At 38.3% G+C, this 61,114-nt stretch overlaps 1 protein-coding gene across 1 annotated transcript; it reads right to left on the reverse strand.

Annotated features, from left to right (window-relative positions):
* Positions 1 to 21,827: 21,827 nt before the first annotated feature.
* Positions 21,828 to 60,710, reverse strand: ALX1 (ALX homeobox 1). The gene is made up of 4 exons (XM_077471830.1): positions 60,397 to 60,710; positions 56,146 to 56,450; positions 33,951 to 34,079; positions 21,828 to 22,310 (listed from the first exon to the last, which is right to left on the reverse strand). The coding sequence occupies exons 1-4, from the start codon at positions 60,629 to 60,631 to the stop codon at positions 21,990 to 21,992; spliced, it is 990 nt and encodes a 329-aa protein (XP_077327956.1). The 5' UTR covers positions 60,632 to 60,710; the 3' UTR covers positions 21,828 to 21,989.
* Between the last annotated feature and the right edge of the window lie 404 nt (positions 60,711 to 61,114).

Below are 61,114 nucleotides of genomic sequence, written 5' to 3' on the forward strand. Positions count from 1 at the left end.
AGGAAATCAGCCAAAAACGATTGGTGTGTACTGTGTTGAAGGTACACAGAACACCCACTGCTTCAGATGCTAAGTAACACACTACACGAGGCCGCCTCAAAGGCGGCCTTATATAGTGTGGGGCGTGCACTACACAGCCTGAGCTATGATTGGCCACAGGCAGGATGCCTGTGGCCAATCATGGCTCTCCTCGCTGCCGGCGCTGCGATTGGCCAAGCATGCGGGGTCACAGTGCATGCTTGGCCAATCATCGGGCAGCAATGCACTGCGCCAACGCAGTGCATTATGGTCCACGCGCGCGTCACTCGAATTTTGACGCGAACGGCCAAAACGTTCGGAATTCGCCGAACGCACGAACAGCCAATGTTCGAGTCGAACATACGTTCGACTCGAACACGAAGCTCATCCCTATCACACAATAACTGCCAAAAGATTTTCAAGCAAGTGCAATTCTCATATATGTTTATAATGTCATCAAGGCCTGTTTGTATTGCATTTTTTACTAATGCATGCAATATTCTGGATTTTGTATAATATTCACTGTAATGCCATGCCTAATTTCCCTTGTTGGTTGTATGTGCATTAATTAAAACCATTTGAAAAGAAATGGCAGATCAAAGTGAAAAGAAGGAAATAACAAAGTGGCTCCAGAATGATCCAGGTCAAACGAAGATGATGACGCCCACTATGGTGGGGGTAGGTAAGTCACTAGGTTAAATGCTGCAACTGCTAAAAGAGTGATTACAGATACTAAAATTAAAGTGGATGTAAACCCGATTCATGAAATTTAAGCTGGTGTCACGATCAGGAGTGAGGCCGAAATGCTGAGAGGGCTCCCCTTGCGGCCGAGCGCAGCACAACCCTGAAGTTGACACAGGGATGCAGTGCCCACAGTAGCACAGGTTGCCAGGTAGCAGCAGCAGAGGCCAAGTACGGAGTAAGCAGGCCTAGATGGGCAACTGTGCTAGGAAGTCCGAGAGTAGGCAGCGGAAGTCCAGAGAATAGTCAAACAGGCCGGGATCAGGTGCAGGAAGCGGATCAGGAACGTCGGGTACAAGCCAGGAGTCAGAGCCAGGAGAACAACAGGAGCAGGTCAAGCAAGCCGGGTCGGTACACTGGAGATCGGAAAACAGGAAACACGGGTACAGGTTCACAGGAGAGCTGACGATAATCCAGCAATGCGGGAATGTCAGGCGATCGTTTAAATGGACGAGATGACCGGGTCACGTCGTGAGCGCGTTGGAGCGATCGTACGTCTACGTCGAGTACGTTGTGTATTCGTGGCATCACCGCGTATGCCCGCCCGGTTAGACATAGCGTCGGTCGTTCGTCTAGAAACTACCTTGCGCTTACGTAGGCGCCGACGCGCGTTAACACGAACGTACCTCGTGATATTGCGGCTATTTCCCTGACAGTTGGGCACAAATATATGTAGTGTTTTCTTATCTCTCGTCAAAGCCCTGTGTCCTGTAGCTGTCTCCTGCTATGTTCTTCTGTTATCAGCTTAATAACTTCTGACAAGTTCTCCATCAACTGAGATAAAAGCAGCCAGAGTTTTGTGTTGGGGAGGATGCTATAAATAGATTAGCAGCATGCTGAACTATTCAACGAACAGTTCTAAAAGTCTCTATCTATAAGCAGAGGGGGTGTGTGCCTTTCCTCCAATCAGCTGTCTTAGCTGGATGTCCAGGCTTCACTGCGGTGCTGAAAAGGAAGAGAAACTCTCCTAACAGAATCTGAATTTTCTAAAGAATATATAAAGCTGAAAACAGCAGATATGTATGTAAAACCTATGTAGGGAGATTTGTTTCATCTTTGTGTATCATCTGAGGCTGTTCACTTCACTGGGTATTAGGGATGAGCCGAACACCCCCCCCGGTTCGGTTTGCACCAGAACATCTGAACAGACAAATAATGTGTGTAAACATGCGAACATGTTCGTCTATGGGACACGAACGTGAAAAAACCAAAGTGTTAATTTTAAAGGCTTATATGCAAGTTATTGCCATAAAAAAGTGTCTGGGGACCTGGGTACTGCCCTAGGGGACATGTATTAATGCATTTTTTTTTTACACCTGTTTTTTCAGGAGCAGCGATTTTAAGAATGCTTAAAGTGAAACAGTAAAAAGGAAATATTCCTTTAAATATCATGCCTGGGGGTCCCCTTAGTCTGTCTGTAAATTAGCTAATTTTCTCCATGTTTATACAGTACCACAGCAAAATGACATTTCTAAAGGAAAATATGTCATTTAAAATTGCTCAGGGCTGTAATGTATTGCTGATTCATGCAATATACATAAAAAAGAATTGAAAAAAAACGACAAAGGGTTCCCCCCAGTCCATTATCAGGCCCTTCGGGTCTGGTATGGATATTAAGGGAAACACGCCCATTTTTTTTTTTTAAATGGCGTGGGGGCCCCCCAAAATCCATACTAGACCTTATCTGAGCATGCAAACTGGTACGCCACAGGAAAAGGGTGGACGAGAGAGCATGCCCCCCTCCCTCCCCCCACATGCCGGGGTTACCGGTGATGTAAACGGGTGACCCCACACCCTCCGACATCACATGATGTTAAAGGGGGATTCCATATTCCGATAAGCCCCCCGCCCGCAGCCCACCACAACCACCGGGCAAGGGTTCTGGGGATGACAGCCTCCCCATGTTGAGGGCACGTGGCCAGGTACAGTTCAGAAGGGGGCCAGCACCCCCCTTTTTTCTACAGCTTGCCAGGTTGCATGTTCAGATAAGGGTCTGGTATGGATTTTGGGGGGAACCACACGCCTTTTTTTTTATTTGGTGTGGGGTTCTCCTTAAAATTCATGCCAGACCTGAAGGGCCTGGTATGGATTTTGGGGGGGCCCCCGTGCCATATTTTTTTGAAATTTTGGGGCAGGATTCCACTTAACCACTTCAATACACTGTGTTATATAAACTACACTGCCTGCCATTGACTGAATATAGAGTATACAATGAAAATATAGTCTACGCTAAATGCAGAGTACATATATATATATACATATATATATATATATATATATATATATATATATATATATATATATATATATATATATATATATATTGAATATTTATTGAATATAGTGTATATATATATATATATATATATATATATATATATATATACTATATTCAATATATATATCAAATGCACTGCCTGCACTGACTGAATATAGAGAATCTACACTGAATAGCTAGTCTACACTAAATGCAGAGTATATACAGTATATATAACTCTGATGTTTTGTGAAACTTTCTTTTAAATTAAAGTGGGAAAGACAGCCATAAAATGAAGAATTAGCAAATGGCAGAGTCCTTGGAAGCTCTACTTTGAGATAGTCTTCCTACAATCCTACAATATAGATACATTATATATAATATGACACTTAAATCAAAATTAAACTACAATTTTTTTCATAACATTATGCAGAATCGTTAATATATTTTTGTTATTCTCTGTGTACTTTTGCATTAGGAAATCCTTTTTCAAGAAGCCTGTTTTCCCACTCATCCGAAGCAGCTTGGAATGTGACAGGCGAAAGGGGAGGAAAAGTAAATCAAAGCGTGGAGCAATTCTCCAGATGCAGCATATTTTTCCCTTCTTTTTTTCCATAAAGTTTCTTCATACATTTTTGACATTTTAATCCCTTCTGTGGAGACTTTTATGGAATTATAGTACAGAATTTGCAGCCAGTTTCTTACTGTGAAAATATATGGTTATGCTTCCATTTTTAGGAAATATCTTTCCTTCATTAGATAAATAAGTCTATAAAAGTGTTCAGAATGATGACTTAAATGATGTTATGTTATATTTGAAGTGTTTCTTAGATATACATATGAAGAAGATCAATTAGTAATTATATATATGCACAGGGACAGCACATTTAATCTTCCTGTTTTACTGTTGAAAGTAGGGGGAACACAATAGTGCCCCCTACTTATGGGAATGAGGAAAAAATCAAATGGGCAGTTTAAAGATATAATTATTTTAATTGGTTACTTACCTGTTAGCTGATATTTTAAATTCTTGAAGATTCTACAGTTTTGGCAGGTGACTCAACGAACCTATAGAAAGAAAGAAGAGGTTATAAAAGACATCAGACCAACAGTTATACATCAGAACAATGGCTGCAGCAGAAGAAAAGGCATCATTAGTGTTGTTCTCCCTCTCACTATGCATTCTTTACTGCGGCAGTTGATGGAGAGGGCCTCTGCTCCTGATGGTGATGCTTGGATGAGATTCTGCCTGACATCCTCTCCTTCCATGGCTTCTCCGCCGCCTCTTCCTCCTCCATTGTCGGCTTGTGTTCCTGGCTTGTCCCCTCTGGTGTGTTCTGCGCCTCTTGTCACCACCGCTGCTTCTTCCTCTCCCCATATATGCTTTCCAGTTCCAGCAGTATCTACTTCCCCTGCATTTTCTCCAAATTCATCTCCTCCTCTGGTGCAACTCCTTACTGTGTCGCCAGCTCCTTCAATGAGTGTCCGATCCTCCGTCCCACCTCTGATTCATGATGCTTCCCCTCCTCTGCGCAGTTCAGATGTCGTATACGATGCAGGTGCATGCGCAGTACCCGCATGTGATTCCTTGCCTGCTCTCAAACTCTACTTTATCTGAAGACAATATGGCTGTTGAAACTGTTGATGCATTCTTCCCCAATGCCTCACCTTATGTTTTCCCTATATCTACCTGTCTGCTTACTTTAATGTTACCAGCTCCTTCATTGAATAGGGATAGTTCTCTTGTTAACTCCTTCAATTCCTCAGGTGGAAGATCTTCTAATGTTACTTGTTCAGCTGAGTCTTGTCAATCTGCATCATTGTGGTTTGACAACCATATGCCCGCAGTTTCTTTACCTCTTGTTAATTTACCAGATGCTGTCACATTCATCGCAATCAGCAGACGTTTTACACAAGTCCACTGAACAGACTGCAATCTTGATTCCTATATCGCAGATTGATAATAATGGTGAGTCTGAACAATTATGTTCATTATTTCTTTAGTTTAATTCTTTTACTGATTATTTTAAAAGATGTCTTGGCAGCTTGCCTTCTTGGACCAACAATTCTTTATTGCAGGCATGGAAATATATGGATGTATCAGCTTCTCCGGTAATGCGTTGAATATTTTACCACTTGTGCCTTCATTGCCTGTGCTTAAACGGGTTTCTGTTACTTCGGTTCCAGAAAGCTGTTTTAAAGAGGCAATTATTTGTGAAGTTTTGCCTCTCGGGTTTCATTTATTTGCATCAAGTAAAGATAAGATTTGGATGCCGATTATATTGATCTCCTTTCTCTCCTTCCTGAAATTTAAAGATAATTGTTTGGATAAAAAAGATCCTGGTAAGTCTGATGATGATAGACGCAAGTCAGCACCTAGCTCTTTTAATAATTGGCTACAAGCCTTTTGCATTCATGCTAGCATCATGGGCAAAAAACTTCCAGATTTGTGTTGCGGGATTGTTTCAACACATTGAAATTATCCTTGAAGCATTCGAGAATTTTTAGGTTTAGCATGGTTCTATTACGATGAATCATTTTGACAGAAATTGGCAGTTCACAAAACCTTGAAATGGAGATCTAAAGATGTGGGTTTGTGGCTGAACCTCTTGATCCCTAGGAAACAAATATCGGCACCTCAGTCTTTTAAGCCCACCTCTTTTAAAAAAGGTTTATGCTTCGGGTTCAATGAAAGGCAATGTAAATGGCCCAATTCATGTCGGTACAAACATGAATGTGCTACTTGTTCTGGAGCTCATCCTGATCTTCGCTGCTTCAAAAAATTATCTTCTGCTTCTACGTCTCATTCTAGAGATAATTTTCGTTCTGACAATAACGCCTGTGAAATTAACCCCCATGTTACCATTTCTTCAAATTTGGCCAGACCGCCTGATGGCAGATCTAATAATTAATGGCTTTTCTATTGGTTTTCAATTGCCAGAATCTTACTGGCTGTGTTTGTTACGATAACCTCACTTCAGTTCGTTGCTTCCCCAGCATAGTTTCTAAAAAAAATTTGAAAGAAGTTACGGAAGGTAGAGTTGATGGCCCCTTTCAGTCGCCACCGTTTGAGAATTTTTGAATGTTGTCTCTTGGCTTGATACCTAAGAAAGAAAAGCACAGTTTTCGTTTGATACATCATCTGTCGTATCCTTCTGGTTCATCTCTTAATGATGCTATTGATCCTGTTGCGAGTTCTGTTTCTTATGCATTGTTTGATGACACAGTGGTTAAAATCCATATGCTTGGAAGGTCTGCTTTGCTTGTAAAAGCAGATATTAAAGCGGAGGTCCACCCTAAAGTGGACCTTCCGCTCATCGGAACCCTCCCCCCCTCCGGCGCCACAATTGGCACCTTTCAGGGGGGAGGGGGGTGCAGATACCTGTACAGTACAGGTATCTGCACCCACTTCCGGGATAGCTCTCTGCGGAAAGGGGCGTAGATTACGCCCCTTTCCGCAAGTGCCCACCCCTTTCCGCAAGTGCCCCGCTGCCTGCTGGGAAACACACAGATCCCAGAGGCAGCGGGGACCGTCCTTATTGCGCAACGCGACTCGCGCATGCGCAGTAGGGAACCGGGAAATGAAGCCGAAAGGCTCCATTTCCTGATTCCCATACCCAAGATGGCGGCGGCAGCACCCGAGAGACGATCTAGAGATCGGCTTCGGGTGCCGACATCGCGGGCGCGCTGGACAGGTAAGTGTCACTATTTTAAAAGTCAGAAGCTGCAGTATTTGTAGCTGCTGGCTTTTAAAAAAAAAATGCGGAGTCCCGGCGGACTCCCGCTTTAAGTCAGCTTTCTGCTTGATACCAATCCATCCTTCTGCTTTTAATTCTCTCTCTATTATTATGATAAATGCTTGCCTATGGGCTGCTCCTTATCTTGCAAATATTTTGAAGCTTTTGCTTCCTTTACTGAAAGGACGGTGTCATTTCAAGCGGATTCTACCAACATAATACACTATTTCAATTATTTCCTATTTAGCATTGTCTATATTTATTTAGTAAATTTAGAGTCATTTATAGGGTATTCCCCTAGCTGAGGACAAATCAGTTTGGTCTACTACTTGCCTCAAATTTTTGGCCATTACCATTGATATGGCTGTGATGGAGTGTCGACTCCTTCATGTTAAAATATGCCATTTGCATGATTTAGTCTCTCTTATTCTTTATAAACCTAAAGTGAAGGTTCGATCCTAATTAGGTTTGCTTGCATTTGTGACTCGGATCGTTTCTATTGGTCAAGTTTTTTCTAAACGGTTATATAAAGCTATAGCGGGTTTTAAATCCCCTTGTCAGGGAAGACGTCCGCATTCTACAGTTGCCACCCCCAGGCGCATACCTCTGCGCAGGCAACCACCAAGAATGCCCAGAGTGAAGGCGCATGTGCGTGCGCGATCACGGCCGCGACCGCACATCGGTGCATGCGCACCTGTCATTAAAACTGGTGCCAGTTAGGCTATTTAAACTGAGCTTCTAGAAGTGACAGGTTGCTGCTTGGTCTACAGTGTTACCTGAACCCTGATTCCTGTGTGTGACTTCTGAATACCGAACCGGCTTGCTCCTGACTACCTCTGCCTGCCTCCTGCCCTGATCTCTGCCTTCCCACGGACTGATCCCTGTCTCCTGTTACCTACTCCCGTTGCCGAAACTTGCTTGGGACCCGATTACGCCTCTGCCCGCTGGTTATGCCCGGTCTACCCGTCTGCTGCCGAAGCCTGCCTGTGATTGACTACGCTCCTGTCTGCTGTCTCTGCCTGACCTGCCTGTCTGTTGTCGACCTGGCCTGTCTGACCCTGCTTCCTGCCGCCAGCCTGCTTCCAGCTCCGGTTCCCGGTGGTGTATCTCGGCTTGTCCTCTGCCAGTCTGCCAGCCATCTGCCAACTCTTCACCCTGCTACCTGCTGTGTTCCAGCTTCCTGTTCCTGAGATTCTGGCCTCTACTGGTACAGACTTCTGGACTACCAAGGCACCCTTACCCCACCATGCTCTTGAGCCTGCTGTCTCACCATCAGCGGTCCTCGAACTGGAGTTGTACGAGAGCCTTCCTCCACACGTCAGGCTCACCCACCAGGTACGTGACATCCCTTATCATTTTGTACATATCACGTCTGAACTGGTTTCAGATCTTTTAGTTTGGGATGAATTTTTGGCATCTTACAATGTTTGCTCTTTCTGGCAAACCCCCTTATGTGATGCCTCTGCGATTTCGCTGTTCACTGATGCAGCAGGATCTATTGGTTATGGTGCGTTTTGGCATGGTAATTTGATTTTTGGCCTACTGCTTGGATAGAGAAGGGATTGACTAAAAATATTCTGTTACTTGAGATATTTCCTATTTTGGTAGCTCTGGAGCTTTGGGATGATCAACTGTGTGATTCTCGTATTTTATTTCATTCCGATAGCAAAGGTGTTCCTTTTGCAATCAATTGTATGTCATCTAAATCTTTACTTTTTGTAGCCGTATTTAGTCATTTCGTTTTCAGATGTTGCCTTTAATTTATGGATTAAAGTGAAATATATTCCTGGTCATGTTAACATTGTTGCTGATTCTTTGTCCCCATTTCAGTTGGATCGATTCCTGAAGTTTGGTGCCAGATGCAGATCTACTTGGTTCTCCATGCCCGATGCAGTTATGGTCAGTGGTTTGTCCTCGGTGACGGCAGATGTTACGAATTCTTTAGCCACTTCCACATGGGTGCAGTACAATGATACATGGTCTCTGTGGTGCTCTTTTTTTAAACTCTGTCCATTTGCCTATTCATTCCTTCTCCGAACTATTGGTTTTATCCTTTCTGGATTCTTTAATGAGTATATCCTATTCTTATTCTCATCTAGTAAAAGTGTTGGCAGGTATTTCCTTTTTTAATAAAATGAAAGGTTTTCCTCCTTGCTCAAATTTATTTTCTGTTACACAAGCCCCTACAGGGTATCGTAAACAAAAATTCCAAGTTGATGACAGGGTGCTGATTACATCTGCTATTTTACATCGCCTTTTTCAACTATTTGTTTTTCAGATAACGAAGCTCTTCTTTTTCATGTTTCTTTTGGCATCAGTTTTTTTTGGAGCGTTTCGTATTTCCGAATTATTGCCAAAATTTTCTTTGCCTTCTGAGGGCCTTTTATTCTGTCCTTATGAATGTTGATTGTGTTTGGTTCTAGTTACGTTTTAGCAAAACAGATCAATTAGGGAAAAGACATTGGATTGTCATTCATCATTTTTTTTCTTTATTATCCAGATACATACCTTTATGCCTAATATCATCTGATCTTCATTTGGTCCATAGCTCAGGTCTCCTTCTTACTCAATACCCAATTCAAGATGGTTTTAAAGAAATGCCTTTGCCAAATTGGCTTGGGTCACTTACATATAACTTTGCATTCTTTTCAAATTGTCGCTGCAACGAAAGGCCGCTAGGTTGGGTTTGTCATCATCTTCCATCAAAGGTCTTATTATACTTGGCTTATAGGACATTATTTTGTATATTGGGTGAACATACAAGCTTCCTTGAGATGTTATGGACTTAACTTGTGTCTCAACAGTGCAACTTTTGAAATATTTTGATACGGCTGTAGAGGCATGTCCTGGTTCGATCTTCACCCTTCTTTGACTACTTTGTTTTCCCTTTGGCTGCCTCCTACGGTTATTATTTTACATTTATCTGGCAATGATTTAGGCACTTATAAGACGTTATATTTAATTGCTCAAATTAAGGTTGATCTTTTGCATCTTTATGTGGTTCTGCCATCCACAATTTTGTTCTTCTCTGAGATTGTTCCAAGGATCAAATGTTTACTTGATATGGAACTTATCTGGAGAAGATCCGGAAGTGGGTTAACAGAACTATAGTGAAGTTTATGCCTTTGATTGATGGGCTATGCTTCCGTCATGTTGATCTGGAAGGTGGTTTACCTGGGTTTTATCGTTTTGACCAGGTCCATCTTTCTGACATAGGTTGTGATATTCTAAACCTTGATTTTCAATCTTGTGTAGAGTTGGCTGTGGCCCGGGTGGGGTGCCAGGTTTGTTTAAGTTAAAGAACCTGGCATGTGGGATAGTGGTTTTATTGTTATAACACGGTTGGTTCAAGCTTTTATAGCTGAATCATAGATATGATATTTTATGTAAGGTTATTAAAAATGTTTTATCATTACAATAAATTGGTTATTATTGGTAATATATCGTCATGCCAATAATACAGGGCCACGGCCATTTATACCACATTTTAAGGCTAATAGTTTTTCATTATATTCAATAGTATTTATAGATTTAAAAATAACATTTGAGTTTGGTCTCCAGTTCCATGAAAGTGAATAAAAAATAATTGATTTCTGCAACAGTGATTTGTACCCAAAGACCATGTGATCTCACCTGGCTAAGGTAGATTTGGGAATTTTTTATTCATGGCAAGTAAAAACATGTTTTTACTTAAATTATAATGTGTGTTGGTGATAGTGATGACCCCTATGGGTTAATGTGAACTGTGAAATTTAACGATAGGTGACTTTAAAGTACTGGTAAATGAATTAAGGACGAGTAGTAATACAAGTAATTTATATAGAAAGCCTCATATTAACTTTGGCAAATTTATAACTTGAAAAAACCCAGGCAGAAATTAATACATTTCACATCACATGTAGCTTGTTTAAAGCTGTCTTTTTATCTTGATTGGCAGCTATGCATGGCTTTTACAAAATGTCATGTAGGGACTCTGACCTAAGGTGGAATGTCCCTTGCTTAAAGAGGAACTTCAGTTCTCTGTTCATTTGCTCTACCTTCCCCCCTGGTGCCTACGTAGATGTGCCGAAGGGCTCTGCCTGGCTGTTGGGTCCTGGCAGAGCCCTTCAGCACCTTTTCGCACATGCAGGGTAATTCCCATGGAAAGGGAAGTTTTGTGACACATATGCACAGATGTAAAGGGAACCTGCGCATACACCAGTGGCATGTCTGTGCAGAATCCGGGAGAGGGGTCTCAGATGTCTTTCTCACCTATACAAGGAATGAGGAAGTGCTGTTTGGCAGCACAATAGATGTTTTATAATAAATAAATAAACAAATATTCAATGCAAAGAGATGGAGGGGAGAGGAGGCAGGACACGAGGACAGTAGGTTTAGGGTGAAGGTCCACTTTTGCAGGTAGGCTGTAGTCAGCCTGACCTCTGAATTGTTATAGCTTTGCTTTTGCAGAATTTTCCCTAAGCTCAAGTATAGGGATATATAGAATATAGCTGTGTTTATTTCTAGGTGGGTTCAGCAGACGTTACTGAATTCAGGTGCTGAATCTATTCCCGAATATAGTGAATGGGAGCGAATGTTAAAAAAAAAACAGCAATGACCATTTTCTAGCCTGATAGTTTAGGGACTGTCAAACAAATGAAATGTGGGGCTGGGCATTGCCCTGGGAAAAATGCACCAAATCAGAAATCATTTAAAAAAATAATAATAATTTGACAGGGAGCAGCACATGCATAGCTATCGATTGACTTTTGTAAAACCACCCTGTCATGTTTTTTCAAACGATCAGTGTCACTAGCTATAGCTGGCAATAACTGATCATTGTGTTCTAATGGCAAGGATGTCAGTATTTCCCCCATCCATCTCTAATCTGTGAAATGTATAGCCTGCCTTAGACTCTCACTTTTGCTTATGGCACAGAAATTAGAGTATATTGTATGTGTGTGTGTGTGTGTGTGTGTGTACAAGGACTGTTGAATATGTGTGTCATGTATATTTGTTTAATTTAACCATAGCCTTGTAAGACCTTGTAACACATTTCCGTAAGACCTTTAGTGCAAATTGGCCACAGGTGCTGCTTTACTACTTTGCACCAGAGCATGGGGGAGGGGGTGTTGGTAAGTACCCACATGGTAAGTACCCACATTTAAATATACAGAAAACAATAAAGTATATCTAAAGTGAAAACCTATTTCATTTTGGGTACAGTAGGGAATAGTTTCCCATCTGTGTGCCAATCAAGAGGTTTCACTTAACTTTCTGTTCTGTAGACCAGTGATGGGTGGTGGTCAACTTAGAAAAATATAGGAGGCGTTAAATGCAGCCTTGTACATGTCCAGATGACCACGCGATAGTATTATGCCCTGTATTCACGGCTGGACTTTACAACGGAAAATGTGCGATTGGATGGTGTTGTCGGAAAATCCGGTCATGTGTGGGCTCCATCTGACTTTTTCCATCGGAAATTCCGACACAAAGTTTGAGAGCAGGATCTAAAATTTTACAACAACAAAACCCTATTGTTCAAATTCCAATTGTGTGTGGAGAGTTCCAATGGACAAAGTGCCACACATGCTCAGAATAAATTACGAGATGAAAGCTATTGGCTACTGGCCTCTTTATAGTCCCGTTGTACGTTTTGTACGTCACCTCGTTCTGAACGATCGGACAACTTTGTGCAACTGTGTGTGTGCAAGACAAGTTTGGGCCAAAATCCATTGGAAAAAATCTGACAGATTTTGTCGTCGGAATGTCCAACCGTGTGTACAGGGCAAGAATTGTGTTGCACTAACATGCAATAAGGCTCATGTTTTACCATACATTACCATAATGCATAGTATCAAGTGCAATGTTGTGCATGTATTGCGATATATCATATATATATATACCGTAATAATAATTCTGAATGGCACCTCAAGACACTGTTACATTACTGGACAATACACTGACACTGCAGCACATCACGACATATATACAATGCTTTGTAATATGTTGTGTCTCTCCTCCAGGAGACACATGAAACCCCACTGTGGGTACGTTACCACTATTTGCAATTGCGACATTGGATCTCGACTCTTCATCATACTTCCACATACCCATATCTCAATACTTCCTTTGAGCACATTTTCCAGCACTTACCAGGGTCTCCTGGCCTCAATTCAACATGCTATGCCTCTCTTGACAGTAGGACATCCTTAACATGCCTTTCCTATGTGACCCAGTGGGAGCGAGACCTTGGTTCCTCCATTGAGGGGCAGGACTGGAGTAAGGCCTGGAAAATGGTGGCAAAATGTTTTTTTAATACCACAACTCATGAAGCTGCCTATAAAGTTCTTCTGCAGTGGCACTGAGTTCCGGCTCAGATTGCTCATGCCTACTCTGGCAGTAGCGATAGATGCTTTAAGAATTGTGGTCGGCATGGGGACGTTCTGCATATCTGGTGGTCGTTCCCACGTCTGGTTTTTGGTCAAGGATTTTTGGCCTGCTGCAGACATTGTTTCATGTGACAGTTCGTAAGGATATTACAGTAGGTTGGCTCTCCTACATTGTCCTATACTGGGCCTTTTCGCACCTCAGCAGAAATTAGCTTCCTACCTTTTTATCCTTGCCAAACTTACCATAGCTCAGGCCTGGAAGATGCCTATGGTTCCCTTCCAGGATGTGAAATCCGGTTGACCACTATGATGGTCAATGAACAGATGTACACTATTCTTAAGAATTCACACCAAAAGTTTCCTAAAGCCTGGAAACCCTGGATAAGCTACCGCTTCCCATCCTTACCTCTGACCAGTTATGGTCATTTATAGGTGTTATCCGTGCCGATCCAGAGTCTATGATACCTTTTTCTCCTCTCTCCTTTCTTGCTTTCCTCTCTCTTCCTTTCTTACTCTTTGTTCTTCCATTCTTTAGCAATATGAGACTTGTCATTGGGGATTGTTACCCCTTAGATGACAGCTTGGCAAAAATAGCAAAGTTTGCTCTGACTTACTGGCCCCCCTTTGGTTTTGGCTAGTTCTTTGCTGATTTAATATTAAACATTGCCTATTTGTACTTGTTCTTCAATGTGACTGTTTAGCTCCGCCCCTGTGTGGGCAAATTGTGCGCTTGTCATGTTTATCCTGACAATTCAATAAATTGTCAGGAAGGGCTAGCCATTATCCAAGATGGCGGCCAAAGAATACGGACACCTCCGTGCATCTGCGTGCACCTGTGCGCGCACCTATGCACACACGCGCATAAGCCCGCACACGTGCACATGAGAAGCCAAGACCTGTCAGATTGCCGCCCATGCGCATGCGTGCATCTTTGCATGCATCAGCTCTCACGTGTGCGCATGCGTGTGCGCTCGCGCACCCGGTAACACCCGGTAACAGCTTTGGAGCCCAGCCTATTTAAACACTGCCAGTGCACAGATTTGGTGCTGTCTGCTCTACAGCGTTCCCGCTACCTGCTGCCTGCATCTTGTTATCTGTTCCTGTTACCCAACCCTGCTATCCGCCTGCACCTGACCCGGCTTGTCTGACCACTGCTCCTTCTGCTACCTCGCTGCCAGCCAGTTGCCGACCTGGCCTGCATCCTGACTATTCTTCTGCCTCCGCATCTGTTCGTGACGTGTCCGCCAGTGTATGACCCGGCCTGCCTGTACCATCCCTCTCTTCTGCCTGGAGAATCCTGCTGAGCTACCGCTCCTCCTACAGCTGTTTCGGATTCCACAGTCTGCAAACAATCAGGCACTCGTGCGACTCTGCACTCCCTGTCTGCTCGACGGCCTCGAATCAGAGGTGTAAGAGAGGCCATCCACTGCATATCAGGCTCTACCGTCAGGTACGTGACATAAATATATTGGAACAGAATTTTTTTTTAAAAAAAAGTGTGATTTTTAAGTGTATTATGGTGTGCTGCCAATCCATTAAAAATGGATTGGCTGCCTTAATACAATGCACAGTAACACACATCAACATGCATGCCATGCATGCAGTAACATACTGGGGTGGATTTTCTAAAGGCATATAAACTGTGCACTCTACAAGTGTAGTTGCTCCAGACCTTAGTAAATGAGGTAAAGCTTCACTTTGCAAAGAATACCTAATCACATGCAAGGAAAGTATAAAAAAAACAGCATATTCGCTTACATGTGATTTGATGATGCTTCTTCTCATTTACTAAGCTCTGGAGTAACTTCCCTTGCAATGTGCAACTGCACTTTGCAAAGTGCACATTCTATGTGCCTTTAGTAAATCAACCCCACTGTATCACAAAGATGTGAAGGACCCTTACACACAAAGCAGTTTTGCATTTATATGCATTAATTGAAATTACATCATTTGTAAATGTGATACAATTTTATTTTAACTTTAAAGTTCTTCAGCACTTTATTTCCAGAAGGGCACCCACAGGACTGACAGACCCCGCAGGGCCCTACCTCCTGACAATCTGTGTTTTCATCCTCCACAGCTGGGAACTCAGATATTGAAATAGTAGCCTTTGATGCTTTTTAATTTGACCCCACCACTGGTATGTAGCTGACACATCAGGAACCAGTGTGTAGGTACAGATCAGCCACATCCCAGAGGCACCACAGGTAAAATGTCAACAATGGCTGTAGTGAGTAGGCTGCTGATTGGGATTCATTGCAGATGTGTTTACCCGGTGCCCAACACCCAATGGGATGCACACATTGGCTAATGGGCCACATGCAACCCTGTGTTGATCACATGGGCTGTAGACACAAAAGAACATAGGAGCAAAACTCTCCAAAGTGAGGAAAATCTCCTTTTAGACAGTTGTCATCTGAACATGTTTCCCTATTGGAAGATTCCCTTGCAATTCATGTTCTTGAGACAGCTCAAAAGTTTACATTTACAGTTGCGCCGACTTTGGAGTGCAACTTTGATGCAACTTTGACACAACTTTGGATGGGTGCAACTTGGGTACGACTTTGGCTTTGGCCAGTGATCATGGACAACTGTTGCATTGTATAACATTCAGGTATGACTTTCATACAACTTTTGAGGGTAAACATTGAATTTTATGGCCCTGAAGTTGCATTAAAAGTCAGACCAAAGTACCACATATACTAATTTGAAGTCACACATATATGAATGGTTATCATTGAAGAACACAGGGAATGACTTGTCATGAGACTTTCATGTCCAAAGTTTCATGACAAGTCGCTAAGTGTTAATGGTGCCTGAGACCCACTGACAATGATTACCAAGACAAAAAGAGAGAGTGAATATCCCTAGCACTGTCCCTGCAATAAGAACTTGACATCAGTTACAATACTTTCATCCAAGCCTTAAAAAAACATTTTGCATTTAGATATATTTAAGTTAATAATCAGAAAATCTTTAATTCACCTGATTTGATCATCACTACTCATGAACTCCTGAAATGTCCCTATTTATTTGTTTACTTGTTTGTAAAATAATTTGCAGTTTAGCTTTTAAGGTATACATATACATGGGTTAGCCATAAGCAAAAAATATGTGAGCGGTATGACCATGCCAATGTTCTTCATTCAAAAGAAGAATTGTAAACTGTTAACAGTCTTGGAGGGTGAAAGCAAAATGAAAGCATTTTGCCATGAACTACTTCAACATGTTTATTGTTCCTTATATGAGTGTTCCCTCTTGCTGGCTACCACTGCTTTTTATTTTTACAGTGCTAGGAAATTCCACTTGACATAAATTGCTCTATGAATGTAGTTAAGGGAGGGAGGTTATTTTCTGTGTAATTTCTCTGGACAGTGCTATAATCAAACAGAAAATAAACTGCCACAATTGAGTCCTTCTCAGCAAAGATTGCCAAAGAGAATATCAAGACGCGTGCTGGAAAATTACAAAATCAGGTAATGATGGTAGGGTTAAGGTGATGAAAGGTTTACATAGAAAGGGCATTGATAATATCTATTTGCTAAGCAAAGGAAAAACCAAACAGTTTATAGTGATGCAGAGGGTTTTGCCTGAACTATATCCCACTCGCCAGAACTTCAACACTGGTATTCTCATAATAGCGTCTGTTAATATTTTACATGTTTGACCTTTACATTTTGTTTAACAGTAAGCCCAACAAAACTGGAAAGCACTTTGATCTTCCCATGTGTTATTAATATACAATAATACAAATCAAACCTAAAATTGGTTTGAGAACATCTTTTGTTCTTAAAGCACTCGCCCTCAAAGTACTGAACTAAACAATAAAACATCATCTGTATATGAGACATGTTCACACACATAGATTATGTTGCAGGTAATATACTATATATAGCGGTTGATTTACTAAAACTGGAGAGTGCAAAATCTGGGGCAGCTGTATGCGGTAGCCAATCAGCTTCTAACTTCAGCTTGTTCAATTGAGCTTTGACAAATAAAAAAATCTGGTTCCTATGCAGAGCTGTACCAGATTTTGCTATCCCCAGTTTTATAAATCAACCCCATAGTCTGGTTACATTGTAAATCAATTGTTAATCAATGCTAAGCTAATGCTAAGACAAGGGCATTTGTTAAAATAGTAGAGAAGGAGCATGTAGGCTGAAAATTGGAGGTACATTTTTATTTTAATAATTATTTTCTAAAGAAATTGTAAAGTATGCATAGCTATGTCTCATCAGTAGAGAGGATTTACAAAATTAACAGAGGCTGTTCTCTTGGCAAAGAGGATGTTTACTTTTGCAAAGAGAATGTTAGTGAACAAGATGAGACTGTCTTCCCTTTGAGCCCTGGTTCACACCAGTGCAGCTTTGAAATCACGCACCATTTAGCACCATTTCAATGCCACAGACCAGTGCAATTTGAACCTCCGATTTCACTGTGGATTCATTTAACAGAAGTCAATGCAACTAAAATCGCAACTAAATAGTGCAGGAATCTTTTTCAAAGTCCCTGTGACTCGATGATTTGAACTGTTCTATTGCCGATGTTCAATCGATATGTGTCCTCCGTCAAAAAGTGCTTGTGCATGCCCAGGATGGAGCACTCCAGCTGAATTCCGGATCAGCTGGAGTGACGTAACCATGGCGCAAATGCACATCTCAGGAGGCATTTTTCGATGGGAGAGAGAATGTACAGAGACTATTCAAAGCTATTCACAGAGCGGTTGGGGACATTGTAGTTGTTACATTATGCCTCGCTGTTCCAGGGCAGCTTGTGGCTGTGTTGAAGGGCGGGTTTTGTCTGTGTTGCAACCCACCCTTAGACACAGGCAACAGGCACTGATCAAGACACTAAAGCCACCATGAAATGGGGTGTGACTTCTCATGCGATTCTGAACTGTCAAATCACATGACAAATTGCATTGGTGTGAACCAGCCTGAATACCCAGTCATCTGCTAGGGGAATGAAAAACGTGAGTTTTGATTGATTGATTAAACACAGCTTCACTTAATTTATGAAGCTCTACATGAAGCCCTTACTCCTTCAGTAAATCAAACTGAGTGTGTACACCTTACAGAGAAGTATATGCATGTATAGTTCAGCTGCAAACACATGAGGAATGGTTAGGACATCTGTTAGGTTTTAATTGCTTAAGATGGCCATAGTACATAGATGTTTTTCATTCAGCCTCTAGGCTGAATTAAAAAAAATATCTTACAAACTCCTCCATCTATGCTAAATAGTGCTTGTGGATATATTACCTATTGCAGATATTGTATTCTGACAGCTGGAGTCACCAGCTGTCAAAATACCCAAACAGGTTCTGCATTGTTAGGCTGGCCATATGTGGTTGGAATCTTGACCGGTTCAACAGGAACTGGCCAAGATTCGAACCGTTAATGGGTAAGCTGAATGTACCAAGTTGATTAATGAATCAACTTAGGTACAACCAACCTGTTAAATTATCTTCCAATTAACGATATCGGCTGCTATAGCCACTAGCAATAATCACTGTCTATGCCCCCCGCTGGGAGAAGACAATGGTCCGGCATAAGGGATTCCCGCATTAACACTGTCTGTGTTGATGGGAGAAATGCACAATTTTCTCCATGTATGGTCAGCCTTAGGCCTACAATTTTCTACCTGGCTCCCTACATTTTTCAGTATAGGTCAGGCAGATGCAAAGAGGGCCACCCACAAAGCAAATTTCAGCCAGTTCATGAAGAGCCAATTGAAAACTGGCTCAATTAATGTGTAGCTTACCATTCAACATCCTGTCCCACACTGTCACCCACAGTCAGTATAGAAGGGTAAACAACCAAGAGTGTAACCGTACAAATCCAAATCCAATACAAATTCATACATTTTCTCGTACCTCCTGCTTTGGTAATGACTGCCAGTTAGCAGGCTCTCCGTGTGATAGCCTCACACTTTTCACCCAGGCTATAACAGTGGTCTGTGCAGGAAGTTAAAACAAACCTCCCCAATAAGGACACAGCTGTAAAAACTTGACAAAGGTTGTAACCCTGTTCTACTATGTGCAAATGAAAAGAAAATAGCTGGAGTTCAACTTGTTTCCACACTCATAGATGACCAATATTCACCCATTTGGTACAGCCTAGCCATGGAAAGCCATTTGCACACCAGAAAATGTGTCCCATAGCTATTTCAGAGTTGTTTAATAGCCCCTTTTGAACAGCTGACACAAGATGGGGTACGAGTGAGAAGTGGAAGTGACATACACAAGAGTTTCAGTAAGCATATGTGTAGTGATTTGCTGAACAGTTTTATATAAGATATTTGGACTTTTACCCCCGTTAAAAATGATGTAAGTTTAGAGGTAAATAAAAAATTATAAGGTCTTCCTAAAAATAAATATTTACTGAGAGAAATAAGGAGGCTTCTATTGCTGGCCTCTCATTCTGAAAATGCTTGGTACCTTGCTTATGCTAACTGGCTTGCTTCCGTTTTTAAATGACTGGCCCAGAACAATAATGTAGATAAGAACTTCTGACCTGTTGCCCTGACTTTACTGATCTGCTTGCTTGTCCCCAGTGACTTAGAACACACTGCTGTTGATTTACTAAAACTGAAGAGTGAAACATCTGGTGAAGCTGTGCATGGTAGCCAATCAACTTCTAACTTCAGCCTGTTCAATAAAGCTTTGATGAAAAAAAAAACTGTCAAGTGATTGGTTTCCATGCAGGCCTACCGGATTTTGCACTTTCCAGTTTTAGTATATCAACCCCACTGAAAGCAGTAGGCATGCTACCTGGACAAGTAGCAGACATTGCCAAAGAGCCACATTTAATATTCAGGTAACGTAATGTTATAGAAAGCTGTGAGGAACAGGAATTTTTTTCAAAGTCCAGGGGAATGCTAGGAAAAGAGTTACCAAGAGTTACAGTTACTACTGTAGTGGTGGCAATTACAAATTTTAGACTTTCCCTCACTTTTCATCAAGATGCCAATGGCCAACCAAGCCACATACAATAATAAAAACCTACAGATGTTCTTACCTTTCCCTACTGTATTCAAAACAAAAGTGCCTGGATTAAAAATACATTTTTAAATGTAATCACAGGCAAACAGCTAAAAAGCACTTAAAAACCCTATCTGTTGGTATTTATTTCAACCGTTCTTGAGATTTACACACCTTTATAATGCACAGGTGAGTGACACATTTACTTCCTAGTTCAGCAATTTGGTTTTCTTGTTCAGCAATGCATCTTCTTGTGTTCCTTCACTACCCTTAGCCTGCTGATAGGACAAGGCATCGATATATGGTATAACCACCTACAGTATGTACAAGTACCAGAACAAAGGCTCAGTAAATAATTATGTATGTAACAGGGTATCTAACTGGTTGCTTGGAGAAGTCCAGCCTGAGCTTGTTTGGCTGGGCTTCTCCTATGGGTCACAGGAGTGCAATTTGTTTTGCACTCCTGTGACCTGTTTTCAGCTGAAGTGAAGTCAGCTCTCTGCTGATGTCACAGGAATCAGTCCAGGCACCACGTTATCACAACAATAAAGTCTGGATATGCCAGGTGCCTTCACTCAGACCTGTCTTAGCCTTTCAGTGAGCAGCTGAGAGGCTGAGATGGCCGCTCCCTGTCCCTCCACAGATCAACGCTCCACTGAGCGTGGGGGGGGGGGCGGAGCGGAGAGATGCTGATTGACAGTCAGTCTCTGACAGTCTCTGCTCAGGGATTTGTGAGAACCGAGCCATCTGTGGTGTTCGATCGCTCAGTTCTCAGTAAAGTGGTGGCAGGGAACAGTTGCCGCATCAGACCGATGCTGCATCTCCCTAGGTAAGTATAATACTGGAGAAAAAAAAACATACTTCTCTTTTAAAGGTGATGGTACATGCATCTTCATCATTCAGCATAACAATATTATGAATTTCTCATGTATGTATTGCAAATAACTTTAGATAGTGTACCAAAATGTCACTTGCAATTGCAATGAAGACAAAATATGGTATGGAAGTACACGTGTGCTTGTATAATTCCCATCCAGTAAGCACAATTTCATCAGTCTGGATGGCCTTATTCATTCAGAAATATGTAAAGAAAAACATGACCATAAAACAGCTGTGTCTTCTAAGAAAAGAGAGTGGGGCAAGACTCTCTGCTACAGGTGGTGGTCAGAATCACACGCCACATATTATATGGTAGATGGAGCTCAAGCTGCATTTTATACACTTCTAGCAGGTGAATACAACAGAAAGCATTTCAACTAACACCAGGGTAGTTGTATTCTGAAGAAACTGTATAATTAAGTGGATGTTGTATACATTTTTGACCGGCTTGCAGAAGTCATTCAGCTCTTAGGGTTTTCTTTACTAAAGGAGCAAGGACTGTTCAGTCACATTGAAAAATTTATTTTGGTAAATAAGGTGAATTGTGTTCATTTTAAATACCCATACACAAGGCAAGTTAAATAATAAATGTTTTTTTTTTGCCAGCACATGATTGGATATTCAAGAAGAACTTAGATTCACTTTTACTACTAACTTTCACTTTGCTAAGTGAATGTGAACAGTCTCTTTTGTTTTAGTAAATCAGCTCCATTGACTACTACCTTAATGATAGGTAACCCAACAAAGTAACCAGTCATTTACATTTCATTTCATTTAGGAAAGTACTGAAATTAACTTATTTATATCTTTCATAGTTATGGACTACAACATTAATGAGTTATATTTTTAGTTTAGTGCTTATTATATTTATTTATAACATAGGAAATATTTTACAAGGTTTCATTGAAAAACAAGATTTTCTGAAAAATATTCTGCATGTTGGCTTTATACATTGTTAAATATTACAAAATATAGTGTATCCAAGTTTTAAGTAACAGTCAAATTTACATAGCCCATGAAATATTGGCTGTGTGTTCTTTGGCTTTCATTCGAAGAACAGCAATACTGGATGACCGCCTTTCAAACTCTGGTTTAGGTTCAAAGGAGTGTCCATTTGTAGATCCCGATAATAATGATTCGGTAAAGAAATTGTTAAGTGGCATATGGCTGAACTGATTTTGGTGATTTGTGAAGCTGGCATATGAAGAATCTGTACGGGAAGAGTGAGAATAAGGGGACATACAAGAAGAAGGCTCTCGGGGCAGCATACAGGACGTCACCACAGATCCTCCAGTTGGATTTCCTGTCCACAAGTTGTTCTGAATCTGTTAAAAAAAAATGAAAAATGGTTATAAACTAAACAAATCCATGAATATGCGACTTCAAATAAAGTTAATTGGAATACACATAATAACATTGTCAAAAAGTCATGCACACCCCATCATAAATAGTCATCAATAGTGTAGAAAACCATACCATGAACATATGATTCAGAATTATTTTAATGAGATTGCTAAAGGGTGTGGAGTATTTATGTCACACATTTTACAACCATCTCATAACAGCAATTATTGGGTATCTGTTGTCAGTCCAAAATATCATGGGCAAAGTTTCTCATATTAAAATAGATCAGGACCTACCTATAAAACTGCATGATTTGTTTCATCAATTGAACATTTTTTAGGTTATAAGGAAAAAATAAATTAAATTGTACTTGTCACATTTTAGAGTTCTTTTGTTGAAAATGCATTTCTGTTTAGTTGTGGTGAAGTGCTATATATTGTACATTTTTCCTATTGTCTATAATAAAACCTTTAGTGAATTAATTAATTAATTCATGCATTTAAGAATGAATAAATGTGTATGAAAGTATTAATTGTCAAGAAATCTAAAGCTGTAACTTTGTTTTTGTGAACTGCTACTACTACACTAAAGGGATAATACTGGAGGTTTTAACATATCTTGGAACAGTAAGAAAGGTAGAAGCTGATATTCAGCACAGATAACATGGTTTTCCAGTTGATATAATGAAGATTTGCTTTTTATGGACAGAATATGTTTAAAAACATTATTAGCAACAAAAATATGTTGCACAGAATGCTGGTAAATTGTGTTGCTCAGCTGGAAACCTGTGAAGGTATCAGATCTTTCATCCAACAAATTTTTCATCCAACAACACGATGTCTAGTGTATGACTACCAGAAATTCCAAATGATGCATAGATGCATGTATTTGAGTACCAAGATACTAGAGTAGAAAAGTTGCTGCACTGGGGTCCCAACTTTTAATTCCATGCAGGACACTATCTGCATGAAGTTTGCATGTTCTCCAGTGCTTGTGGGGGTTTCCGCCAAGTGCTCTGTTTTTTGCTCACACTCCAGAGACTGTTGATATGTTAGTTGGCTCCTGTCTAATTTGACCCTAATATGTGTGTATATATGTGAGATAGGGATCTTAAACTGTAAGCTTGAAGGCAGTGAATGATGTGAATGTACATTATGTAAAGTGTTGTGTAAATCTTTGGCGCTATATAAATACCCAAAATAAATTAAAAAAATTACAGACTTTATTGACAGGTTTGGTCATGTCTGTATGATTAAGACAGCGAATATTTTTAGCTTATTCCAGCATTGCTCAAATATATATATATATTATGGATTAATGAGCCTACTGCTATCGTTTTCATACACTTTCATTCTAAAATATACTTTTGAGAGTACCAAGAAAAGTAAAACAAATGAAATTGTTGTGTTAATGAAAAAATTGGCAACAACAAACAATGATTCACATAATAATACCACAAACTTGTACTTCTTGCAACATCAACTTTCTGAAGTATAAGACGAGTTTTGTCTTGTGCAAGTAAAAGGGGATACGGAGCAACATTTCTGATAGAGCACTTTTTTTTTTAAAGGACAAAGGAGAAATGAAAACAGATGTCCTGGCTGGAAAAGTTTATTTCATGCAATACTTTGCCACTAGGAGCCAAGTTTTACCAAAAAAGTGCCCAAAGGTATAATGGTATCTTATACTGAACAGTTTATTCAAGAGTTTACAAAGCCAAAAAACTACAGCAAAATACTTCAGATCTCAAAGAATTTCAGTTACTATGCCTGGAGATTTGGTAACATTGATCTTATTTTCCATCTAAATCCTACTCAGACATTTAGTTCTTTTTTCACAGAAGAAATCTGTTTGACAAAAATAAACAAAAACATAGACACAGTCCAAACAAAATACAGTTAAAAGAACATCAAAATTGAAAGGGGAGAGGAGTATGTCTATAGCTGTAATGTGCATTAAGTTGTTTACTTAACAGCAAGCACCACTTAGGACTAAAAATGAGGTTTTGGATATACGAGTTTAGATTTACTATCCTGAAACTAGTATGCAGCCCAGGAGTCAGAGCAATTTTTCATCTAGAATGTAAGGCTACACATTTACATTTTTGGATTCAACCCTTTGCTAAACATTGTGGATGGTGGTATTTTCCCAGCCGGCTCTTCTATTCTGACAGCTGATGACACCCTCGGCTGTCAGAGTACTGCAAGTTTAACTATATCTGAAAGAATATTTGGTCGACAATTTTCCACCTTACTCCTCCTAATTTTTGAGCCAGGTGGTGTCGGCAAGGCCACCCACAGCTTGAATTTCTGCATATTCAGGGGGAATTGCCTGAATATAGTAGAAAAAGCCCAAACGCTGCACGCCAACAAGAGCCCAGGTGTCAAACAATAAAAACGGCTCCAGCCTGGCTCCATCCAGGCCATGTTCCCAATGTGTTTTGCCTCGCTCACAGGGCTTAGTCATACAGTGGTGTGAAAAAGTGTTTGCCCCCTTCCTCATTTCCTGTTCCTTTGCATGTTTGTCACACTTAAGTGTTTCGGAACATCAAACCAATTTAAACAATAGTCAAGGACAACACAAGTAAACACAAAATGCAATTTGTAAATGAAGGTGTTTATTATTAAAGGTGAAAAAATATCCAAACCATCATGGCCCTGTGTGAAAAAGTGATTGCCCCCTAAACCTAATAACTGGTTGGGCCACCCTTAGCAGCGACAACTGCAACCAAGCGTTTGCGATAACGTGCAATGAGGCTTTTACAACGTCCTGGAGGAATTTTGGCCCACTCATCTTTGCAGAATTGTCCTAATTCAGTTACATTAGAGGGTTTTCGAGCATGAACGGCCTTTTTAAGGTCATACCACAACATCTCAATAGGATTCAGGTCAGGACTTTGGCTAGGCCACTCCAAAGTCTTCATTTTGTTTTTCTTCAGCCATTCGGTGGTGGACTTGCTGGTGTGTTTAGGATCATTGTCCTGCTGCAGAACCCAAGTTCGTTTCAGCTTGAGTACACGAACAGATGGTCGGACATTCTCCTTCAGGATCTCTTGGTAGACAGCAGAATTCATAGTTCCTTTTATCACGGCAAGTCTTCCAGGTCCTGAAGCAGCAAAACAGCCCCAGACCATCACACTACCACCACCATATTTTACTGTTGGTATAATGTTCTTTTTATGAAATGCAGTGTTCCTTCTACGCCAGATATACTTGGACACACACCTTCCAAAGAGTTACACTTTTGTCTCATCGGTCCACAGAATGTTGTCCCAAAAGTCTTGGGGATCATCAAGATGTGTTGTGGAGAAATTGAGACGAGCTTTGATGTTCTTTTTGCTCAGCAGTGGTTTTCTCCTTGGAACTCTGCCATGTAGGCCATTTTTGCCTTTGTCTTTTCCTGATGGTGGAGGCATGAACGCTGAGGCAAGTGAGGCCTGCAGTTCCTTGGACGTTGTTGTGGGGGGTCTTTTGTGACCTCTTGGATGAGTCGTCGCTGCGCTCTTGGGGTAATTTTGGGCGGCCGGCCACTCCTGGGAAGGTTCACCACTGTTCCATGTCTTCGCCATTTGTGGATAATGGCTCTCACTGTGGTTCGCTGGATTCCCAAAGCTTTGGAAATGGCTTTATTACCCTTTCCAGACTGATAGATCTCAATTACTTTCTTTCTCAATTGTTCCTGAATTTCTTTGGGTCTCGGCATGATGTGTAGCTTTTAAGGATCTTCTGGTGGACCTTACTGTGTCAAGCAGCTCCTATTTAAGTGATGCCTTGATTGTGAACAGGTGTGGCAATAATCAGGCCTGGGTGTGGCTAGAGAAATTGAACTCAGGTATGGACAACCACAGTTATAGTATGTTTTAACAAGGGGGGCAATCACTTTTTCACACAGAGCCATGATGGTTTGGATTTTTTTTCACCTTTAATAATAAACACCTTCATTTACAAATTGCATTTTGTGTTTACTTGTGTTGTCCTTGACTATTGTTTAAATTGGTTTGATGTTCCGAAACACTTAAGTGTGACAAACATGCAAAGGAACAGGAAATGAGGAAGGGGGCAAACACTTTTTCACACCACTGTAGATGTGCTCACAGGACTCCATGACTAAGCCCTTTGGGCAGGGTGAAACATGTCAAGGGGCATGATCTGAATTAAGCATGCAGAGTTTGGGCTTTTTGTCTTGTATACACATATATTGAGTTTATTGAAGTGGGGACCAGGAGTGGCCCCCAAAGTTCCTTGCTTTATAGTTACAGGAATTGGCTAAAATTTGAGCCATGGCAGGCTACCATTAGAAAGCTAGATTGCTTTGTAACAATTGCCAAATTCCAATTTAAGGTGCCCTGTGATGCTGCATAAAAGCTTCATGCAAAATACCTGTTCCCCTAATTTAGAGGACTTGTCAATTAAGTTTCTCCAAAGGTAATTGTATTTTATAATGTATCAAAAATGTGACAACAACATGGCCACATACAAGCTATCTGGTCATTTCAGCAGCACAAAGCTGGGACTGTTTGCTAAGGCTTGCCATATAAGTTAGGATTTCTCTTGTTCAGCCTAGAAGAAATCAATATTTTACCTGAACTATGCTAAACAGTGTGGCTGGAGGAATCTTCTCTGATGGTTATTGTATTCTGACAGCCACTGCTCCTTGATTGCCTGCAGTCACTGTTTGGCTGAGAATTTTCTTCTCAATCCTTTGATTTTCAGATTGAAGCTTTTTGAGCTAGGTATTCCTGGCAAGGCCATCCATGGCTCAAATTTCAGGTGATTCAAGAGAAATTTGAGCTTGGAACGGTTAGCCTTACCCTACCTTGATATGAAACTTTAATGCCAATGATGACCTATTAGTAAGCACTGCTACTTCTTTATACCTATTTTACTTTGTAGGCTTAAGGAGTATATCCAGTCAAGTTCCAGTTTTGGATAGATTGGTTACATAGTTAGTAAGGTTGAATAAAGACACCAGTCCATGCAGTTCAACCTGAGTGTCTACAATTGTGCCTATCCCTGTACATTGCACACTCACATCAGTCCCTACCCTCAAGGAGCCCACAATCCAAGGTCCCCATTTGTATACTAGGGCAAATTTTGGACAGAAGCCAATTAACCTACCTGCATGTCTTTGGAGTGTGGGAGGAAACCCCCCGCAGGCACAGGGAGAACATGGAAACTCCAGGCAGGTAGTGTCGTGGTTGGGATTTGAACCAGTGACCTTTTTTACTGCTAGGTAAGAGTGCTAACCACTACACCACTGTGCCACCCAATTGGCCAGTGGTGGATTGGTGATCGGTTAGAATCCCTGTTTTTATTGCTATCCGGGACTGTTAGAAAGATTGTTTTACCAGACAGGAAGTGAAGTGAACTCTCCAACAGTAACACAGACAGAAATAAAACAGCTTTTCTTTAGCAGTGGAGGAAAACTAGAACCTTTGTCAAATTATTTCTATGTGTGCCTGTATTGTGGATTTTTATTGCTGCTTGGTGAAACTATTGTCAGCAGAACAGGAAGTATGGGTAAATCTCTCTAACAGAGTTCCGTATGGCTATAAAAACCATCAAAGAGTTCTAATGCTTCCTCCTCTATGGAAAACTAGAAAATATATTTTTGGCTTGACATAGATTTTTCCTTAGCAAGGCAGTAGAGAATTTTTCCTTTGAAAGTGAATGCTCACTTTGCTTCTTAACCACTTAAGGACCAAGCCTTTTTCTGAAATTTGTTGTTTACAAGTTAAAAACAGTTTTTGCTAGAAAATTACTTAGAACCCCCAAACATTATACATTTTTTCTAACACCCTAGAGAATAAAATGGTGGCCATTGCAATACTTTCCGTCACATAGTATTTGCGCAGCCTCTTACAAGTGCACTTTTTTTGGAAAAATTACACTTTTTTAAATAAAAAAATAAGACAACAGTAAAGTTAGCCCAATTTTTTTTTATATTGTGAAAGATAATGTTATGTCAAGTAAATTGATACCTAACATGTCACACTTCAAAATTGTGCCCGCACGTGGAATGGCGACAAACTTTTACCCTTAAAAATCTCCATAGGTGACATTGAAAAAATTCTACAGGTTGCATGTTTTGAGTTATCAAGGAGGTCAAGGGCTAGAATTATTGCTCTCATTCTACTGATCGTGGCAATACCTCATTTGTGTGGTTTGAAGACCGTTTTCATATGAGGGCGCTACTCCCGTATGCGTTCGCTTTTGCACTTGAGCTCATCGGGACCGTGCTTGTTAAAAAAAATGTTATTTATTTTACCTTTTATTTTTTATTTTTACACTGTTTTCACTTTTATTCCTATTACAATGAATGGAAATATCCCTTGTAATAGAAAAGCATGACAGGACCTCTTAAATATGAGATCTGGGGTCAGAAAGATCTCAGATCTCATATTTACACTAAGATGCAAAAAATAAATAAATAAATAAAAATGTGTTATCTAAAAAAATGGCCCTTTAAGAGCTGTGGGCGGAAGTGAGGTTTTGAAGTTGCTTCCGCCCTTCATTGTTATGGAGACAGGTGGGGGCCATCTTCCCCTCATTTGTCTCTATACCACAGGAGACAGGACGCAATCGCCTCCACTGCTGCCGATGTCTCCGGTAAGTGGCCGAGGGCACAAGATCACGCCGAGAGGGGGGCCCCCCTCCCGCCGCAGATAAAAGTGATCTTCCCCACTTTCCTGTCTAGGCCATTATCTTTCAGCCCTGTCACATTTTGAATGACAATTGAGTGGTCATGCAACACTGTACCTATATAAAATTGTTATAATTTTTTTCACACAAATAGAGATTTCTTTTGGTGGTATTTAATCATCATAAGGTTTTTATTTTTTAATAAATAAACTAAATAGGACCAAATTGTTTTTTTTTTTTTTTAAACAACAAAAGAAATAAAAGGTCCATGCTGCTTACAGGTGAGCTCGCTCCAACAGCACGATCTCCTCACTGCAGGGTGTTCGCCCAGTCGCAGCTGAAGCTATAATGAAAGGAAAATCCGGATGGCTGCACACCAAACTAAGGTCCAAATGCTTTTATTTGCATAAAACCCAGCACAATTCATGTGTGAAACATGTCAGCCATTCCTCCCTTGCTTACACATATAGGGGGTTATTTACTAAAGGAAAATCCACTTTGCACTGCAAGTGCACTTGGACATAAAGTCGCTGTAAATTCGAGGGGGACATGCAGGGAAAATAAAAAACAGCATTTTAGCTTGCACATGATTGGATGATAAAATCAGCAGAGCTTCCCCTCATTTCAAATCTACCCCTTAGATTTAGAGCGACTGCACTTCCAAGTGCACTTTTAGTGCACTTTCAAGCGCACTTGCAGTGCAAAGTAGATTTGCCTTTCGTAAATATCCCCCATAGTGTTCTTCATGTTCTTCATTGCTTTATGCAAATAAAGGCATTTGGATCTCAGTTTCTCACGTTTCATTATTTTTCCTAGTTTGTTAAAAAAAATTGCAAACAGGTATTTTGGTCACTGATGGTATTCAATGCCACCTATCACTGATTGGCAGTGATAGGTGGCATTGATGGGCAGTGATAGGTGGCACTGATGGGCCTTGATGAGGTGGCACTGGCGGCCACTGATGAGGAGGCACTGAGAAGGCTGTACTTATAGGCAGCACTGATGGGCTTTGATAGGTGACACTGAAGGGCACTGATAGGGATCACTGATAGGTGGCACTGATTGGCAATGATAGGTGGCACTGATGGGCACTGATAGGCAGTACTGATGAGCACTGGTAAGCAGCGCTGATAGGTGGCACTGATAGGCACTGATTGGTACTACCGATGGGCACTGATTGGCAGCACTGGTGGGCACTGTTGGGACTGCACTGATAATCAGGACACATGATCAGCTGTTATTGAACACAGCTGATCACGTGGTAAAGGGCTGCTCTGATTGGTCCTTTACCTCAATCTGTGATCAACCGAGTCCGAAGGACTCAACGATTACAAAGCATGCCACCCGTGCACCGGTGTGCGGGCAGCGCAATCATGGGAGAACATCCATGTACACCTCCAGGCAAAGTAAGCCCACGGAAATCGGTTAATTATGCAAAAATCCAGTTTTTAAGTTTTGTTTTATCTTGTAGGAGGAAATGCAAAATGAACACAATGTACCTTGATCACTACGTGAACATTCACAACTTTGTAGTAAATAAATCTCATTCCCTGGTGATGACTGTGTGGTGCAAATGCATTGGGTGAAGTCTAGGCTTGTAGCATCATTTTGGTTTCTGCATACTGTGATTTACTCATTTACCTCATGTGAGTGGATTACCGAAATACATTTTTAGGATTTTACGATTTGCTGTGCTATGAGTTTTCCCTTTTTTCTGTCTTTACCTCATATGCCATAGGAATGAAGCCATAGCAGACCTGAGTAGCTGCTGGACATACTGTGGTTGGGTCACAATGAGGCACATTTGATCTCTATAAGTTGCGGTCTTTCCATCTATCTGCAGCCATATCAATACTGAATTACCGTTGGGGATATTGTGGCTTTATCACAGCAAAGTGTAATGGGTTTAATGAGATCTTTTTGTCTGGTAAGGAGTGTGTAAACACTGGTGTTATTCACTTGGAGAGCATTTATCATTTGGATTGATTCACAGTTCAATATTGTCTACTTTGGGACTTTTTGCACATTATTTCACATATATGGGCGTTTTATTGATTTTTTGATTGTTTCTATTCTGAATTATTTTCATATTTTTGCACTAATTTTATTAATAATACATTGTTGTTGCAACTATATTTGTACAAATAGCACCTTAAAGTGGCAGCACACCTATTTAGTGAATAGTAAATAATCCTCCCTGGGTAAATGTACCCATAAAAGATCCTTCTACTTGACCCGATTAACAGGTAGCTAAATTTATCAAAGGTTAAGAAACACACACATATACTCATATACATCTGGAAAGGTTGGAAAAGTTAGAAAAAGAATGGGCTTTCAAATTGTAAAGGGACTTTGTACTCCTAGGGCTCATTCATATAGACTCTAAAACACTGCATTTAAATGCGTACAGAATAAAGTTTTGTACTCATCTAAACATAGCACTATAGGAATCAATGGGGCTATACACAGCTGTGCCCACAAATTAAAATGTGAAATGTGTTTAGCAGCATACAAAAAAGTAGGACAAAGTTGCTTCCAGGGCCATATACTGTATATCTGCAGATTCTAAATATGTGCATGTGTAAAGTTATTCGAAGAACTGTATACACCTAATTATAAGTATTTTAGGCATATATTTTACACATGATCTTCTGCTAACTTGGTCAGTGAGTTCCATCCAAAAAATATGAAAATGCCAATGTTATAGAAAACCTTTACTGACAGAAGCTGTGATCCCACAACCAGATGTTCAATATCCCAACAGATATCAATCAACTACAAGAGCTTTTATCACCTGTATACAGTAGAGCGTGCACTACTCATGGTAGTTTTGGTGTAAAGAATTGATTCTTCAGCTTTAGTGCACTTGTATTAGCAGCTGCCATTTACAGCGTGTTCTGATTCAAGTTCAAAAACTTTGTTTTTATATATATATATATATATATATATATATATATATATATATATATATATATATATATATATATATGTATATATTATACGCAGGTGCAGATCAAAAAAATTTGAATATCATCAAAAAAGTTAATTTGTTTCAGTAATTCAATTCAAAAAGTAAAACTTATATATTTTATATAGATGAATAGCATAGAATAGCATTTCTTTTTTTTTATTTTGATGATTACGCCTTACAGATGGTGAAAACCCAAAATTCTGTATCTCACAAAATTAGAATATTGCATAAGGCCAGTAAAAAAAAGAACTTTTAATACAGATATGTTGGTTTACTAAGAATTATTTTCATGTATAGTATGATATGCACTATACCAATACTTGGTCAGGATTCCTTTTGCAGTAATTATTGGATCAATGTGGCGTGGCATGGAGACGATGAGCTTGTGCCACTGCTGAGGTGCTGTGGAAGCCCAGGATGCTTTGATAGTGGGTCTGCATTGTTGGGTCTGGTGTCTCTCATCTTCCTCTTGACAATACCCCACAGATTTTCTGTGGGGTTTAGGTCAAGCAAGTTTGCTAGCCAATCAAGCGCAGTGATACCATGATCATTAAACCAGGTATTGGTACTTCTGTCAGCAGGGCAGGACTTAGGGTGGTGGGGGCCCCTGGGCTTGAGTCACTTTTGGGCACTACCCTCTATACATTACTGTACCGGCTTATAACATACACCCCAAGTTTAGGAGGGAATTTTAAGGAACAAACTTTTAGGAGGGACGTTTAAGGAAAAAACTTACATTTAAATGTCCATCAATGCAGTCTTATCAGTGTCCATCTGCAGCCTTGCCCATCCATTTGCAGCCTTGTCCAGTGTCATTGCAGCCTTGTCAGTGTCATTTGCAGCCTTTTCATTGCAGTCTTGAAGATTAAAAATGGCGCCGCCGAGATACAGAGTCCTCTGTATCTCGGCGGCTTTTGGGTCCTCTTAGCGGCTCTTGGGTTCTCTCAGTGGCTCTTGGGTCCTCTCGGCAGCTCTAGGGTCCTCTTGGCAGCTCTCGGGTCCTCTGTGCAGTCCCGAGCGGAGCCTAGAGTAGCCGAGTGTACTCAGCTCGGCTCACAGTCATGCCCAGTCCCTGTGTTATGTCCATCATAGGGTGGGACTGGGCATGACTGTGAGCGGAGCCGAGCCGAGTACACTCTGCTATGTATCTCGGCGGGGCCCCCTATTTGCCAGGGCCCATTGGCTTGAGCCCAGTCAAGCCCAATGGTAAGTCCCGCGCTGTCTGTCAGTGTGGACAGGTGCCAAGTCCTGCTGGAAAATGAAATCAGCATCTCCATAAAGCAGGTCAGCAGAGGGAAGCATGAAGTGCTCTAGAGTTTCCTGGTAGAGGGCTGTGCTGACTTTGGACTTGATAAAACACAGTGGACCAACACCAGCAGATGACATGGCTCCCCGACTCATCCACTTACTGTGGAAACTTCACACTGGACCTCATGCAACTTGGATTCTGTGCCTCTCCACTCTTCCTCCAGACTCTGGGACCTTTCTACATGATATATAGATATATATATAGCTAGATAGATAGATCGATGGATAGATAGATAGATAGATAGATAGATAGATAGATAGATAGATAGATAGATAGATAGATAGATAGACAGTATATATATATATATATATATATATATATATATATTTACTTTATTTGCACACTAAACTTTATTTGTTCCACTTAACAAGTCAATAGAAATTCACTCTGTGTGTAACACATCTACTGTATATAAAATAATTTAAAAAATGAGTTTCACTTTTTGAATTGAATTACTAAAATAAAATAACCGTTTGATAAGATAATTTTTTTTGAGATGCACATATATATATATATATATATATATATATATATATATATATATATATATATATATATATATATATATATAATTTACAGGAACCTGGCACAAGAAAGAAAGGTAAACTAGACATTAAATCTTGTGTTATAATGCAATATTCATATTTTTACTGCACAATAGTTCCACTTAACCAGATACATTTATTTCCAGTTTATTTACCTGTGGGTAGCTGTCACTCCTAGGCAAAACAGAGATATCATAAGTGGCAGCAAAGTGGCTTTTGGCTTGTTGTATCTGACCATAGCGTTCTCTCTTTCTCCACTTAGCTCTGCGGTTTTGGAACCAAACCTGATAAAGATAAACAAAACTTCTCAGACTTGTGATAAATGTATTAACCACCAAATTATCCAATCACTCAATGGCAGCAATGACCTTTCTACAGCTACACCATAAGACAACAGGAATGTTTGCAAAAGTATATTTTCAAAACCTTTCAGATTGCTTGTGAGCTTGGCAGTTTTATCCCCCCCCCCCCCCCCCGACAACGTTCAGCTGAATGGCGCCTTGCAAAAATAAAACCATTTTAGATTTCTAGCAGAATAAATAGCTACAGGCAAAATAATGAAGAATTTTGATATTCTGATACTTGCTCTTCACTGTATGATACAAATTATGATATCAGGTTGTATTTTCATTAGGATAACTTTTTTTTTGTCTTCTTTAGTAGAACACTCTGTAATTAGTATGTATGGAGTCTGGAAAACAACAGTTGATATACTAACAAAGTAAATTTTGTTAACTTAGCAAACTGAATGTTCACTTGATCATGTGCGGGGGGGAGGGGGGGGGGGGGGAATAATACAACAGGACTGATGCTAACATGTTTGAGTATTTAAAGTGAACACAAGTGCACCAACATCTACTTTGCAAAGTGAACAGTTTCTACTCCCTTAGTACACTGTAAATCAACGTCATTGTCCTTGGCATCATGGCTGCAATCCCAGCCCTGGCTTCACTACAGGTGAGTCACTGCCCTGGAACAAGCATCCAACTAGTAAAGTCCTAAAAGTCTTAATTTCTAATTATCTTTAGTGTCCAAATGCAAAGAGCTCTGGACTCTGAAAACGCAAATAGGCACCCAACACTGTAAACTATTGAGCTACAGCAGCATGAATGTAAAAAAAAATCATATTTCTACATTGCTTCAAAATATTGTGACATTGTGATTTAGTTTTACATGTAACAGAACTGATTTTAATAAACAGCTGGATTTATATGATGATTATACATCATAACAATACACAACATCCTGTTTACATTGATCACTTGAAGCTTGAAAACCACAACCTCTAACGGTCAAAACAATGTCAGAGCTTTTTTAAATGATGCCACCCATAAAAGAAGGAGACTTTGGATTACGATACAAAATGTTGATCCAGCATGTTGTCTTCTTCATGTATGATCACCACAGTCCTTCCCAATTTTCTACATGAGTAGTTTCCAGACCACATGTTGTCGAATGGAACTAACATCAGATCTTGCTTTTGTGCCTTTTAGATTTATACTTTGACGTGTTCAACTGAAGTATCTACAGTGTCTGCTTAGATCACATTCTACATCACTGCAATGAGCTTTAGCATGTCAAGGGAAAAGTTTCTTGTTTCAATTGTTTCAAGATAGATCGTATAAATATATGACCAGTTAGACACTAGTGGGTGATCGTTTTTTAAAGTGCTGTTCCAAAAACATGGGATGTACACCAACCCACCAGTTGATGTATTACAGGTTTTTACATAGCGCCAGCAATTTACACAGCACTTTACATTCCCATTACATTCCCATTAGCCCCTGCCTTCAAGTAACATACAGCCCAAGGATTATACCAACATGCATGCACACACATTCTTGGGCCAGTTTTGGACAGGAACCAGTTAACCTACCAGCATGTCTTTGGAGTGGGAGAGGAAACCAGAGTACCCGGAGGTAACCCATACAAGCACAGGCAAAACACTCAAACTCTGGGGGGATAGTGTCCTGACTAGGATTCATATCGGGGACTCCAATGCTAGCCGCTACGCCACTGTGATTTCACTACATGTGAGAAAGTCCCACCCTAGCTATGTGAAACAGGAAGCATATAATCAAATGGGGATTTGCACTTTAAAAACACAGATTGGATGTTTTAACACAGTAAAAATGAATTGGTAAACAACCTCTTAATTCTCACCGGGATAGATGAATTCAGCGTTAACATTTGTAATGCAAACAAAATACCCTATAAAGCAGTTATAAGAAAACTGGAAAAGAAGACATTTTATTTACCACTTAAAGACCAGCCACCATCATTATACTGCAGCAGGCTGGCTCTCCTGTGCAAATCGCCGTAGGTGTACATTGGCCGATTTAAGAGCTATAGGGGGTGCACATGTGGCCAGCACCCATGATGTCTGCCAGCCATCACAATCATGCAACAGAGAGCCAGTTCTGACAGGGGAATAGAGAGAGATCTGCTGTTCCTAGTGATTAGGAACAGCGATGGCTCTCCTCCTCCAGTAATTCCCGTCCCCCCACAGCTAGAAACACCTCCCAGGGAACTTATTTAACCCATTGATCACCCCTTAGTGTTAACCCCTTCTTTGCCAGTGACATTTACAAAGTAATCAGTGCATTTTTATAGCACTGATCGCTGTATAAATGTCAATATCAATGGTCCAAAAATGTGTCAAAAGTGTCCGATCTGTCTGCCGCAATGTCACAGTCCTGCTAAAAAAAACAGATCCCCACCATTACTAGTAAAAGAATTTAAAATATATATAAAAATGTCATAAATCTATCCCCTATTTTGTAGACGCTATAACTTTTGCGTAAACCAATCAATATACGCTTATTGTGATTTTTTTTACCAAAAATATGTAGAAGAATACATATTGGCCTAAACTGATGAAGACATTTTCTTTGGGGATATTTATTACAGATTAAATGAAAAAATATAATTTGACGCACTTTTTTTGTTTTTAGCCCAAAAAATAAAAACCGCAGAGGTGATCAAATACCACCAAAAGAAAGCTCTATTTGTGGGAAAAAAGGATATAAATTTTGTTTGGGTACAACGTTGCACAACCACGCAATTGTCAGTTAAAACGACGCAGTGCCGTATCGCAAAATATGGTCTGGTCATTAAGGGGGCAAATCTTTCCAGTCCTTAAATGGTTAAGCTACATATTGATTTTACTTTTTCCTTATGGACAAATCTTTTGGTTATGGTTTCCCTAAAATAATGCAATTTTGGAACGCAGACTATTTGTACGATAAGTTCTCTCTACAAACCAGCAATAAATCTATAAGGTCAGGAAACATATAATTAAATTGAGATGCACTTTAAAAACACTGATTGGATGTTTGAATACAGGAAAAAATGTATTGGTAAACCACTTAATCCTCACCAATATGGATGAATTCAGCATTAAAATTTGTAGTGCAAACACAATGCCCTAAAAAGCAGTTATAGTTAGCAGTTAGCAGTTAAAGCAGTTAATGCCCTAAAAAGCAGTTATGGAAAATTCAACATTTTATGTAAGCTACATTTTGATTTTACTTCGAATTATCTATGATCATTTTAATGCCAAGTCAAATTTGAAATGGATTTACAGATATTTCCTTTGTGCCAACCGTACGTGGTTTTACCAAAGTAAGTATTATTGCATTTTAGTTAATCCACCCTTTCTGTGCCAACATAAATGCAGAAGAGCTTTAGTTTTAAGAAGCATAATGCATTCACTGCCTTAATATCATTTACTTAAAGGACAGCATCAACTCTGGCCTGGAAAACAAGATTTTGTTTCAAACTCATATGAGCAATTGGGTAAATTCTGCAATTATACAAGCAGTTTATACATGCAGTTTACATTGTTGTATTGAATCAACACATATTCACTGGGAAGGGTAAAGATCACTTAGAAATTAAAAACGAAAAAACTTTTACTTTTATTCTTACGAGAAATGCAATATGTGTAAATATAATATCAGCATATTAAACATGAAAACCATGCCTATGTACTTGTAAATTTTCTCTAAACGTAAATTTATGCAAAACACGCTCTACCTTATGGACAAATCTTTTCGCTATGGTTTCCCTAAAATAACACAATTTCAGAACGCAAACTATTTGTGCGATAAGTTCTTTTTACAAACCAGCAATAAATCTATAAGGTCAGCAGTATCAAAGAAAATAGATTGATAGCAAATGAAATTTTTATTAATAAAATGTGCTGTGTTTTTTGCACCTTGCTGTGCTACAGCAACTATGATGGTTTTTAATAATATCTTGGCAGTAAAAGTGACAGGAAACTTGAGAAGTACATTGTATAATACTGCAAGGCAAAAAGAATTTGGAAAATCTTAGATTTTTGCATGTTGGGGTGAATGACAAAGCTTTTAACTAAAGGCAACAGGTATTTTTTATAGCTTACAGTTTGTTTTATAATTGTTTGTTCAATTAAATTTTTTTAATAAAAATACTTTCCCTAGAAAATGTCAATTTATAGCTTATTTATGTCTTTAAAGCTCATTAATCAATTGGCAGACTGCAGAAGAGCAAAGAAGGTGTTTCTAGATGACACCCCCCAGGACTTTTACTTTTAGTAGCAGTGTTCCTCAACTCCAGTCCTCAAGGTGTCCCAAAAGGTCATGTTTTCAGGCCTTCCATTATTTTACACAGGTGATTTGATCACTTTCACTGCCTTAGTAATTACCACAGCCGTTTCATCTGAGGGAAATCCTGAAAACATTACCTGTTGGGGTGCTTTAAGGACTGAAGTTGAGAAACACTGGTCTACAGCCCCATGTGCCCTGATTAAATGTGTCTGGGCTCTGAGTTAGGGCATAGCCGGACATAGAAAAATATTCATTTCAGACCTAACCTTTGCTGACAGCTGACATGTTTACAGTACGTTCATTTCTTCGTTTAATGTCACATATAAGTGTTTGAAGCAGAACTCTGAACAAATATTACAACACTCTTATACGTTCATTTAAAACATAGTTAAATAGATTTTATTAAATCAGATAAATTAACAAATTGAAATTGTATAAAAAAGAAAAAGAAAAACATAAAACAAATTTTAAATTTTGGCTTCTATAACCGCCTTAAATCTGTACATTTCCAATGCAGTAGAATTCAGACTGGGATGCTAATCACTGAATTACAAATATCAGAAATGTAGATAGTTCAAGAGTGTGTACTGTCGTTTTAACTGTGTAGTAACATTTTCATATTTTTTCAAATGCTTTTATTTTTTGCCAAACAATGAATATGTATGATCCTGAGTATATTAATAAACTTTTCATAAAATGCCATTCTACAAGTTAATATCCAGTTGTAATAGGGATAATACGGGATGTGTACTGAGTTACTTGCACACTATCCAATGTCCAAAGTCATGATAAATTGAAAAAATATGAATGTTTATTACTCTAACTGGATGTTTGAAGTAAACATAGCGTCTCAAAATTTAATAATAACCATATAATAATACTAATATATCTCCCTTTAGTTACTTGCTCTCTGTGTTTACATACACTATCACATTTTTATCCATCATTTTTTTTTAACTCTATTTTCAATGTTAATATTTTATCACTCTTTTTCTTACAGGCACGTGGGGGTTTCACATCTTATCCTTACTGAGTACACTGAATTATCTGCATTCCTTAAAATTAATCCAATAGGAATTATGCCTTGTACACACGGTCGGACATTCCGACCACAAAATCTGTTGGATTTTTTCAGATGGTATTTGTCCGAAACTGGTGTTGCATACACACGGTCGGACAAAGTTGTCGGGAAATCCGATCGTTTGGAATGTGGTGAAGTTTTTTGAGTACAACGGGATTACGTAGAGGCTAGTAGCCAATAGCTTTGGTCTCGTAATTTGGTCTGAGCATGCGTGGCACTTTGTCGGTCGGAATTCTCGGAAAAAGACCAGATTTTTTTGACAGAAAAATTTAGATCCTACTCTTAAATTTTTTCAGTCGGAATTTCCGACGGAAAAAGCTCGATAGAGCCCACACACAATCAGATTTTCCAACAATATAATCCGATCTGACCTTTTCTGTCGGAATTTCCGACCGTGTGTACAGGGCATTAGTCTTTAAGGAATAAGGATAAACTAACATTCAAACCATTGGTCTGTATTTGAAGGGATAGATAGAGTAATTTAAGTTGCAAACCCGCAGAATATTAAAAGCAAATGCTCAGGTTCACTGACAAATGTTTAGTAAATTGCCTGTATAAAAGTTAGATTGAACAAATCTAATAATAGATAAACTAATGCAAAGAAGTGGGAGTTGAAGTTGCAGCATTATATGATGTAGATAAGAGTGAGCAACACAAAAAAAAAATTAAAATTTAAAGCTAAAATATATAAAAATGCTGACTATTTATAAACAGTAGGTGAATTCATACACATTTGCCAGCTTGGATTTGTTTATTCCCATTAAAATATTGCTGGATTTATCAAATTTACCAGCCTGTGATATTGTTGTTTTCGTCTTCTGCAACCCCAGCCTGCACATTTATGGGAAATTCGTAGTTGGTGGTGAATAGGTAGTAAGGTGTAATAAGTGTGAGTAGTAATAAGAAGTTTGAGGTGTCTAATACGGAGTTCTACTTAGTACAGAGCAGAATATTTTCAAATGGGTGATTCTTATGCCTTTCAGCACTTTATAATACATATAATAAATGCATGCATAATGCATATACAATGCATATTACTGAGCCCAACATTTAATATAAAAAATAAAAAACTTTCTGAAATAGGTTAGTGTTTCTGTGAATAGTAACTGAAGATTATTGCGTATTCTGCTAATGTATAGTAAAATTTGAGTTACTATGACATTCAACCCTTTGGTGTCTTTCATTTTAAAACTAGGTACCTTTGCAGAAAGCTGCATATTGGTTTCCTGGACCTCAAGCTTTTCACACTGGTCTGTGACTGGACACAAAAGAGAATGATTCGCCAATGGCATGTGCCGTTGTGTTACATTGTAAAGATGCAGAGTGTGAAAATATGTTCCTTTTCTAAAGCCTTCTCTATATTCAGCCACTCTAGTATAATGGTGCATTGAATAAACAATGAGTAGGACAACTGTTCCATTTGATTTAGTGACATAATTTAAATTTTTTGTGGTTACATCAAGCTTTTTAAAAAAAATATGTTGATAACACTTGCATTTTTAAGGCATGATTGCCGGAGATGTACACATCAGGAAGTTGGAAATAGACTTTATGCTGAAGGCCATATGTATATAAATGACTGAAATTTAGTTTTCATGGCCTTTCACCCTTATTCCACAACACAGAACAATTTGCCACATATGTGGGATTTATATAAATGTACATTTTCCATTCTTAAAAGACCAGCTGATACTGGTATTATTGTTTAGGACGTGGCACAAATACATTTGTTCTCATATTTTTTTTAAATACTACCTTTTGCAGTGTTTTCTCTTTGTTTGTGATTTCCAGGCATTAAAGGTAGCATTACGTGTTATTTTAAAAATGAAAACATTATATTAGTTTTACTTTCATATGGTTACAGTAGCAAAAACTGAGTATATCTCCATTAATGTTATTCCAATTCCTTCTCGTTTAGGACAGAATAAAATAGCTACTTGTGTGTAACAGAATTTAATTCCATCTGAGATTCAGCAACAATTTTAATTTAGCTATTTTCCTGTGAATTCTGAGGAAGTGAGCCCTGCGGTGGCTGGCTGCAGTCACTATGTGGCTATTCAGGTGTCAACCACTGAGGAGTAAGGTAGGCAGTCTCATGTGACACACACCACAAACCTCCTTAAAAAAAACACACACAACAAACTCTACTATTTCTCAGTTCTCAGAAAGAAAGAAAGACATTCTTTTGTTTTTCCAAGCACACAGATTATGAGAATGTATTTTTGCACTGCTCCACAGAAGAGCTGCATATCTAAAGTTAAAGAGGATCTTCAGTCACCCCCCCCCCCAAAAAAAAAAAGTTCCGCTTTAAGGCATTGACTTATTGAGGTTAAAGGAGCTGGAAATGTCCCCTAAGAAAAGAGCGAAAACTTACATTCAGTTATCCAATCAGGTGTAGATGAAACAAATACAGAGGAAATAGATTTTCACATGATTCTACAATTAAAGTGCTTACCTTAATGCATTCTCTGCATTAAGGTAAAAAACTTCTCATTACATCTAATGCCTCCTCATCCCCCCACCCCCCATTTTACTTACCTGAGCCCAATCTCCGTTCAACGCAGTACCCATCTGCAACAGTTCTCTCTCTGCTCACAGAGGCAGCAGCAGGAGCTGTGATTCACACACAGCCTGACTTCGGAACGAGTCCACATATGTGCCACCATAGAAAGCAATTTTTTATGGTGGCATATTGAGAAGAGGAGGAGCCCAGAGCGCCGGCAGGGGACTCAAGAAGATGAGGTATGGTGTTGCTCTGTGCAAAACCATTGTACAAAGCATGTAACTATACCATGTTTATTATTTTAATTTTTTTTAAAGTGAGCTTTACAAATCTTTACAGTAAATTATCTCTCTTTTTTTATAGTTGACAATCTTGATTACTTTAGTATTTCAGAATCAAACTCTATATAAAACAACACCTTAGAAAGAGAGAGGTCTTATTTAAAAAATAAATGCAATGATTGAATTACTTAGTAAAATACTTTTCTACTTTGTGTTGCATTATTGCGTATAATGCTAACTTGTGTTAATATCTATGTTGCAGTGTCAATCATCTTGAATGACCCCCCCAACTTGTAAAAAAACATGTAAAGTAAGAAAAAACACACACCTTTGTTATAGCACATTGCAGTGTGCAAATGTAAAGGCAAAAGGATAGTCACTTTGCAAGAAAACTTTTCCTATACATTAGTGAATTCACTTTGCAACAATAACCCCAAGGACAAGCTGGTAGGTTAATTGGCTTCTGTCCAAAATTGGCCTTAGTATATAGAATGGGGACCTTGGATTCGGCTCCTTGAGGGTAGGGACCAATGTGAGTGTGCAATGTACAGGGATAGGGGCAATTGTAGACACACACTTAGGTTGAACTGGATGGACTGGTGTATTTATTCTACCTTACTAACTATGTAACCCAGTTATGTCCAAGGGAAATAAAACATTATTTTTGCTTGTATATAATTCGATAATGGGAGTTAACAGAGCTTAAACTCATTCACTATGCTAAGGGGCAATTCCCTTGTAAAGTATAAATTCTTCTGCAAAGTAAACAGCCTCTTTGCTGTTAGTAAATCTACCCATCTGTGTGTCGTATTGTCATAAATAGTGCAGGTGCACTGTTTTTTGTGCATTAGGAGCCTCTTTGAAATAACTGGGCTGCTCTAACTGCATGTGACTAAAGTGACTCAAAAGTGTGAATCGGTTGCAATACACTGTAAAAGAACACGCAACTGCAGTAACCAATAGAAACCAACTGGATTTCAATATACTAAGTTGATCTCAATTAAGAAATGATAACTGACTGGTTGTTATGGGTTAATGTACATCGTTCTTTTATTGTTTTCCAAAAAAAAGCCTGATTTTGTAATATTTTCTGTCCAGGTTCTATGTTTCAGTCATACTAGCAGAGCCTATCATGTGTTTCGTGGTATAACACAATTTCAAAAGCCTACTTGACATGGCTCGAGCTGTCATAACCTGCATCACACTAAGCAAATAGGAACCAGATTTCTTACATTTAAAAATCTGTTTTATTAGTATGATGTATTTACTTGTTGCAACTATTAATCTAGAAGCATTGCTGTTTAAAGAGTTTGTAGAAAATAACTCAATTAAGTTCAAAGCCTTAACTGCAAACTCTAATGAAAAATTCCCCCCTTAAGGTACACATTGCACCGTGTGGTAAAGTGTAATTTCATGTGGGCCATTTTCAGCCTCAGCTCTCATAGCTGCGCTGCACAATCGTTCCCAGTGGAAAGGAGGCCGCTTAACAAAATCCTACCTTCAAACAGGTTCATAAACAGATTTACTGCTACCAAGAGACAATAAATATGGCACTGGTGAAATATATGCCTAGGAATAAAAGAAAGGAAAATATCGGCTTGGTAAATGTATTCATCATGTCTGTGGGTGGAAAAAATATTTCCTGCGCTCTCCCCAGGGGACAGCAAGAACATGCTAGGAGAATTTAGTAATGAGACTCTTTCACTGGGGGGAAGAAAGTACCTTGACAATCTCCTTTAAATGGGTGCCAATTACTACGCTGATGTGAAGCAGGAAAAGCAACCAGTGAGATAAATTAGCTTCAGGTTTAGTTTCTGTGCATGTAGCAGAGGGTACAATTAAATGTAATGATATAGGGTACAAGACAAAGTCATTTGTGAATGCAGCTCAGCCTGCTACAGGTACTGGAAGTGGCTTTAATAGAGATGACCCGACTTTTATAAAAACTGCTACCAAGTGCAAACCATCTGATTCAAATCTGGTGACTGCTCTAACATTAAACTTCAGTGAACAAAATAGATATGTTCAATTCTACATCCACATGTCTAGAGGTTGCTAATGCTACTTTTCTTTTAAGCCACCTGCCCATGCAACAGAAAACAACTAGTGGTTATTCGTATCAAAGCACAAAGATATCTGCAGAGGAAAAATAAGTAAAAGAGCAGCAAAATGCAGTAACCCAAAGCAAGCAAACAGAATTGAAGGACCATTATAGCCAAAAAAAAAAAAATATATATGATATCTACATATATTTATATATTAATATATTTATTTATATTATTTAAATGATTTGAACCTTTTTACCAAAAGAAAAAAACTGTTATCTGGAGTTAGGACTTAAATTGTTTCTCTCTTCCTTAAAGTATATTTCAAAGTACATGTCCATCTAAGCCTACACTGCTCCACAACATGAAATATAATACTCCTATTGAAAGAATAAAAATGTAATAAAGTTAGCACATACACTTATAGCAGCCAGAATCACAATATCCAGTCTTTGAAAATACTCTGAGGTTCCGAACGTATCCAAGGTTATTGCTAGACTGAATATGCAGGCGCAATATGAACTAATGTTGCCATATAAAAACTTCTCTACAACTAATTAAAAAAAAAAAATGGCAAGCATGGATAGACCACCATAGAGCATCTAATTATCTAAAAAAATTGAACTTGTAACTCACTTATTACCTTTCTCAAACTATAGCTAAGTAGAAAATGCATCATCTTCTATAATGAAAATAACAACAGGTTGACTGGTATATGCCTACAGTATTATCCGAACCGGGGTGGGCATGACCTGCCAACTTGAATTTGATAGATATTAAGATAAGATATTCATATTCGGATAACATATGTTAATAAAGAAATATGTTTTGTGTAAATGATTGTCTTGAACAATTGTTCTTTTTGTTAAAAACAATTAATAAATAAAGAGTTTTAAAAAAAAGTTATGTTAGGCAGAGGACTGAAAAAAAAATTGTTAAATGTAATTTTTTATTGTGCCCATAGCTCCACCATAACCATTGAATGGCTTGAATTGTATAAGATTTCTGCTGAATTGGCCAAAAATTGAGCCATGGGTGGCCCTGTTTTCACCACCTACCCTGACAATCTTGAATTGAACATTCGATGGAAAATTGTCAAAGGAACAGTCACTGTATCCTATCACATGTTGTGACTGTTTAGCTATTCAAACAGCTGCAGACGCTATAGCTGTCTAAAAACTAAAGCCGACAGGGAGGATTCTACCAAGGATGAATCTACTAGATTTCTTTCATTAGGCTCATGGGCTGAACTAGAGAAATCTATGTGTGTACGACTCGCCTTTGGAAGGTTAAAAACATTTTGTACACCAAATTTTAACTTTACAAAATATGACTAATGAGGGTGTGGACATATCTACTTTGTTCTACAGATAGTGATAGCCATTATGTCATTTAAAAAGTGTCAATATGTACCTCTGCATAGAAAATATATAATATGTATTTACTGGCCTTTTACTGCTAAGCTGGCCATATTTTCAGTCAATGTCATTCACTTTATATCCATTGGATATTGCATCACATATAATTGAAAATAATCACCAGAATCTAAGCAATGTACTACCCATGAGGTTGATCAACCACCAGAAGTCAATTTATTGTTTAATTTAGACTGGGCAATAATTTATGCATTATTGTTTTTTTACATGATAATTATACAGCTATTATAATTTTACAGCTTCAATACGGATTATTACTGAATTAAACAGAAAAATGTAATAAAATATTGCGATTACATTGAAATCGAAAATACTCTTTTTGCCAGGTGCGAGGCAATTTAAATGAATCTCATTACAGTCAATGAGCATTACCACGCTACATCTTTGATTGATTTATGATTTCAACAAAAAGGGAATCAACATTTTGATTGCTCTATCAGAATGTTGCACGTATGGCCAGCTTAACAGAATCAGAGGCATACATTTTAAAACTTATTTATAACTGACTACGCACGCAAGTGATATTAAAGTTTTATATGCAGTAGTTGCTAACAAACAAAATCACATGTTTACTTGATATTTTTCTTAAGCACGTCAAACGTGAGATATGCCTACCAGAGTTCCCAGGTCTACCCAACAGCCTTGATCATTTTAAAGTTATATGATAGTGTGAATTTCCATAAGCAACAATCAATCACAAGAGAACTGTCTGTGATATTTATTGTATTTGCAATTACATACTTTTTTCAAGCTTTTGGGGTGTACTTCCTTCTTCAAGGTCCAAGCAATAGTAATTAGAGTACACCCCAAAAGCTTGTCCTGAAAAATGGTATGTTAGTGCAAATAAAAAAGTATCACGGACAGTACTCAATTGTTTCTGTCACAAGTGCACCAATACGGCTATAATCACTTCAAGCAATTTCCATAACAAATTTAACAAACGTCTAGAGAGCTGGAGCAACACCTCTCTCATGGCTTTGAGGAGGTGAAGACATTAAGCTATGGGTTCAAAGAGCGCAACATCAACAGAAAACTATATTCAAAAATGCAACAGGGCATGTATTCATAACCCGGAAAAAGTAAGGCATTAAGGCCACTGAGGACCTCTTCATCAAATAGTAGTGGTCTTCGGTGGCCTCAAAACGTTGCTTTTCATGGGTGACAGATACATGTCCTGTTTGCATTCCTGATAACAGTCTGCTGGTGATATTGCATTCTTTGGACTTTTACAGTGACTCTGGTCTCCGTCTGGTCACCATAGCACACACTGTATGGTTGATTGTAGTAAGGATTGTGCTAGATTCTCTGCACTTATAAACTAGTGAGGTTTCCCATTCAGCCCTTCAGCAACAGCAACCCAAAACTGAAATCATTCATAAATAAAGGAGAACAAATACTAAAGCTGCCTAATGCTTATGAAGGGCACACTTTACCCATCACTCATCAAAGTGCCTTTCATCGGAGCTGTCTTCTGCAGCACGAAAAACATTTAGACCATTTTTAGTAATCTTCTCCCTGGAATGTTCAGTTTTGTACATTCATGTAAACGCATCTCCAGCTGCTGGGGAACTACAAGTATCAGCATGTCCTTTCACTGATAGCACCCTTGGTTGCCCTGCTTTTGTCTATACATAAATGTAAGCAGTGTTTTTCCTGACAGTATTTTATCCCAGTTTAACAAAGACATTCCTTTGAGATGACTGAACAATTCCAGAATCTATAATATGAAAACACACTACATCATCAATCTATTGCATCTAAAAATACATTCCACATGTGGGATTCTCTGCTGAGACTACATAGAAAGCCAGTTCAAGCCCTACAGCTTTGTACTGGAAGACTTCTGTGCTGGTCCTGCTGCAGCCTTTCAAACTGCACAATACAATAAAGAGAACATAAAACAGTACCCTGTGTAGTGTGCACTGGACAGACAAGACCAAGCTAGCACCACGCTCTGACGTAAATCAAATGGCTTTCCGCTATGAGTACGTCAGTTAAACACACATAATTTCTTCTTAAAGAAACAAAAACTGCAATACCTAACAATAAAGAGATGATTTAAAGGACCACAAACACCTTTTATATTCTGATCATATGAATAATGATGGGATTATTTATAATAATTTATTTTCTTAACCATTTGCTGACCAGCTCACGCAGATATACTGCGGCAAGTTGGCAGCGTTGTGTGAAACACTGTACCTGTACAGCGGCTCGAGCAGGCGCAGTTGTGGGCATGCACCGCCGCCAGCATTTTCCCGCTCCCACTGCACGCTCCCGCACTCGATGTCCACCGTCAACCCGCGATCGCCTAGTACAGAGGAGGAATGGGGATCTGCCAGTGTAAACAAGGCAGATCCCCGTTCTGACAGGGGACATGTCAGAGATCATACAGTTAGAACACACCCAGGGAACATATTTAACCCCTTTATATCTCCCTAGTGTTAACCCCTTCCCTGCCAGTGTCATTTTTACATTGATCGGTGCATTTTTATAACACTGATCAATGTCATAATGTCACTGGTCACTGGTCCCCAAAAAGTGTCATTTGGGGTCAGATTTGTCCGCCACAATGTCACAGTCCCACTATAATTTCCAGATCACCGCCATTAGTAATAGTAAAAACATTAAAAAATAAATAAAAGTCCCTAAAGCTATCCCATAGTTTGTAGACAGGATAACTTTTGCGCAAACCAATCAATATACGCCTATTGCGTTGTTTTTACCAAAAATATTTAGAATATATATTGGCCTAAACTGATGAAAAAACATGTTTTTTTTATATATTGTTTTGATAGGTATTATAGCATAAAGTTAAAAAAAATGTATTTCAAAATTGTTACTCTTTGTTCATAATGCAAAAAATAAAAGCTGCAGAGGTGATCAAATGCCACCAAAAGAAAGCCTTATTTGTGGTACAGCATTGCACAACTGCATAATTGTCAGTTAAAGCGACACATTGCTGTATCCCAAAAAATGGCCTGGTCATTAAGGGGCAAATCCTTCCAGGGCTAAAGTAGTTATGCAGCCCATAGATGAGTCAGTTTTATCGTTCAACCAGCGGACCAGATTTCCCCCCATCCACACATTCAAGGTAGATGAGGGAATCCACCCTGCTTAGTTATTGTATTCTGACGGTGGGGAGACTTCCATCAGAATACATTGATCAGCGTTGCAGGCTATAGCCGGTGGCACTGATGGAGCGAGGGAAATTAGACAGGACGGTTGTAATGAAATCAATTAGTAGATCGACTTCTGTACAACCACAGTGCCCATACATGGATCAAAATCCAGCCAGTTCCTGCTGAACCAGATGTATTTTGGTTCCTGTATGGCTGGCTTTATTTCACATGCCTTTGTTTATATGTAACTTACATTTACATATTTACGTAAGCAAAGCTGACCAGAATAAGTGACAATGACAGCGGTGGGGACAAACTAATTCTGCCAGGGGAGCTCCAGCAGTTCCAGCTACGATTAATTAAGATATAAACCATGAGGATAAAAAGTGGCCAGTATAAGCACCTCCTACCACCCCGGTAAATTAGTAAATAACTTGTATATAAATGTAAAGAAAAATTATAAACAATCAGATGTGAAATAGAACGTTTTAATTAATTTGCACAAACTGTTGGCGTAATATAAACCCTGTATAAAAATAATAATAATAATAATAATAATATACGGAATGCTGTTATTACATATTCTACCTTACACAGTCATTATAATAATTTTAAATATTATAAAAAGAACATTATTAAATATTAATAATTATAAATATTCTTCACAATAGTGGTACTCTAAGGGAATATGTTGTTTTGTTTTTTTTCCCTTAGTCCAGCAAACAAATTAGAAAAATAAGCTGGTCCATCATATCCACATTTATATGAAGACCAAGCTGTCTAGCAAATGTGACAGTGATCAACTACAGTATAACACTAACAGGGGTTCTTCAGCAGCTGCAGAAAAAGTATTTTTGTTTTTTAATATGAAATAAAAGGTGACCACTGGCCATGTTATAGCTTGTTCCAACCCCCTGGCAATGTCATTTTGATGGACATTCCAGTTTGCATGAACATGTAGCGAAAAAAATATATAAATAATGTAAAATTTAAAAAAAAAAAAAAACAGTACTGAACACTAATTATTATTATACAGGATTTATATAGCACCAGCAGTTTGTGCAGCACTTTACAATGTTAGGGCAGACAGTACACTTACAATACAATTGAATACAGGAGGATCAGAGGGCCCTGCTCTTTAGAGCTAGAGCTTACAATCTACTAGGATAGTGAACACTAATATTACATACATTAACTGGGTAATTCATTGGAATCTGCTTTGTGATAGTGTTCCTTTAAGAAAGCAAAACCAATAGGTCAGTTTGTTTTTTCACCTTTTTTCCACTCTTGGCGGAATTTTTATTCCACTTTGCTGGGCAAGCATAGCATAGCAAGCATAAAAAGGCCTACTTTTGCAAACCACCCTAGATGTTTGATTATATATTGTTGTACATTGTTGAATTGTATATTGTATACTATGTATTTGTAATTTATGTATTATATATAGTTGATGTTTAATTGTGTATATTATTAAAGGATATCAGATCTCAGTAAAATCTTAGGAGCTGATTTATTAAGAAGTGGTATTAACACCTATCTGTTTTTATTGTAAATACCCAATTAAGTTAAACTTGTTTTTTTGTTTTTATTATTTTAATTTCGATGACGCTATTTGGGTATACTGTACAGTGTGTACTGGTGCCTAATTTACTAAATCAGCCCATTATTTGGCTTCAAGTTACAGGAATGTGTTACTACAAATAGAGCTGGATTAATATATTATATATAGAGATAGTTAGATTTCTAAGTAGCTGAAAAGAGGTGTCTCTCCCTCAGCAAAGAGCAATGTGGAAATGTTAACATTAGCCTGGTCTAAAATGGAAAAATCCAGTTTTACCTTTCTATCAACACAAACACAATCTGTAGGAAGTGATACAAATGTATCACATGTAACTTTTCTAATATTGATGTTGATATAGGATTTCAGCATGTCATGTGTGAGCATTCATTTCAGTTATCAAATCACATGAAAGGAAAATCCCTGTTCAGTTATTTCATCTGCACCTACTACATATTTATACACAATTACAAAATGTCACATAACTCGTTAGAATGAATAAAACTGACATCTATGCATTGCTGGTATATAACTTTTTATATAAATGAAAAATAAAATGCTACAAACCTCTGATTTACATTTTAAAACAAACTTATGGGCATTTTTTATTTTTTTTTGTAAAGGATTCTATAAAAGAATATTAAATGTCACTAAACTCTGATTTTCATATGGAGAATTAAACTAAGACTTCTGTGCAGTTCAGTTATAGGACTTTCTATTTATATATGCATACTACAATCTATTATATATATATATATATATATATATATATATATATATATATATATATATATATATATATATATATCATTATTATTATTATTATTATTCAGGATTTATAGCACCAACAGTTTGCGCAGCGCTTTACAACATGAGGGCAGACATTACAATTACTTTAGAATTTGGTACAAGAGGAATCTGAGGGCCCTGCTCCTTAGAGCTTACAATCTAAAAATATATAGTATTATTATTATACAGGATTTATATAGCGCCAACAGTTTGCACAGTGCTTTACAACATGAGGGCAGACAGTACACTTACAATACAAATCAATACAGGAGGGATCAGAGGGCCCTGCTCCTTAGTATATTATATAAAATAATTAAATAGACTTCTGTGCAGTTCTGGCATAGGATTTTATATTTCTGCAGTATATTAATACTAAAATGTTATCAAACCCTAATTTTCTTGTAAAGGATTAAAGCAGACTTCTGTACAGTTCAGGTATAGGACTTTCTATTTATATAGGAATACTTAAATGTCACTAAATTCTATTAAAGAGACTTGTGAGAAGTTCTGGTATAAGACTTTATATTGTTATATGAATATTAAAATGTCACAAAACTCTGATTCCCATGTGAGAGTTTATACAGACCTGTGTGCAGTTCTGGTATAGGATTTTATATTTATATATGAATATTAAACTGTCACAAAACCCTGATTTTGCATGTACAGGATTATATAAGATTTCTGTACAGTTCAGGTGTAGGACTTTCTATTTAAATATGAATACTAAGATGTCACTACTACTTAAATAGACTTCTGTGCAGTTCTGGTATAGGACTTTTGATATTTATATATGAATATTAAAATGTCACCAAACTCTGATTCCCATTAAAGCAGACTTTTGTACAGTTCAGGTATAGGACTTTATATATATCTATATATCTATTTATATATATCTATATATATATATATATATATATATATATATATAGAGAGAGAGAGAGAGAGAGAGAGAGAGAGAGAGAGAGAGAGAGAGAGAGAGAGAGATAGATAGATAGATAGATAGATAGATAGATAGATAGATAGATAGATAGATAGATAGATAGATAGAGATATATATATATAGAGAGAGAGAGAGAAATGCTAAGATGTCACTAAGCTCTATTAAATACTCATGTGCAGTTCTGGTAAAGGACTTTCTATTTATATATGAATATTAAAATGTCACAAAATTCTGATTGCCATGTGAAGGAATAAAGCAAAGCAGACTTCTGTACAGTTCAGGTATAGGACTTTCTATTTATATAGGAATACTAAGGTGTCACTAAACTATATTAAATAGACTTGTGTGCAGTTCTGGTATAGGACTTTAAATAGGAATTCTAAAATGTCACCAAACTCAGATTTTTATGTAGAGGATTAAAGCAGACTTGTGTGGAGTTCTGGAATTGAATTTTATACTTCTATATGAATACTAACATGTCATCAAACTCTGATTTCCAAGTGAAGGATTAAACAGACCTGTGTGCAGTTGTGCTATAGGACTTTATGACCAGCGGAGTAATAAATTTCCATCGTATGGAGCTGCTGGAGTCAACAAGCTGCTTGTCTTTAGCATTTGCCTCAGCTCTCTGTTTTATCTTTAATGGTCATTATTTTCAAGGCAAATGGGGAACGAACTCTAACCACATGTTCCACCTCATGGCCTTTAATATAAAATTAAAACCAGGAAAACGTCGTCAGTGAAATCCCCCATTACAGCCAGTTGCTGCCTATTGCAGTGATGGGAGATTAGAGAAGTGTCATGTTTATGGCTGTGTATTAATGTGGATGCCTTGTCAGCCCCAGCACTGGACCAGACTGCAACCCTGTATCCTTCTATTACTCTGCCACATCTATCCTCAGCACCTCTATACACCTCTATATACTTCTACACACCCATATACACCTCTATAAACCTCTATACACTTCTGTACACCCATATACACCTCTATAAATCCACATACACCTCTATACGCCCATATACACCTCTATACACCCATATATACCTCTATATATCTCTATACACTTATATACACCCATATACACCTCTATACACCCATATATACCTCTATATATCTCTATATACACCTCTATAAACCCATATACACCTCTATACACTTCTATACACCCTTATACACCTTTATACACCTATATACACCTCTATTTACCTCTATACACCCATATATACCTCTATACACCTATATACACCGCTATACACCCATATATACCTCTATACAACCATATACACCCCTATACACCTCTATACATCTATATACACCTCTATACACCCATATACACCTCTAAACATGTCTATACATCCATATACACCTCTATACATCCACATACACTTAGATATACCTCTATACACCGCTATACACCTGTACACATCTATATACAGCTCTATACACCTCTAAACATATCTATACATCCATATACACCTCTATACACCTCTATATACCCATATACACCTCAAAACACATCTATATACCCCTATACACCCATATACACCTCTATACACCCATGTACACCTCTATACACCCATATACACCTCTACACATCTATATACACCTCTATACACCCATATATACTATATAACTCTACACATCTATATACACCTCTATACATCCATATACACCTCTATACACCCATATACACTTCTATACACCCTATACACCTCTATACCAATGGTCATCAACCCTGTCCTCAAGGCCCACTAACAGACCAGGTTTTATGTATTACCTTGGGGAGATGCAGACTAGAATACTGCAAACACTGAGCAGTAAAGGATATATCACCTGTGATGTATTTCTGTTATATCTTGCAAACCTGACCTTAGTGGGCCCTGAGGACAGGGTTGATGACCACTGCTCTATACACCCATATACACCTCTATACACCCATATACACCTCTATACATCCATATACACCTCTATACACCCATAAACACCTCTATACGCCTCTATACATCCAAATACACCTCTATACACCCATATACACCTCTATACACAGGACACAATACTGCCTACCTACATCTCACTTCACTGACACCTTCTGATCTGTATGGAGATCTGATTACACACAGCACACAATCATATCCTCCATTACACCCTGCTGAGGCTAGCTTATATTGTTCGCATAGATAATGCTACAGTCAGTAATATATCAAATTAAATTGATTAGTTGTGTGTGAGCACTGGTGTAGGCTCAGTGCACACTTGCTTTAACATTGTTGCTTCTACAGGAGATTTGTGTGCTGCTGTAGAAGAAGTTTCCTGTTATCCTGTGTGTCCATGCACATTAGGACGATTACTGGCAGATTTTAGGCTCAGGCAGGAAAAAAAAAACTTACTGGTTTGCGTTTCTAATTGGAGCTTTCTGGCAGAAAAAAATGCAAAGCTCTCCTAAACTTGCCTAAACTGATAGCGTTGTTTTTTTAAGTCCAATGTGCATCCATATGCAGCAGGCAGCAAAAATGTTGCTTAGTGTATATAGCATATGCATCAATCATTTACCATGGGTGATAGATTCTGCTTCAGTGTACAAAGATAGCCTATTACATTATTATCACTATTATTATTATAAATGCTGTTGCTGTTATTAAGACTACTATTATTATTATCATTATTAGTATTATGTATATTAGTAGTAGTAGTAGTAGTAGTATAGTGGTAGTAGCAATAAATAATTACTGTCATGTTAATTTCGTGTAATATAAGCGTTCTTAAAACACACAGAACTCAGTTATTATATTTATTAAATTATAAACGAGTAATTTATATAAATAAATATATATAAATATATATATATATATATATATATATATATATATATATATATATATATATATATATATATATATATATATATATATATATATATATATATATATGCACTGCACAAACTGCTATATAAATCCTGTATAATAATAATAATAATAATATTGTTTTATATATATATATATATATATATATATATATATATATACACACACATACACAAATAATTGTGAAAATATTAATTTCAATTATTCTGTCATGTACAATAATTACACAATTTATGTTGTGAAGCTTCTCAACTTCTTTATTTAATTAGCCTAGAAAGAAAGAGACAAAGGCAGAGATAGGCAGAGAGAGAGAGAGAAAGAGAGAGACAGAGATTAGGCAAAAAAAAATAAAAATTGAGAAGCTTAACACCCTAAAAAAGTAGTGTCATTATTACACAAGACTGGATGATTGAAACGAATCTTCTCACAATTATTTGTGTGAAGATTCTCAACTCTTTCAGTAGATCAGCCCTTACTACTATGGGCTGTACATTCTGCCTCCTTTTACTAATAATAACCATTACATTATCACTAGCATTCTTATTATTAACGATGAGTTTTAAAACAATAATTGTAATAATAATGATAATTATCATCATCAAAGAAGAATAAGAAGATTAAGAAAAATAATATTAATAATAAAAACTAAGAAGAAGAATTGTAATGATAATTAGTATTATTAGTAGTAGTAGTGTAATAGTAGTATATACTCGTAGGTTTAAATGTGTGTAGTAAAAATGTTTTTGACCACAAGTAGTTAGAGAATTGACAAATTGTCATAGAATATGAGCATACAGGCAATCACTACGTTTTACTTCTCTAAAAAATAAAATAAAAAAATTGACAAACTATTTAATTAGCATCGTTATTAATATTAATGATTGTATTTTATTATAATTATATTAGCAGCGGTATCAGTGTTAAAATGAATGCAATAAAATGTGTGTATTTAGGAAGCACCCAGCAGGCAATTATAGACTATATAAATGTTTATGGTATATATGCAGGCTATCGCTATGCTGAACATTTAAGCTGAGCAGAGTATTATTATTAATGTTGGTGAGGAGGACAATAAAGCAAATAATAATACTGGCCCCCTTGGCGCATACATAGGCTCCCCTGGGTGTCAGTGCCCGGCTCTCACCTGTACTCTGGCCTCGGTGAGCTCAGTCCTCAGTGCCAGCTGTTCCCTGACATAGACATCGGGGTAATGGGTCTTCTGGAAGACTTTCTCGAGCTCCTCCAGCTGCATGCTGGTGAAGGTGGTGCGGTGCCTCCTCTTCTTACTGCTGGACACATTGCTGTCACATTTGTCGGCCAGATCCTCCAGTTCCCCCTTCTCCTGCATCCCTTTCACTGGAGACACTCGCAGGCTGCAGCAGGTATCCAGGGGTCTGCTGAGCTCAGTGTGAAGAGGCTGGCCCTCCACTTTGCTGATGCCATAGTTCACTGAGGAAGGAAAATGTAGTCTGAGCTCAGTAAGAAGACTCTCACAATACAGCTAACCACAAACATCTGGGACACTATAGAAATGGGCCAGTCCTCTCTTCCCTGCACTTTTGATGGAATGTCCTTCAGGGCTGATTTGTGGAAAATGAAGAAGTTACCTATGGTAACCAATCACATTTCATTTTTCACAGCAGGTTAGCAAATGAACTGACATTTTGGCATGGGTCCCTTTTACCTTGGATCCCATTTTTATCTGATCAGCAGGGGTGAATGGTAACAAAGTTGGATCCTTCTAAATCAGAGTTCCTCTTTTATTTTTTAAAAGTAAAAAAAGGGATTTAAAAGAGCATGTAGAAGGTAAAATAATATACATTTTAAATGCTTTCAATTAATAAGACCTCATTTACAAAAGAAAATTGTTTGATTGAAATCCATGAGCTGTATGGAGGCAATAGGGCACACTACTGTGTGCCAGTAACATCATCTGCCATTGGCCAAATACTGCAGTTTTTGTTTTATGCATTTTATTATTTTTAGTTGTTTCTGTTTTGTTTTCTTTTTGTCCTGTTTTGTTATTGTTTTGTTTGTTTTGTTGTTTTTGTTTTTATTTTTTCCTGCCCTAGGGTGACAACTCTAATAAGCAGGGTTGTCATCTTAGGAAAGGGAATGTGTTAGGACTACATAAGGCCTCCTTCTCTTCTTCTGGAACAGCTTTTTTTTGTTTGCCCAACTAAATAAAATGCTTTCAAGCTTAATTTTAGAGGAGCAAATACTATAAATTAAAAATATTGTTCGAGTTTAAATACACTGTAAGCAGAAGGGATGCTACCTCTCTTTAATAGGACTTCCATTGACCTATTATCTTTTAAGACAATTGCTTTTGGGCTTTTCCGTTTAAATCCAAGCACAAAATTGATAGTATTGCAGCTTACCTGTCCTTAGATGTGGTTGCATTCGTTTTCTTTTTATCACTTTTTATGCTTTTTTTACTTTTATTGTAACCTGGTGATCAATTCACTTCCAGTCCTAGAGTGATAACTGTAATAAGCAGGGTTGTCGTCCTAGGAAAGGGAATGTGTTAGGACTACATAAGACCTCCTTCTCTTCTTCATAACAGGGGGAGGTGTTTTGTAGTTCATGGGGAGAACGGGACTGGGATGCTAACTTATAACAGTCCAGACAGCTCCTAAAGTTAGAAGCTCACAAGAGTTCTGGAACAGCTTTTTTTATCTTTTTTTTTTTTTTGTCCAACTAAATAAAATGCTTTTTAGTTTAATTTTAAAGGAGCAAACACTATTAAATAAAAATATTGTTAGAGTTTAAATACACTGCAAGCAGAAGGGATGCTACCTCTCTTTAATAGGACTTCCATTCTACACTATCAATGCTCTAACAATACCTCCCCTATTGTGGGCCACATAATGAAGCCAGCATATTGTGTGCTGTGTGTGCAGACAGAGGTGCCTGTTGATGTGCTTCAGGAGGATATGAAACAATAACAAGGCACTGAAGGCAGGCAGTCATGGTTCTGAACTGTTATGTCAGGTCACAGGATAACTGATCCAGCATGTTACAGAACATGAAAGATCTCTCTTTAGCCTGGGAGAAAATAATCAGCGGTAGGGCAGCCACATAAATGAAAGGCAACTTGGGTGTGTGCAGCTGCTGTGGAACTGGAAGTCCCAGCCAGCAATGCTACAAGGCAGAGGATTCTATGGGGGGGCAGCTATGTTAACATGTGAGATAGGGGCATTAGATTGTAAGCTCTTTGGGACAGGAATGTACAATATATGTGAAACTCTGCACAAATTATATATTACCTGTAAATTACAGGCTGTAATATATAAGTAAACTAAACTAAACATAGACCGACAGAGCTGTACTGCTATAGAATAAGGTTTTATTGATCTATGGGAGATTCTCCTGCCTTTTTAAAAAATAGAAGGGACACTTACCTTTCTTATTAATAGTAGACCCACCTGCATCTCAGCCTATAAGACCCCATGCACCTCCCAATAAAATTATTTGATAGGTTTAGCAAAAGAACAAAAGAACAAAGAATGTGCAATTTACACCGTCAATGTTCACTTATCTATTTAATAAATAAGGTGAAACTGTGCAAATGCCTAATCATAAGTAAGGAAAATGTAAAAAAAAAAAAAAAACGAAAACAGGACTTTGAGCTAGTACATGATTGGATGAGTTCAGGGGCTTTACCTTTTTAATTGATTTGCCTTATTTAATTCATTGCAGTTTATATTTTATTTTAAAAGGCAAACGTTCTCTGCCTCCTTAAGAAATCAGCCCTATCAAGGACAAAATGTTTAATATAAATAATATAATGCAGGGTGGAAAGAAGCATAGAAGGACCATTGAGTACAACTCTAGGGATAACTAACCATAGTGTACCTGTTTTTTTATTAAAAATGTATACTTTATTTTGCATAAAAATATACAAAAAAAAATACATCAACAGGGTACATTCCGCTCTGTACTGCGATGCAGCGCATAAATACCCTACATAACAATACAGTTCCAAGCATCACCATAGTGTACCTGTACATTAAGAGCTGCTATGGTGAGAAAACACAGAGACAACCTACATGGAAGGGACAAATGACAGAGCACCCTGGAATCTATACCGGGTCTTATGATAGAGAATAAAGTGAGCAGAAGTCTCAAGGAAACAGATACAAAGAGTGTTTCACCTGGACCTACTTACTGAAGTCTCACACATTACTCTGTGTACATGTAATGTTATTATATAAGACATATGTCCTACTAAACTAAGAAATTCTGGACCTACCCACATCTCCATTTGCAACATTATTCTATCATACTGAATCCTGGATTGTGGACATCAATGACAGCAGGGATAGGCAATGCCCAGATAATTATAGAAGGATTCCTTATATATGCAAAACGTTTAATAACCTTTCTAATGAGAAACAAAGAAAAAAGGAAAGAAAGAAAGAAAGAAAGAAAGAAAGAAAGAAAGAAAGAAAGAAAGAAAGAAAAGGATGAAAACATAATTGTTTGTGTTATAATTAAGCTTCTACCTTATGAATGGTTCTCTATGTAGCAAAATGTAGATAGAGTTATATTAAACACCCCCCAGCAGTTATTGTATGTCTTTGCTTCTATGATCAAAGTGCAGTATATTATAAATATTACTATATTGGTCACAATAGCAAAATCAGACAAGCTTTAGCCACAAAATTCTATCTCATATAGAGGCCGTATAATACATTTCTAAGCAGAGAATTATAATATTTTGATAACTGGAACATACTTGTCTGCAGTTGTGTGGCTTCAGAGCTCTTGTAATACAAATTAGATATTAAATATATCTATATTGATATCTCTCTCTATATATATATATATATATATCTATAGCTATATCTATATAGATCTATCTATCTATCTATAGATAGATAGATAGATAGATAGATAGATATTATATATATATATATATATATATATATATATATATATATATATATATATATATAGCGAGAGATTTATATATATTTATATATATTTATATATATTGAAATATATATACAAAGATAGGTACATAGGTAGACTGAGATTTATAACAGCACTCACAGGGTGTATTATTTAGCTTGTCAAATGTATATAGGTTGCTCTTATGATAATAATAATAATAATAATAATAATAATAATAATAATAATAATAATTAGATAAGTAGATAGATACGTGTATGTGTGTTTTGTTTCTTTTCCTTGTGGGGTGGCTATGCTTTGGAAATGTATTAGACCTCATGCATACTATACATCACAGTTGATTGCCTAGTCGGTAACTTTAAACTTGTTCCAATCACACAGTAATACAATAAGTATTAGTAAAGCTGGAGGAGTCCTATTGTATTAGATGATGGATTAACCCCTAGCAGCCTTGTGTGTAGAAAAGGTGAGATCTTACCATTGCTATCCTGGCAAGGAGAGCTCCTGTCTATCCTGCCATGGTGCTCATTCCTCTGGATGGCATTGAAGGTCTGTACAGCACACTTATTGGCCGGGTTCTTGCTGTAAAAGGGCTCATTGTCCAAGCTTTCCATGACATGCTCCAGTGTGCCCCCCGCTCCCATGTAGAAGTCACTGGTTTTACCAGGCTGGCTCTTCAGGGTAAACTTCTCACTGAGAAAATCCATAATCATGTAGGCTGCTTGTGTAAGGATCCCGTGGTGACAGAGCTGTGCTGGAGCTGCTTTAATTGAAGCCTGGCTACTAGGAGGGGGAGCACAGGGTGCTTATATAGCTGCAGCTCTGCATGGGGCTCACAGCAACCTCCCATCACTAATGAATATGGAAAGACACACAGGCTCCACCCAGACCCCCTAAATGTCCAGCCAAACAAGGGGATGATTCAGGGATCATTACCCCCCCCCCCCCCCCCCTTCCCCAGACACCACCAACTTCCATCAGCCAGAAGAAAAAATAGAAGAAAACCTCTTTATTGCCAAAATCTCAGCTCTGACATCAGGCAGCCCATTACTACATATGGAATACTTATGTGATCTCTTACCTGGAAGGGCTCAGATCACCAGGTGAACCTTCCATCCATGGGGGAAAAAAGTCAGTTTTTTCTTGGTTAGTCTGAAATAGAAGTCCAAACACAATACACATTACACACACACGCA

Source organism: Lithobates pipiens, unplaced genomic scaffold, assembly GCF_037356315.1.
Source record: "Lithobates pipiens isolate NorthernLeopardFrog02 unplaced genomic scaffold, aLitPip1_a1.2 Scaffold_8, whole genome shotgun sequence".
In the NCBI taxonomy this organism is placed as follows: domain Eukaryota; kingdom Metazoa; phylum Chordata; class Amphibia; order Anura; family Ranidae; genus Lithobates; species Lithobates pipiens.

What these genes read in the sequence shown, in the direction of transcription:
- ALX1 (XM_077471830.1), bottom strand. Translation starts at nt 60,631, where the DNA reads ATGATTATGGATTTTCTCAGTGAGAAGTTTACCCTGAAGAGCCAGCCT. An exon ending in TCCTTGCCAGGATAGCAATG is followed by an intron (nt 56,451 to 60,396) that starts GTAAGATCTCAC and finishes TTCCTTCCTCAG; the next exon opens with TGAACTATGGCATCAGCAAA. An exon ending in TCACCGAGGCCAGAGTACAG is followed by an intron (nt 34,080 to 56,145) that starts GTGAGAGCCGGG and finishes TATCTTTATCAG; the next exon opens with GTTTGGTTCCAAAACCGCAG.